The sequence below is a fragment of the Conger conger genome, chromosome 8 (genome assembly GCF_963514075.1).
Source record: "Conger conger chromosome 8, fConCon1.1, whole genome shotgun sequence".
NCBI classification, from domain to species: domain Eukaryota; kingdom Metazoa; phylum Chordata; class Actinopteri; order Anguilliformes; family Congridae; genus Conger; species Conger conger.
This window is the reverse complement of record NC_083767.1, coordinates 39642311-39714399: the sequence shown is the minus strand read 5'-3', so window position 1 is coordinate 39714399 and position 72089 is coordinate 39642311. Positions and strand designations below refer to the sequence as shown.

Below are 72089 nucleotides of genomic sequence, written 5' to 3'. Positions count from 1 at the left end.
TTATCCAAATCGCAGTACAATTGATGCTTCTCATTCACCCATTTATATACTCACTCACACACCAACGTCGATTGGCTGCCATGCAAGACATTGACCAGCTCGGCAGGAGCATTTGGGGTTTAGGTGTCTTGCTCAGGGACACTTTGACACACCCAGGGCGGGATTGAACCGGCAACCCTCCGATGGCCTGACGACTGCTCTTACCGCCTGAGCCAATGTCGCAATGTATTTTAGCCAAAAAAGTAGAAGTATATCATAAGAGTGTCATTCCTCTCTTTGCCCTTGTCTGGGAAAAGCACAGCCATATTAATATGTGCAGTTAAAAGCATGCAAATGTGTCTCAGTGCCCTTGAATCATTGAGCAGCTCCACATTTAAACAGCAGGGCTGAATCCCACACCAGCCCTTGGACGCTCTCGCTCCTAACTGGTGTGTTTAAATGAATGCACCCTCCTGTCGGTCCCAGGAGGCAGACTTCCGGGGGGCAGACTCAGACCACGGCAGCCCTAACCAGTGTGTAAAAAGCCTGCTGAGCTGAACACATAAGTATCTAACCAGCAACCCTTGTTAAGTGGGAGGAGGGTGTCAAAAAAATAGATGACGGCAATTAGGCTTGTCACAAAACAAACAATTTGAAAAGATCCCTTTTCACGCAGCGCTAACATTGAGAAGACAGAAGCACTTTGGTTTTTAAATGGCCAATTATGTTCCACCTCCTCTATGGCAGCACTAGATCACACTTCAGCTCACTTTAAAATGATCTGAAGCTCCATGGATACAGCGTGCAAACTACCGACTGCCGCGGGTAATGTTTTCTGTTCTCTGTATGATCAACAACGTTTCCAGTCCTGAATATATGATGGCTATTTCATCCATTCAACAAATCTTTTCATTGCCGGTTATTGCCATTAACTGCAATTAAGCGCTTTTACATTGTGGACAATTAATCAAATAGCAGACAATTGTGTGAAATGAATCCAGTCAAATCTTTGTCCCTTGAAATCCAGTCAATTAAATGATCTGAAAGGCATTAAGAGCTTCTTAATTGAATATGGAGAACATTGATAGTGCGTAATTAAATGAAAAGCCGTTTCTAAAGAAATGCTTCTTGCCCAAGGACAGAAAAATTGGGATTGGACTTTGCCATCATCATCTTTCCAATAAATGCTAGAGAGGCATTTCCCCAGTAAAGGAGAATTCTCACAAATAAAAAGAGAAACTTAACAATTGGCAGATACTTTAATCCTTTCCAAAAGGCTGACACAGCCAGAGGGCATCCTCCAATCATCACGGGCCTTGTTATTACTATACCAATTTAATCTCTGATTGGTGGAGCTCTTCCATTACATCTCTGACATCACCCTTGATGACATCACCCATCATGGTGTCCTGTCCCTGCGCTGTTATCCCTGTTAAAACCACAGCTGAGCTCCTCTCATTATCTGAGCTGTCAGTGCTTCTCCACTCGTTTTCCCAGCGCTGGAACAGCCACTCCAGCGCCCAGGACACAATTACAGGTCGTCATCAGCATAAACGCACACACTCCAGAACGCGCACATTTCTCCACAGAAAGCCCATTAACACTGACTGACCAGTGCTGAAAAACCATGGACCAGATGTTAAATTCCCAGTGTTAAATCAACACCTGGTCCAGCTCGGAGTAAGACCTAGAGCTGAATTAACACCGGCCATTGTGTAGAACTCTACTCTCCTATCGCTGCTGATATAATTTTGCTGCAGTGAGCCAGACATACAGATTCTCTCAAACTCGTCGCCATGGAGGGACGTGTGTATGCAGCTTTTCATTCCAACCAATTAATGTTGCCTTAATTTATACTAATTTCTTATTCAGCCATATGCATTCAACTGCATTAAAGCACAGAATATAAGCAACAGTTGTTATTTTGACTACAGAAATAACACATTTCTCTTCATTATGTGCAAACCCACAGCCATAATTCAGCAAATAATTGAACAAATTATATAATCAAGATCTGAGGCTGGAATGAAAAAAAAACAGCACACACACTGTGGCATTGAGATTGAGATCACTGCTCTACAACATCAGGAGAATCTGTCCATTCAGCTCAATCCAACCACACCTACTCAAAGCCGTTTCTGGTTCCGGTCCTGTCCCATCTTGACTACTGCAACTCTTTCCAAAACAGACTAAACCAGCGGTGTCCAATCTTATCCAGAAAGGGCCAGTGTGTGCGCAGGTTGTTGGGTAAGCACAGGACTGAGACAGCTGATTCTACTCATCAAGGTCTTGATTAAAGACCACAATTAGTTCATTAGTATAATCAGGTATGTTACTGCTGGGTTAAAACAAAAACCTGCACCCACGCCAGCCCTTTTAGGATAAGATTGGACACCTCTGGTCTAAACAGTCGTCAAGTCTAAACCGTTAATCCAGAACACTGCTGCTCGGCTGGTTTACAATGTCCCAAAACATTTCCAAGGCCCTTCACTGGCTACCTAGAACTGCTCACATCAAATGGAGAACCTTGGTGATAGTCTAGCCACTAGCTCATAAAGACTGCCCTTTCAGACCTATGTACACTGCTGCCTTGGCCCATTTCTACTTTCGCTATTGTTATTGATTCCCTGACACTGTTGAATTGTGATCACTCGTTCGAGACGGCACACATCGCGAAATGGCCGCCCTCAATTCACTTCTGTGGTGATAAAAATGTGAAATAACACAACCGACCCATTATTTTTGGGCTCTGGTCAGTTGGGGGGCCTGCAGCCCACCTGCTCTAGCTGTGTTAATCTGCACTGTCCCAAATTCCCTGAGGATCCTGCAGCTACAAGAGCTAATGGTACATCTGGGCATTCCTAATTTGGGAAACAAAAGAAACACTAGACAGAAAGAGGTTTAAAAATAACACCACTGATGCCCAGATAACAAAGCAATTATTATGAACAAATTTCCATTTACTACCACGAGTAAAGTACTTTAACCTTAGGGGGGAAAACACAAGTACTCATATACTCTGCACAATCAGCCTCCAAACATGACACTTAAACACTTTTAAAAGACTCTTACTTTACTGAAATAACTATTCACAACAACAGGCGCTCCCGCTAATTAAAATTCATAATTATTCATGGCTGTTTGCTTTATCACGTTCCGTCAGCCAACTTTTAATTACCAAGCAATAAAACCTGTCTGGCATATGGACAGAGATATTATTTACCTGCCACCACGTCCTGTTTTCACCAGCCATTTCACGTGCAATCTCTCTTCACAATACCCTTTCCATCTTACAGAAGCTCACACAACTATACAAAATCCTACTCTCGTTAAGAAAAAAATGGGGAAATTAGCCTTTTCACAATTTCACATGCAAATTAAATATTAACAAAATTAAAACTGGGATAAGACAGACCGTGATGTATCCATTCACTAGATCCAAATCATGTCTATTATAACTGGATATTCCACACTCTGCCTTTTTTTTAAATATATACTTTTAGGGCTTTTTCAGCTTTATTAGACAGTTCAGTGCAGAGAGACAGGAAGGAAAAGGTGGAGTAAGAGCGAGGGAAAGACTCATCGTTCAACATCACGGATCGCAACGAGCATGGAGATAGTGCTTTACAGGCTACGCAACTGAGACACCCCATCCACAGCCTGTCCTAACACTATTTTAATAACTCTACTGGAAACTGCTATTGTGAATATATTCTGGAGCATGAATACAAACATATTCTCACTGTGGTACTTCAGCACGTACATAACATCACATTTAAACAGATAGAATAACTTTCCTCGACATTTGGGGAATTTCAGGATGAATTTACGCCAAAAGTGCCACAGTAAGATTGTGTCACGTGTTGTTTTCATGAAAAACGGCAACATAAAAGAAATCTCCCTGGAAAATGTGAAGTCACAAAAATAGTCTCAGACAGCTCCTAAATGGCAGTTCTGTGCTGAGCACTGCTGTGCTGGTCCTCCAAATAGGTCACTCCCTGACTGTGTATTTCAAGAGTGGGGATATAAAGATCACAGAGCCAAAGCAGCAGGACTCTCAGAACCAACTACAAAAAGCAAGGGGCCAGGAGGAGTTTAGGGAGAAATGCTGCCCGACAGCCCCCGTGTAGGCTGGAGATCGTCCAAGCCAGGCAGGAGAGGAGCGTTCCTGAGCGTCAGAGACAATGAGAAACGGTGTGGCAGAAAGAGACCAGGGTGGACCATTTTACAGGAGAGGAGCGTTTGTTAGCGTCAAGAGAAGTGTGGCAGAAAGAAACCAAGGTGGACCATTTTACAGGAGAGGAGCATTTGTGAGTGTCAGAGACAATGAGATACAGTGTGGCACAAAGAGACCAGGATGGACCATTTTACAGGAGAGGAGCGTTTGTGAGCGTCAGAGTTGATGAGAAACGGTGTGGCAGACAGAGACCAGGGTGGACCATGTTACAGGACCAGCCTCCCCCCGAGTGTCCACATGGCAGGCCAGAGCTGTAAGTACAGACGTCGCTGATGGGCACCTTGTGGCCATGGTAACAAACATCCCGTCACAGATGGGCCAGCCCCGTGCCAGCGGAGACAGTTGCTGGGCAAACACGGCGACGGACCGACGCTGTCGGGGCGAGAGGTTTGGCAGCAGGGGCGGGGGGATTGGGTGGATGGGGGGGGGGGGGGGGGGGTTTGGGTACAGGGGGGGTGGGGTGCAAACTCAGTCATGGTAAAGAACACGACGAAAACTCCTGACCCAGAGGGGAGTACATTACACTACATTACATTACATTAATGGCATTTGGCAGACGCTCTTATTCAGAGCGACGTACAGTTGATTAGACTAAGCAGGAGACAATCCTCCCCTGGAGCAATGCAGGGTTAAGGGCCTTGCTCAAGGGCCCAATGGCTGTGTGGATCCTATTGTGGCTACACCAGGGATTGAACCTCCGACCTTGCGGGTCCCAGTCATGTACCTTAACAACTATGCTACAGGCCGCCCTGGGATCCACAACCTCAATGGGGTGGCGATTGTGAGGTACAATAATACAAAAAATACTACCCACTGCCAACAATGCACACACCTGGAAAGCAGTACACAATCACAAAACAAAATGCCAAGGCACTCCGTCTGTGGATAAAGAGCCTTTATTCTAATGCATACACAGGGTTGGGGCTTGGGGGTTGGAGGAGTTCCCCAGTATGGGTTGTAACTTACACATTTAACCAATAAAATCAGCCCAAACAATCCACCAACCAACCAAGTCTCTGTTCTGACTAGAATATTATGACTCGAATATTATATCCCTCAAAATGCTTCCAGAAATTTTACGTGCCTATTTGTCATTTTTACATTCTATTTCTGACATATGCAGCCTTCAAATATTGCTTCCCAGAATGGTATGTACATCAACATCAGCACAATTTCCGTGATGGACAGCTATGCGATACCGGTCTGCTAGGAAACGGCAACCTGTTCATCAGAACCATGTAGTATATTCTCAGTTGTATTATTCTCTAATGGGAACGACTGAAATACAGATTCTGTTATAAAGCCAACTTTAGGTGCCTTTTATTTCCTACTTCCCCCAGCCCCCTCGGAGAGCAGCTGGGCCTGACTGAAGGCTTCAGGCAACAGATGTGGAGCCTGTTGTTCCGTGTTGTACAACTGCAGCTCAGCCCAAGCGGTAAATCAGGCGGTGACAGATTGCAGGGCTGTGAGACCAGCCACAGGTACAGCTCCGCACCTCTTTGCGGAAGAAAGCGGGTTCCCCAGGGGAGGGGAAGGTCTCGTGTACTAGGCCGCTTCACCATCAACCTCCGCACCCAAGGATGGACAACCATTCTACATTATGCATGGGAGCAGCCTGTGGTCTAGTGGCTAAGGTGCTAGACTGGGACCGGGAAGGTTGGTGGTTGAAGCCCCAGTGTAGACACAATACATTCAATGCAACTGTTGGTCCCTTGAACATGGCCCTTCAAACTACATTGCTCCAGGGGGATTGGCTTAGTCTAGTCAACTCTAAGTCACTTAGCTAAAAAACAACAGGTAAATAACTGTAATGTAATGCAGCCTGTTATGCATTTGGGGCAGCCTGTAGCCTATTGTCTAAGGTGCTTGACTGGGACCTGGAAGGTTGGTGGCTCAAGCCCAATGTAGCCACAAAAAGATCAGTGTAGCAGTTGGGCACCTGAGCAAGGCCTTTAACCCCACATTGCTCCAGGGGGGGATTGGCCCCTGGTAAGTCTGTAGTCTGTTAAAAACTGTAAATCGCTTTGGATTAAATGACATTTTATCCAGCAGACGCTTTCATTCAAAGCGACGTACAAAACAGTGCATAAATAGCTTCAGCTAAATAACTTTAAGGTAATGTATTGCAGCCCGGCAACACATCATTAAACGCTTCATCATCGTTTGGATGACAGAGCCAGGGCGAGGAGGCGCAGACATTAATCAGCTTTTTGGGTTCAAAAAACCAAGAACAGACTTGCGGAAAGCGCGACCACTCCCTTTAGCGACTTCTTTTGTTGGAGAACGAGCAGCAATATTAACTGGCTTGGCTCCCTTCCACCACCTCACACCGCAGAATTACTCCTCTCCCGGCTAATCGCACCCCCTGCGGAGCTCGCATAAATAAACACCTTCTCGCGAGCGCCATATTTAGTCTTGTGAAAGGAGGTGAGAACGACACTCGTTCCTTATCGCCATCGTCTTGGAGGAATGAGGTCGTGAATGCGTACGAGGAGAAAGCTGGAGTGTTGTTTGAATCTTCCAGAGTAGCAGGTGCGCATGGCAGTGATTTACATACCGGCACCTAAAGTGCAACTCTGGGAGAGGACAGCCAATTGCTGCCTTTGCTCATACTCGAGGGAGTCACAGGCTGCAACTACATTACTTTCGTTGGGCAGACATTTTATCCAAAGAGATGTTTTATCCGAATAAAAACACACCAAAGGCCATTGGAACAATTACAGAACACAAGCCGGATTAGGTATGATTCTCAAACTTTCTGTTATCCACAAGCCATGAACATCAATTCTATTTCAAACTGTAGGCTTTGGCTAATTCAATAAAGTTATGGCAGGTCATAGACTACAAGTGAGGCATAATAACAAGAGTTATAATGCAGAGCTACAACATGATACAAGATACAAGTGCGACTACCGCACACTGCGGTGGAAACCATGATGCAAAGTGCGTCCTCTCCAGAGGCCAAAGCTAGAAAAATGCAGCCATTTCATTTAAAAAGTAGTGAGGTGGCAGAAAAACTGGTCCAGAAGGGAAAGCAGTCTGTATGAGAAGAGCAATGACTGCATGGAGCAGGTACAACACAGCAGCAAGATGGCTGACGCAGGTATAACACAACAGCAAGATGGCTGACTGCATGAGGGGCCTTCGGGGGCATGTGCTATTGTTTTTCTATAGTTAATTATTCAAAAAAAAAGTCTGGCCAAGCAGCATCTTCCAGGACTCTGGCGAGGAGGAGGAGGATTTTTTTTGCCGTGTGGAATATCTCACCTCTGCTGCTTTCAGCAGTTTGAGCATCTGTTTCGCGAAACGAAATCCCAAACGCTGAAACGGAAAAGCTAAATCCGTGTCTCGCGTGCGGCTGCAGATGGTGCTGAGCGTCCTCCCTCGGACTACGTGGCGATGTCTCAAACGTCTCAACCCTGCTCTCTCTCTAGATTTCAGAGGGCATCTGAACCATTCGAGGGCTTCTTCCTGGTCAGGGTCATAGCGGGTTACAGAGCCTATCCCAGCATGCACTGGGCGAGAGGCAGGAATACACCCTGGACAGGTTGCCAATTTACACTGCAAAAAATGTCTGTCTAAACGAGTATTTTTAGTCTTGTTATAAGACTTAAGATCTTATTTTTTCCTCTCAAGTATAAAATACTAGCTTGTTAAAGCTTGCTTCACAAGTGTCTTATTATATTTAATTTCATTATAAAAATCTTGAAATGAGCCAAAACTGTCCTACCTTATTTAGCCAAAAAAAATCTCAATATGACTAAAATACTTGTTGATGCTCACACTTTTTTTTTTGCTTTTTGCTTATCACACAGCACACACACCATTCACTCACACACTCACACTTTCCAATTAACCTAACGTGTATGTCTCTGGACTGTGGGAGGATACCTAGAGAAAATGGCACAATGACTCCACACAGAAATCCCTTCTGCTGTGAGGCTGCAATGGCACCCAGACGAAAGCGGGCCGCTTGCAGAAATGTTGGTTTGGCTATCACACACACGCTAAGTGGCGTTTTGTAGGTAATGAGGCCATCAAGCCTCTGGCTAGAAATATTCTCCTTAGCGCATAATGAGATGTCCAGACACACACCGTGCCCTCCAAAATGATTTGCAGCCCTGATATCATAATGGCTGTATAAAATAAACAATACAGGTAATGAGCTATATTACTGGTGGAAAATGTTGGAATATTATGTCCCTTCAAACTGACGCAGTTGCACAGGGAAAAAGATTTTAATAAGTACATTTTCTTTCCAAAAAGATACGCTATTCGATGACACACAGTACAATTGAATACAATTATGCACTCACTTAATGACTCTCGGAAATAAATTCCAGCAAGAATAAATCTGCATTAGCATGCTAGGTATTCTGAGGTCACGGTTTAAAATCTCGGGCAGCTGAACTGCGGCCTGACGCGTTGTCCATAGCTGAGGACGAGCCATATCATTGCGTCACTGTAATAATAATAATAATAATAATAATAATAATACATTTTATTGGAAGTGGCGCCTTTCTAGACACTCAAGGTCACCTTATATTGGGCAAAATACAAAATAAACATGGTAAAAACATGATACGAAATATCCAATTTAAAATCATCAACAAAAAAGAAAACATGATACAATATATCCAATTAAAAATAATTTACAATGAACATACAATTCATATCAAACAAACAGACAGAAGACAGAGATAGACACAAGAACATGTAAAGGGAAGGAAACAGTCAGGGGTATGCAAGACTAAACAGATGAGTTTTGAGAAGTTTTTTGAAAGATGACAGTGACTCTGTGTGGCGGATGTGTATGGGTAGAGAGTTCCAGAGCCTGGGTGCTGTAGAGCTGAATGCTCGGGTACCCATAGTAGAGAGTCGGGTGGTGGGGATAGACAGGAGGCCAGCTGAGGAGGAGCGGAGAGTGCGAGTTGGGGTGTAGTCGTGAAGAAGGTCAGAGAGATGAGGGGGGTGCAAGGGTGTTTAAAGCCTTGTATAAAGCCTTGTCGGAGGATCTTGAAATCAATGCGCTGTTGAACTGGTAACCAGTGTAGCTGAGTGAGGATGGGTGTGATGTGGTCATGAGATTTTGTGCGGAAGGTCATCTCGAAAGGTGACTTCTCCGCAAAATTAATGTGGGCTGCCCTCCTTTTTTGATGAAAATAAAGTTGGACAATAGAAAACCACTCACTGCAAAATGACACAATGGGACACCTTGGGATACTAATTTGCAAGCCTGACAAAGAGAGTGGATGGATTTGTTCAAAGACCTTTCAGGTTGGAAGTCGTAAGTGTCAAAATTTCACTTGAAGTGAGAAATAACACTCTACCATGGGTGCTCCAAATGTGGTTAGTCCACAGTGTCAAAATCATATACTTGGGACGTGAACATCTATTTTGATTTTACTAAGGCACTCAAGATAAAAACATCAATCAAAACAATCATTTGACTGACACAAAACACCCCGTGAAGTGAAACCCCCATTCTCCCAGTGTAAATAACAACTCACTGCCAAGCAGATTCTGCTTTCGCTCAATTTCAGGCAGTGAAGAACCCCTTTATTTTATGTGGCAATCCTACATGAATATTAATGACAGAAAACTTTGTCCATAGAGAAACATCCCAACCGCCATTCAAGAAATTGATAAATGACCTCCTGTGTATAGTGTACATTATAAATGCATGGCACTTTTAAGCCTCATGAAGACAGATGGATTTTGAGTGGGGACAGAAACGGGACCCTGGACTAGCTGAGTTGGCAGGCAGTCTCCTACTCCCAAGGGCATGTTATAGAGCGCTGCTTCTCGCAGTACGAAGCCTAGCAGTGCTGTCCAGGATGTGGAGAGAACCGCCCCGATAATGCGACTACAGTGGGATTGTGGAGGGTTTGTAACTGTGACTTTCCACCAGGACTGATGATTCAATCAAATCTGCTAACGATATATGCAACTCAGCCAAACCAAAACAGATTACCAGATTAATCACACTGTATTCTGAGCGTAGCCGTCCGTGTTCAATAAGCCAACTTTCATTTGCAAGAGGTTCCTAACAATTAAATTTTGCTTTTGCTTTTTGGTTGACACTATGGGTTGTGACTGATCAGTCAAGCACCAGTAAATATTGCTCTCTTTATGTGCTATCAGTGTCTGTTTAGTTTTTAGCTTGTGTTTACAGCATAATAGATGCAGCGATCTTTATTGCATAGCATTAGGAAGATACCAGACTGTAGGCAAGTAGATGGTTGCAGCTTCATCACAAATTTATAACTTCCGGGTAGCGCAATAAAAGATAAGAGTTCATTATGAATGAATGACAAAGCACTGCTAATCAATTCCCATTCTGTTGCCCAATTAGGGCATGTGAAGGAAAGGGACTACAGTATATATGAATGATCGAGAATCCACAGTCACTTTTCTGTTATTAATTAAGATCATGTTACTGGCACTACAAATATAGAACAGCGATGCCCAAATAAGGCTGTGTAATTGAAAATATATTTTAAAATCACAAGCTGGGTGAAATGGTGGCCTGTCCAGGGTAGGTTCCTGCCTCTCACACAATGCATGATGGGATAGGTTCCAGCCCCATGTGACCCTGACCAGGAATAATAGGGTTAGATAATGGATGGATGGAAAAAAACTCAGAACCACCTGTTGAGCCACGGCTTTAATTGGGAAAATAGAGTGTAATAAATAAAGAAAACTTTACAATGTGCAATATACCAATTTCCCAGTAACTACTGAATACTGACACGCAGTTTCATTCAAAAAGAGCACCTCATATTAAATTGCCATGCGTCCCACTCCACAAAGGCTGAAATTTAGCTGAGCTTGCACTATTTCACAGAGCCCTCGGTATAAATAGGGATCATCTCCCCCCCATTCCCATCCCACGGGCACTGATCTACATTTCGCTGCAGGTCATCGTCCTCTTTACAAAATAGACCCTTTTTTTAAGAAAAGAAAGAAATCCTTTTACTGCTGTGCAGCGAAAGGATTGGTTAGTTTCACTCCTGGTTTGCGATAACGCCTCAGCAGTTTACAAACTGAACGAAGATTGAAGCGTTCCAGCCCACACGGAGCGGGGCTTCCACTGGAACAGCATTGTGGAGCTGCAGTGTGCCTAACATGCACAGCAATGCCCCCCAGCAAAAGTCTATCAAACACTGTTCAGCCTGGACTTTAGTACACACAGTCTTTTCCAACTTCCTGTTATGCAAAGCTGAGGTATTGGCAAGCATTATTTTCCTGTCGTACTACAATGGACGCAGCAAATATCGTTGTGGAGAAGAAAGCCCTTTACTTCCCCCTTGGCAAAAACACCTTGTACCAGAGTATTCCACCCTGCTGAAAAAAACAGCTCATGCTAGGTTCTGAAACAGCTGGTAGCTGGTTGACCCATTCAGACCAGCTCCCAGCTCGACATGGTTCAGCTGGCTGACCAGTTCAGACCAGCTCCCAGCTTTACATGGTTTGACCAGCCAAGCTATGTTTTGAAACAGCTGGTAGCTGGTTGATTAGCTACCAGTTCAGACAAACTCCCAGCACTAGCTGGTTGATCAACGCATACCCAGCTAGACCAGCTTTATGACCAGCTCAATTTTCAAGCTGGTCAAGCTTTCATAGCTGGATTTTACAGCAGGGCATCTATACATATGTGACATACATACAAGAGCATAAACAAATAACATTTTTGGAAAAGCGTGAGATCAGAGACTGACATTTGATATTACAATTACTCCACAAAAGCTAGACTGCTAGACAGCTTTAATGTCGACTACTGTACTCTGGTGACTCCAATGAGGTAAGCGCAGTCTGGCAGTCTGGCCAGTTCCATCCCACCCAGGGTGTGTCGAAGTGTCCCTGAGCAAGACACCTAACCCCCAACTGCACTTGACAAGCTGGTCGGTGCCGTGGCAGCCAGTCGCCATTGGTGTGTGAGTGAATGGGTGGCCTCCGATGAATACAGTGCTTTCGATAAAGGCGCTATATAAATTCAGACATTTACCATTCACCATTTGTATAACAGCCTTTGCCTGTGCAGGAAGATCTGGCAACAGTGTTAAACCAGGCCACTGTTGACAGGAGCAGTAAAAAAACCCTGAAATCCATGATATTTGCACACACTCACTGTACTGTGTGTTCAGAGCAGAGGCTCGATGCCATTTGATCAGAGGCTCGATGCGCCACTAGCCAGAAAAAATAAATAAAACCCCGCTATCAGAATCCATTTCCCAACCTCGCTCTTTCAATTTTAAAATAAAGGAACGGCAATCTGGATGAGCAATGATGGAAGCCAGCAGGCACACACACACACACACACACACACACACACACACTGTATCAATGTTGTATTTACTGTATTGTGTGTTGATCTATGTGTTCATATTATAAGCCAGGAGCCGAAGGAGGATTTCCCATTATGTTTTATGGACAATCAGGGTTTTCTGCTTTATTGGTTTCTGTTGTGAATCTGGCTGCAGAATGCTACAGCCCAGAGAGAGCGGGGCATTGTTTGCACAATGACACAACATGATAGTACAGTGCAGAAGCCCCTTGGCCAGGGCAGGACAGGTGGGAGAGGTAGAAATTGAGGGCTAAAATCGGTGGGTTTGTTTGGCCTTATGGCAAGCCTGACCTGGCAGGTCAGTACTGCCCAGGGTGGTTAGCGGTCAAAATTGAGATCATGCTAAAATTAGATTATGCTCAGAGCCCCTTTGCCCTTGTTTGGGGGATCGCGGTTGGGGCTGGAATAGGCTTTTTCCTAGGAAAGTGTGGAGGAATACTCTTAAACAGAGCCGTCCCTCTCACTAGGAAGATCAGCCACTGCACCTTCTCACCTGTGTTCCTACTGATCTCACTTTGAGTCCATTTTTTTTTTTGCCTTGGGACCCAAAAATTGGGACCGCATTAAGCAGTGTGGTCTTGTGGGACAAATCACCCCCCCACCCACCAGCCCCGGCTAATGCAAAGAACTAAGTGTACATATAAACGTTCCTTTCTCCAGCCAAGCATCATTTCTCTTTCAGAAAACACCCATCAGTACCACCAGGCTATGATGAGGTCACCAGTCTCTCTCCTCGCCCCATCAGTACGAGTGTTGCTCATTCACACCAAACAACAGCTCCCAGGAGGGGGAATTAAACCCTGGAAGAGGCTCCAGCCTTCATCTCCTGCTCCAGCCTGCCCGAAAACCACTAAGCTATTATTTGCGATAAACAAAGGCAAATTACTGTCGTTTCCAGCCACCACGGAAAGCAGCTCACTGGGGTGGCTGAGTGGCTCGTCCTGTTAAAGCATCGATCCAGGGCAGTGGTCTTCAGTCCTGGTCCTGGAGAGCTGCAGGTTCTGCTGAAATTAGTTCTCACCTTAATATCAGCAACCGGTTCAGACCCAAGAAACCAGGTGAACTCTCACCTCCTGAGCCAATGGGGCGACAGGAGGTAAGAGCAGCCGTCTGGCAGTCGGAGGGTTGCCAGTTCGATCCCACCCTGGGTGTGTTGAAGTGTCCCAAAGCAAGACATCTAACCCCCTGGTTGGTGCCTTGCATGGTGTGTGAGTGTGTGTGTGAACGGGTCAATGAGAAGCATCAATTATACAGCGCTTGGAATGAAGGCTTTTGTGATCGATGGCTTTAGTTTATCAATTAAGTGCAGAGTTACAACAAAGACCGGCAGACCATGCGGTCCACCAGAACACTCCCAACACCCTCTGCTAGTTGATTAGGTACTGGCCACGTCCCTATTAGACCAGAAATTAAACCCGCTGTTACTGACTCGTGTCTCTGTGAGCGTGACTCGCAAACTGCAGTGCTATGAGGCTTCAGCGCTGTGCGCTGATAAAAAATACGATCGCCCGTTCCAAACTGGGGATAAAACCTGAAAATGCATTTTAAAAAACACATTAAGAAGAGGCTGGTCATCCAGCTGCTTTAGACCACAGCATTCTCATCAGGCCTGCAGAACACAGCTCCATGGAGGCTCTTTCTGAGATCCAGTTTTAGTATCGAGATTTGGACACACGTACTGTAACTCACACACAACACCACTCTGTACCCGGTGGATTTCGGAATCCAGACAGAGAACCTACTGTACACTCTCAGCAGTTCCATGGAGGCTCTTTCTGAGATCCAGTTTTAGTATCGAGATTTGGACACGCATGTGTGTATGTAACGCACACACTACACAGCTCTGTACCCAGTGGATGGTAAATGGTAAATGGTTGGCATTTATATAGCGCCTTTATCCAAAGCGCTGTACAATTGATGCTTCTCATTCACCCATTCGTACACACACTCACACACCGAGGGCGATTGGCTGCCATGCAAGGTGCCGACCAGCTCGTCAGGAGCATTTGGGGGTTAGGTGTCTTGCTCAGGGACACTTCGACACAGCCCGGGCGGGGGATTGAACCGGCAACCCTCCGACTGCCAGACGACTGCTCTTACTGCCTGAGCCATGTCGCCCCATGTCAGAATCCAGACACAAAACCTACTGTACATTCTGATTGGCAGCTGTATGAGATCACATAAGAAGAAAATTATGCCTTTCATGTACACGGTCTCACTACCAGCCCTGTCAAACAAAGCCATTTTAGGCACTGTGCAAATTCCATGTGGCGGGGCTGGATTTATATAATTTGGTCTGTATTCAAACCTATGGACAACTAAATGGTTCAGCCAATAAAACGCACTTGGTCCAAGCACAGGCCAATGCCAATAATCTGGGAAACGAGTGCATTTATCGATGCCAGCTTTGCTGCGAGATGTAAACAGGTAAAGCCTCTCAGCTCAGGCCAAGATTAGGTGTCTCATCAATGTTGGCCATGGGGGTCGATATTACATCAATTAGTGGGGCAGAAATTTACGTTTTTTGATGTCAGTATTAATGCGATGAGCACAGAACACTGATCTATTATAGGTTTTAAAGTGGTCATGTCATCATGACTCAATATTGATCAGCCCTATAGCCGCGACGCATGCCGACAAATCTTTCGCGAGCTCGTACAGTTGGTCATTCCAAATTGGAAACAAAACAGGAAAAACCCTGCCGTGGTTTACCAGAGTATAATAAAATATATTATTCACCATTGTAATTTTGGCTTTACTTAAATCACTGAGACAAGGCTGACCAACAAAGAGTCTGACTCCAAGGAAAACATTTAGTCCCCCGTTCGCAAAGAATAAAAGACCAATATAGACTGTCCAAACAAATACTGACTTCTTTTTTTTTGTAGCAGGTTTCAAATTAACTGCCGGTTAATTACAAATGCATTGCAAACACCAATTTGAGACGCAAGAAGATCAAAGAACTTCAGCAGCTACTTTCCTGGGGATTCTTTTCTTGGTTTCAGCAGGAACGACAGGGCCTTGGTGAGATGACGGAGGTGGGGCGCGTTACTCGCCATGACAACCCCATTCACAGGCATCAAAGAGTGGGCCTGCAAGCAGTGATGAATTGGTTCTCTCGCTGGGACCAGACACTCCAGGGAACAGCCTAGTTGCTGCACGCTAGACTAACCCAGAAGGTTTGTGGTTCGAGCCCCAGTTGGTGGTTCAAGTTTCAGTGCACTTCACCCCACATTGCTCCAGAGCAGATTGGCACCGGTTCTATCCAATCAACTACGTATAAGTCGCTTCGGATAAATCGTCAGCTAAACTGTAATAGAATGGGAGGGGTCCCAATACCAAAACTAGGTATCCTCTTTTGCTCCACTCATCTCCTTCTCCTATGTGGAGGTATGGGGGAGGATACATTTTAGAGTATTAGGATGCACCCCTGGGCTTCTGTTCTCTGCCTCTTGCCTGACCTCAAAACTGCCTGAAAGCAGGAACAGCTCTGCTTGTCCGTTTGCACATTACCTTCTGAACGAAATTCTGCTTTTTCACCTGAGTTTAAAATGCGGAAGGGGAGTTACTTCAATTGGATATTTTTTTCTCCCCAGGAGCTGAAAATTCAAAGACAACCACAGAGTCCATCTCTGTCAGGCCTCCAATGCCAAAGCACTTCTGATATAAAATTCACCATTCGCAACTGGGATCAAATTCAATCTTATCACATGATGTGTTGAGTCATAACTTTGGAAAACACAAAAAAAGTTTGTAAAGGCAAACTGCACTTCAGCTATATTAAATCTGGGTCTTAAATTTCCTTCATGTGACAAAGCTGGTCCTGGTGGTAGAGTTTGAAATTAAATCAGTCACAAGTATTTGTCCAATAAGACTAAAGTGCTCGCACACAACCAGAGAGAAGCAAGGACAAACGTATTACTTTGTATAACACAGCAATTAAATCACAAAGCCGGGTCCATGCTAATGCAATAGAGTGCTGAGTGGCTTCCTTCCAGGTACCACTCCCGACATCATTAATCAAAACATATTCCTCCAATCACAAAAGAGTTGATAAATACCGGCGAGTCCTTCCTCTACTTGATAGCGTGTGCATAAAACATGTCTGAATGAAATCTAACACAAACTGACACCTCTGGTGAGATTTCAGATCATTGACACTTCATCTATGTAAAATAATCCATATGTGTTAGAAATGCATAATAAAAGCCAAAAAAATTAAGCATGAATTTATACAGTAATACTGCTCAGGAGGCATAAATTAGAATAATTACATTTGCTTGCCAGACATCCTTAATGCAGACTGAATTGCATTATGTCTCCATTTGACAAGTCTAGTACTTTTTTATATATTTATATGACATGTTTATATGACTTACATGGGAGTGGATTATTAATGAAGCCACTTAGGTTAGGTGACTTGTGTAAATTCTCCATTCAAGATTGGAACCTGCATACTTCGGATCTAGGCCGAATTAGTGCATTTGCGTACTATTGAGTATTCAAGCTGTATAAAACTTGTATACGCAATAGTAGGTAAGTGTGCTTATTCAGACACGGCCGACATGGATGGAAGCCCTGCCCATGAGTGATGTCATAATTGACAGTTAGGTCAAAGAACTCTCATCCTTCTATAAACATGTTGATGATGACGCTGCCTGGTAACTGCTTATGATGTCACTGCCCTGTGAAACAGGATTTGTCAGTCACTGATTGTGTGTCCACCATGTGCCACAAAGGGCCAGCAGTAAGCAGGCTTCCATTCCACCAATCATATCACCTGCTGTTTCACTAATTAGTTCCCTTGTCTCTGGTTGACGGCGTGTTAATTAGTGAAAGCAGCAGGTGTGGCGATTGGTTGGAATGAAAACGTGCTGAAAATTCCATCTTAAATCACCCTGTTCGCTAGCTGCCCAGCCTCGGTAGTCAGCTAGTCCACCAGTTTACTCTATCAGCTTAACCAGCTAGAGACCTGCTTTGACCTGCCACAGACCAGCTATGACCAGCTAGAAGAGTAGAAAACACAGCTAAAACCATCTTAAACCAGTTAAGAATCCCAGCCAGTCTTTCAGCAGGGGAATGACAGATGGGAAGAGAGCCAGAACACAGAGCTGGGTTAATAAAGTGGTAAAGAGAATGAACACTGACGTTGTCTTCTCAGGGACAGAGGAGAGAGAGAGGAGGCACAGGCGAACAGAGGGAGAGGTTGTCAAATCCGACAGGGTTCACTACCCCAGTCTGGTAGCAAGTCCACTGGCTGAAAGCGGGCCTAAAATGACAATGATCTTGGAGTAATCTCATCTACTATTCAGCCTCCTCCAATTGAATTTCAATTAGAATCAATTTCTCACATTATAACACAAAGAGACCGCTATTACTGACCAGAGGTTTCAATGTTTGTAAGTACTCCAGGGGGTACATGTTTTCAAGTTAAGTGACATAATAAATAATAAATTAAACCAAAGACACAAAATGCATTAAATTCTTTGGAACAAGGTGGAGTCTGCAATGTCTGCCATATGGAAGTTTTGGTCATGATTTTTCCACTGTTAAGGAACCACACACCTCTTCCATTCAGAATGGGTAATTTTGGTCTCGATTCAACGAATTAGCAAATCAATTAAGCAATTAAGAAAATTACTATCTGATATGCTCAATTCTCTTCGAGCAACTATTTACTGACTAAGAACTGCTCATATGCACATCGCTACGTGACAAAGATCCTGTAATCCGCAGTTTTCCGTGCACGTTATCTTTCTAAGCCCATAACTGGCCAACAAATACTTCATTGGGATCAGTGAGAACGTTAGTGACATATACGACTTAATTATTTCGAAGCATGTTAGCGTCTATACTTGGACGTAAACTTGAAAATGTCACTTGTACAGGCGTCATACCCAGTCACAGACGCAGCTTGTTAAAAGGAATAGCGGCGCTTGCCGACGCAGAAAGGGAGCCGGAGCATTTCACATATTGTGGAGGGTGTCGGATAGTTCTTTCGCAAACGATCACACACACTAACACCATTGAGCTCAGAGTGTCACAGAGACCCCTCGCTTGCGAAAGAGGTGGTTACGTGTGAGGAGTTCCTTCGCCTTCTGTGACGACTTGCCATTTCTCTCACTCCAGGTGACAACAGACAGTGACAATGCGCATCTGTGGTATGGCACTGTAAAAAAATAATCTCTGGCCAGTAGTTAATCAAACACGCATTTCAACGCTATTGTTGTCTAAAGGAGTTTAGATGCATAGTAAATAGTCGCATGGAGTTGTATAAGCAACAACAAGCAGCGTAAAACAAGAAATCCATTTTGCATGCATTTGGAAACCACAAAATTATAAAATATTACATTAAATACATTATTTCACCCTTTCTGCCCAGTCTCGTGTGAATCCAGAATTCAGAAAACCTCGCTTTCATTTAACTGGTGTTTACCTGTTCAGTCTCAGCGCTTCAGGTGATACGATATTTTAATGCAATCATTCAGCTTTCCACTGCAAGAGTACAACACCGCCACACACGCACGTGCTGCGCGCCCTATGATATATATAATACGAATATCTCAGTACACCTGTACAAAAAATATTTAGAGGTATAAAATGTGCAATTTTTTTTCCAAATGTAAATTTCCACTGGCTCCTTACCCCCGTCTATGGCATGGTCAATGGCACAGGTGTTTGTAATTCGCCTTTGCATTCTCATTCAATTCGTGCCACAGCAGGCAACTGCAACATCTGGTCGATTTTGCTTGAAAAAATAACATAAGCAAACAGACTCTAAGATAGGAGAAACCCAAATCTAGAAAAGGCACCTACCTACCAACCGGCAGTGTTCTGCAGCGACGTAGCCTATTCTCCGGGATAAGATGCAATTTCCAGATAAAGCCACTTTGACAGGGGAACCGGCGGGTGTATGAAAAATCTGTATCCACGGGCAGAGGCAAAAATGCAGACTGGAGGGGCGGCAGTCGCTTCTTCTTTCCAGCCCGTTTCACTAAGCTCATCTATTCCAGGGCAGTCAGCGAGCCGCGCTGTATCGAGTGTGAAATCCTGGAACGCAGTCCGCCCGGTCGCGGCGTGCAGCTGTAGTTCCGCGCAAAGTGCGGCGCTGTTACACCCCAAATCATGTCGCCGATTTTAAAGAGCTGGAACTGCGCAGATTACGACCGTGCTGTACTAAAAATTTCGAAATGCGTAGCTTTAGTTGCGATTGTGTAAACTATTTAATAGTGAGATTAAATCGCATGGAATCGCCTTGCCTCCTTAATAAGATCTCATTGGTTCTTCTTATTTTTGATGAAAGCTGTAGACTCACTCGTGCAGCTCGGTTGCCTCATCCACTGAGCCCACTGTACCTGTCAATCAACATTATGCAGAGGTCAGTTAATATCCACCACTTTTTAAGTACCTAATCAAAATGAGCTCACAGTTCAAAGTTCAAGAAGGACAGCTGGTTCTGTACTGAGAGCGTCACAGTCCTACACATTTCAACATCACCTAAATCTGAACTATTCAAAACCAGGTGTGTATGTGTACCCTCATTAGTTTTTATTACTTCTAATTTTCCTTGTGCTACTGGAATTGGCCATTGTGAAGTGTTATGTCTGAAGTGTAGGTATCCCTTTGTTGCCCTAACCCATAAACCAATGCCTTATTTCACTGTGCAAGGCCATTCAGTGTACTACAGGAGAGCTAGCGTGCACCGGAGAAACCTTGATTATTGACAATTTGTAAAAACTGCAGGTGCCTAACAAGCAGCTCAAGAGCACTTAAATAACATCACCCTAAGTAGCCCGGGCTGTTCTGTCCTAACAATTGTGTATCCTGGGTGAAATACACAATAGTTTTTCTTTCTACACTTGACTGAGCTTGTCTGGTGTATTAAAACCTATGAAATACTCTAAAAAACCTCACCTTCTGGTCCTCTTGGTTGGCTCAATTGCACCAGGCAAGATTCATCGAGCAATGGAAACGTATTTGAATCCAGCTGCTTGTGATCAGCAAACAACACAGCTAACTGGGTCCGTGACGCTCATCATATGTGCAGTGTGGACACCTTTAAAGACCAGTTTGCCAATTTTCTTAAGGCACAAACATGCTTCTAATGATCACTTTCTATCTGTAAAATCTAAACTGTTGACAAAGATCCAAATACACAAGAGATTACTTGATTGATTACACCTAATTTTGTTGTGTCTTGATCAATGTTCAATATTGTTTCAAATGTCATTTTAAGGTCATATTTTTCTTTGAGGTAATCATCTTAATGTCACTCCTGTACAGACCAGCCTGCCAGCTGCTATATTGGTTTCCATTGTCCAGCTCTGCTTTGACATTAACCGTGAAAGGACGTCCGTGTATTTCTTCTTCTCCTGATCTGTACCATTGTTCATTTATCAAACTGCAATCGTTAGAAATGACTGGGTGATCATGTTTATTCACAAGATAAATAACTACACATCATTCACGGGGCTGTCTTGGGAAATTAATAACACAATAACTCTGTAATCTTGAGAATTTGATGATGGTTCCTTGTCTTGTACAGAGACGACCAAAGGGACCGCTTCAATCAAGTGTTTAATTGATTAAATGCATTCTGCAGAATATTGCCCAGGGAGCCCACGTAAGTCTTCCCTTAGAGATGCTTGTGTTTGCTCGAACCTGCAAACAAGAGGCGAGGGAGCGGCTGGCTGTGATTACGAGCCTGTGACCTGGATCAGCTGAAACACACAGACAGAGAGAGAGAGAGCTGGGTTTATATCGGTCATCTATCGTTTCCATTCCCTGAAGCTCCTCAGCTCCGACTCTGCCGCGAACAAAGCTGATGCTCTGCGCTGGAAGAGAAGAGGCACCGCTCTTTAACCAGAGTAAACCCACCACTCACCAAGGCCAGGACGCCAAACTGCAGCTGTCAGGGAAAATCTGTGAGGTCCACCTCAGAACGGAACAAAATGGAAGCCTCGATTCGGGGTCCCGGGAGCCGCGGCTGGCTGAACGTGATCGGCCTCTTCGTACGTTTCCTGGGGAGCGGGCGGAAGGATTTGCGTGCAGTTAGTCCAATGAATAATTGATTCAATTATGTTACTCCGGGCTTAATGGCAGAATCACGGGTCCCCTGGCCCTTGCAGTGGGGAGTTGTGCTGAAGCACGTCGGTTATCTGCAGACGTCCGTCCAGCTGTCAATTGCGGGGGTCTGCAGGGGCCCGACAGCAACTGCAGAAACCTAATAAGCCAGCCTGGCATGCTGTTTCCCCAGGATCAATGGCAATGCCAGTTTTACTCCTCTCGCACGGTAAACTACGCTATCCCACCCTTTTCCTCACCAGATCAGTGACGTTCCAGTACTGTGCAAAAGTCTTAGGCACCTGTATAACATTCTGTACAGATAAGACTCTTTCAAAAATAATTCAATGAAAGGTCCTAAATAAACGTACTATACATTTTACACTACATTTGAGTAATTTGGCAGAATAGTTAAAAACTGAATCAAATCAATATTTTTTACGACCACCCTTCGGCGTTCAAACTGCATCACTTCTCTGAGATAGCCAACGCTGTCCTGCAGTTCTATAAGACAATCAGCAGGGACAATCAGCATGTTGAAGAACTTGCCACAGTTCTTCTGCAGACTTTGGTTCGCTCCTTGCTTCTGATCTCAGACAGCCTCGATCAGGTTTTTATGTAAAAAGTAGTCAAAAAGAGTAACATATTAGCAATTAATTAAATACACAAATGTCTCTGTAAAATTAAATCTTTTGGAAAATGAATATTTAAAAATCTCATATGTGTTTTTTTATACTAACACACACAAAAAATAAACATATATATATAATAAAGTCTAGGGTGCCTAAGACCTCTGCACAATACTGTTCTGTTTGGTTATTCACTCCAAAACCAGACGGCTGTGGGCTCAATAGCAAGTAATTTAGTGTTTGTCTCAACACATCAAAGTTAATTAAAGGAGATAATATAATGGTGTACTGTTTCACACTGCTTCACATCACTTCTTCATTCATTAGACTGACTGCCTGGTCATCAGTAATTGTAGTTAACAGAATTCACCACTAAACTTTATGTTTCTGGAATCATATACAGTAGGTGCTAATTGCTAATCAGGGAATGACATCACCAGACCTAACAAGCTAATTTACTCTCAGACATGTTGAACAAGTGTTTGAGATGACGTACCCTCCACATAGGCAGACACCCTCCAATCAGTTCATCTGCATTAACCCTTTAAGGCGTGAGATCACAAATATGTGATGTGTGATCTCACATCTGACGTTGGACTAGAAAGTTTGAAACTGAACAATTTGTTCATTCTAAACTGAACATTCTCTTGCTGATGTAACAATCACTACCGGTAATTCAAAGCAATGAAGTTCTAGAACATTAATTCATTCATTCATTCATTATCCTAACCCGCTTATCCTGAACAGGGTCGCAGGGGGCTGGAGCCTATCCCAGCATACATTGGGCGAAAGGCAGGAATACACCCTGGACAGGTCGCCAGTCCATCGCAGGGCACACACACCATTCACTCACACACTCATACTTATGGGCAATTTAGACTCTCCAATCAGCCTAACCTGCATGTCTTTGGACTGTGGGAGGAAATCGGAGTACCCAGAGGAAACCCACGCAGACACAGGGAGAACATGCAAACTCAGCACAGAGAGGCCCTGGCCGACGGGGATTCCAACCCAGGACCTCCTTGCTGGGAGGCGGCATTGCTACCCACTGCACCATCCGTGCCGCCAGTTCCAGAACAGTGAGTCAGAATTTTTGAAGAAAAATAAAACATTCACAAAAACCTACAGTTCTCTTCAAACAGTTAACATCAGAGCGCTGACTTCAGTTATGTCTGCAATAGGCTAATTGCAGAGCTGATACCCGCTGGTTTTCACTGCATCTATTTTCTGCGCCAGTCACTACACTGACAACCTGTTATTGCATGTAGAGCCAAACTGTGCATGCTATCAGTAATAACTGAGACACACATTCAGAAAGCACTTTATTAGGTATTTATTAGACTTCTGCTGCTGTAGCCTATCCACTTAGAGGTTTGACACATTGTGTGTTCAGAGATGCTTTTCTGCATACCACTGTTGTAATGTGTGGTTATTTGCGTTACTGTCACCTTCCTGTCAGCTTTGACCAGTCTGGACCTTCTCCTCTGACCTCTCTCATTCGCACTATTCTCTGCAAACTGTAGAGACTGTTGTGCATCAAAATCCCCATTTCTGAGATACTCAAACCACCATATTTCATCCCTATTCTGACATTTGACTACGTCTACATGCTTTTATGCATTTAGTTGCTGCCACATCATTGGCTCATTAAATATTTGCATTAACAAGCACCAGCCACAGGTCTACCTATCATATTCAAAAGATAATTTAAGCAAGAAATAAAATACCAGGAAGACACTTGATTGTAAGGGATTAAACTCATAAGGGTTATATCTTATTATACATAGCCATGTGTGCTAATTAACGTAACCATTTATGTTCAGAAAAATTCAGAAGAAAACATGTACATATATTTTAGGAAGATATAACGATATCGCACTTCAATATTTGCGAAAAACTACAATCCTTTCATTGACTGTAATATAGCAGTATAATTCTCACTGGCTGACTAAGAGCCTGAGCAGTACAATGCGTGAATGTGGAGTATAGCAGGGATCATCTCGAACACAAGAGCTCTGGGTGGCTTCCAAGTCTTATCAGGATCTCAGGATTATTACGCATGGACCAGCCTGACGACTAAGGCCGTCCGGAAACGATGTGCAACAAAGCTAATTTGTGAAAGATTGCCAGAGATTATCTCAAAACTGTGTGTAAATACAGGGCAAGCACCGTCATTTAAGTTGTTGTTCCAGCTCCAAGGCATTCACAGCTTATCCCCGTGAAGAGGAGATTACGGGCTGGGTTATAATGGAAGAAAGGGCCTCATTGCAGAAATGCGTGTGTTTGTGCCTGAGACATGCAGTGGGAAAAACCCACCATTATTTTTAAGCAACCAACTGCAAATATGTCATTTAACTAATCTTGTGTGTTTTAACTGTCTATAGAGGCCATTGAAGGGGTTCTGTTCTTTAAGGAATGTAAATATTTTTTGGAGATAGCAAGCAGCTAAATTATTTTGTTTTCTAACATGAAATTGTTCCACGGTTAGGATGGGGAAAGATCAGGTGTAGTTTAAAATCATCTTCATAAGAATTACACTTCTGATGAAGGCCAGGGGACCGAAAACTCAATGTTTTACAGAGATAGTGTAAAATTCTGGTAAACATAGCAAGCTTTGCAAGATTAAAGAAGCGCTTGATATCATGTCTATTTTTCTTAAAAATTGTGCACAATGTGATTGAAGGAAGTTCCTGCTCTTCCATTGCATAGATCCTGGAATGTGTTGGGAAAATAAGCCCTCACACTACCTTTCCAATCCCAGCAGTGTGTTCACAGGCCACAGACACTCACTGGCTCTCCAGACATCCATCTCACTCACCCGCCATCACCTTCGCCGTGTTTGGTGGTGCTGGGAACCGAGTTTGTATGTTCTCCCTGTGCCTGTGGGTGTTTCCTCTGGATATTCCAGTTTGCTCCCACTGTCCAAAAACTTTACATTACAAATATTTACGTGGTGCTTTTATCCAAAGTGACATACCAAGCAGGGGACTAATCCCCCCGGAGCAATGCCGGGTTAAGGGCCTTGCTCAAGAGCCCAACAGCTGGCAGTTCTTATTGTGGTTACACCCGGGCTTGAACCACCAACCATCCGGGTCCCAGTCATGTACCTTAGCCACAACAGACTACAGGCTACAGGACATGCATGTTTGGCACTGCTGTAAATGAGCATGTGTGCCTGCCCTGTGTAAGTAAAAGGGTAAAATTTTGGTATATCTCTGGACTGTGTTCAGGTTCCCAGCATGGCCTCAGCAGGAACGGGACAAGGCAAGCAGGTGGCCCTCCTCCATAAAGGAGATTCACTCCTAGGTGGTGCGGTGTGGTCGTGGCAAGCCATAAGGCAGCACCAGACATCTCAATTACGCAGAACTGAGTTCAGGGATATTTATGATTCATGCGATGCGTCAGGGAGATGCAATGCTACGATCGGGATTGGGGGAATTACAGTTGTCAGATTTAAAATTCGGACAGGGGGTATCTTTGAAATTGACAGACTTACCGAGGGGGTTATTTCCGCGCGGAAACTCCCTCGCGGGAGTCCGGAAGCTCATGTCGAAATCCGGGAGACTCCTAGATGTTCCAAGAGACTCGAGATGTCTGCTACACTGAAGGTGGTTCAGTGGTTCTGGTAATGCTGTCGATATGGTCTGGCTGTTCAGGCTTAATAAAGCATTAAAAACTACATTATTCATCATTAAAAAAACATTCGTGAAATGTTGTGCAACATTGATTAATCTCTGCATTATATGTTTGGTAAAATATAACATAAAACATGCATTTCTGCCGACTTTTTGTGTGTCTGCACTGCACCAATAGACTACACATTAAGACTTTATTGAATAATGACGTAAACTGCAGTTATTAATATTTATTAAAAACATTTATTAATTACCACACCAACTATAAGGTGTTACTGAGGCTTGTATTTTCAGACACTGAAAAGCTCTGTGGTAATTTATTCATTTATGTTTATTTCTATTTGCTGGGAGGTGGAGGTAGCTTTTAAAATGATCATAAGCACAGTAACAGTGCTCTTAAATACTCAAAGGTTTGAGGCAGAGGATGCATGCAATTTAAGTTCAGCTAAAATGGCTCAAATTGTTTTTTTATTGCCATTGGACCTTTGAGGGATGAACACTGTGGCTGGAGAGTTTGATTGTGATGTAATTCTGCCTACCTCCAGGCATAGGCTCCAGATTGGCTAGCTGGGAAAAGGCCCTTCCTACAAATACTCATAGGACACAGTTATGTCATTAGCTTGGACAGAGTCCACAATGAAAGGAAAACATTTGAGAAGTTTGGCCTGGAATAAAGGTAAGTTGCTCTGGATAAGAGTGCCTGTCATGTAATGTAAAAGCTAAGTCCTTGTCCAGCCAGGTTAATGCTGCATGCTCCAGGTATAAACAGACGCCCAGATGTCATCATCAGCAAGAGACACTTAGCTCCTCAAATCATTGCAAGCTCCCCTGTAGAAATGTGCAGTGTGTGGAGTGTTTACCTGACAGTGAGGTGTGAAGACTGGCTGATCAGTAAGAAAACTAGGGCTGGATTTGGGTTCAAGATTCTGATTTGATTACCCCTGGCTTACAGTATCACATCTACAGCTTTGAAAGAGAGATAAATCTTCAAACAGCTCTGAAAACTCTGCCCTACAAACGACCCTCCCCTGAGGACAAAGGGTATGCATGAAGAACAGGTGAACACAATAAAAAACAGAATTTACACTCGAAACCAGGCAATAAATTGATAACATTCCTCCCCTGCACATCAGTTGCAAGACCTGTACACATTTCACTTAATACATACTTCCTTTGGCTCACAGCTCATAGAGCTCCTGTCCCACCAAAGGAAATCTTTACGTGATGATGTTGGAAATGTACCCAGCCAGGGGTGGATCAACGTTTATCCCTGGGATTGAATTTAATGAGTTTCCACTAAGGGGTGACCTTTCAATCTCCCTCCCGAACGTTTGTCGAGTGGTTTCTTTAGCTCTTTCCGACACTGAATATTGAGCATATCAATGTGACAAACACAATCATTAAAAAAAGTGATGAATGAATAGATGTACCATGGGAACATCTGTTTCAAATCGCAAGTAGTACATAAATAACGTCGGCTAGAGGCACAGAACTGGACTGGTGTAGGCACATCTGATGTCCCCCTGCAGACCGACTGCAAAACAACTCCATTGACTACATCCAAAAATACATTTCATTTCAACACGCCATGGATCCGGCGCCAGAACATGATTGCCATAAATGTCTACGGGGAACAATGATGCAAAGACCGCAACTCCAAAAACTCTCGTCAACTAGCGTAGAAGTGCTATTAGTCCACAGGATTAACGTTTTCCCATCGTGCACCAGTAACCCCTCTGATTGGCTGATGTGCTTCCCTTAGTGCAGATGAGGAGAGGATGTTCTTGTGTTATCTGCAGAAACTGTAAATATACGATAAAGATGGATAATGCCGCTCTCCATGCCACCTGTCAATAAAACAAAATGAATGAGGAGAACAGAATCTGTACAGAATATAAATATCTATTTTTAATCCCTTATTTTACAAGAGGAGGTTGATTGAGAACCTGTTTAATGGCGTTCTGTCTTGTTCGTTTAGGGGCCCGGATGCAGGAGTCATTTCTACAGACACAGGTCAGCATCCCGACGTGCCCGCCGGGGACGACTCTGCAGCTGCCAGTCACGCTACCTACCACTACGCTACCCTGCCAGCAAAATCCACCTGTCTGTCAATCAAGCCCGCCAGATTGTTACAATCAGGAGGGTTTAAACTTGCCAGTTATTTTTTTTTATTTCAAACAGAAGGGAAAACTGAGCTCCAAAAACATGATAATGCTAATGTCGGAGATGTATGTGGCAGGATGAAGTGACAGGATCATGCGACGGTTAGAGGAAATGACATCAGAGTGAACTTTAACCCACTGACGGACTGTTTTCAAAAATAACTAAAATATAGGTGTATTTGAGGTAGTTTGAGGTGGTCTAACCAGTTCTGAAGTCCCCTTCCAACATAGATGTCGCAGCTTGTAACGGTTAAGGTACATGACTGGGACCCGAAAGGTCGGTGGTTCGAACCCCGGCGTACACAATAAGATCTGCACAGCCGTTGGGCCCTTCAGCAAGGCCCTTAACCCTGCATTGCTCCAGGGGAGGATTGTTTCCTGCTTAGTCTAATCAACTGTTAGTCGCTTTGGATAAAAGCATCTGCCAAATGCCATTAATGTAATCTAATGTAACATGGCTGTTTCTTCAAAAGTACAAGACAAAGCATTGGAATGACATGTTAAATCACCAGAGGTCACTATCTCTCTGAGAAACTACACCAGCCGAGGACGGGAACAGAACACCGAGATGGCCGCCTCGTATCGGACCCGAGGACCGCTCTGAACACACTGGCGGTAACGGCAGAGATGAGCTGTCCTGTCAGACAGATAACAGCGCAGATCTAGACAGAGCATACTGTCCTAACAGGGCCCTGCTCCTCTCCCCGCAGCCGTTGTACGGTAGCGTGTGAGTGATTGCTTTGATTTCGCTGTCGACTTCCCCGCGCTGAGACCAAGTGCACACTCTGTTTCACACGCCGCTGGCTTCCCCGCTGCACAAATGCTGTGTTATCGCAGGATTGACTGCAGCCGGTGAAATATGATGTCAGGGTTTAAACTCTGTCTCTTGCCCACAGACACAGAGAACATTCTAGAATCAATTTTGAAAAGAAAAGACTTCAGTATTTTTGAAGAATACATTTCAAGCCCATTAATAGGACATTAGTGCAGAATGAGGAGAGCTTTCATATCCAAATCACTGTACACAGTCAAATGTTAAATGTTGAATCAACTCTTACATGGTGCATATTGTCTGGAAAGAGTTAGCACTGAACATTTAACTGTGTACAGTGTTACAGATTATCTGCCTGCCCGTAGCATTATGGGTAGATTTTCAGATTATATTGTTCATATTAGTGTCCAAGGGTGGCACGGATGGTGCAGTGGGTAGCACTGCCACCTCACAGCGAGGTCCTGGGTTCGAATCCCCGTCAGCCGGGGCCTCTATGTACAGAGTTTGCATGTTCTCCCCGTGTTTGCGTGGGTTTCCTCTGGGTACTCCGGTTTCCTCCCACAGTCCAAAGACATGCAGGTTAGGCTGATTGAAGAGTCTAAATTGCCCGTTGGTATGAGTATGTGAGTGAATGGTGTGCGTGCCCTGTGATGGACTGGCGACCTGTCCAGGGTGTATTCCTGCCTTTCGCCCAATGTATGCTGGGATAGGCTCCAGCCCCCTGCGACCCTGTTCAGGATAAGCGGGTTAAGATAATGGATGGATGGATGGATATTAGTGTCCAACATGGTTTAGCCCTGGATCACACAAACTACTAATGCCATAGAAACTCTATCAAGTTTTATCATCTTTATCTTTCGTGATCTACCAGGCTGAAAGCATCACTGGAGATCCTACCTCCTCAGCCCAGACTAAGCAGAGGAATATCTTGCCTTGCCTGACAAACAAGGACTTTCACTTAACTTTTACAGTCTTGCTTTGGTAACCCTTTATTTTACAACCAGTTAATTACCTAGTATTTACTGGGTAAATACGTACATATGTGTAATTATTAGGTAGCTATTTTGATTTCAAAGATACAGTAAGTACTATGAAACAGGCTGTAATATGTATGTTCTTAAATTTAGTACTTAAGTTTGTTTCATGGTACATAGTGATTTTGTTTCACTACGTAGATCTGAAATCAAAGTAGTGACAGAAGTGGTTGTATTTACCCAGGAAATAATAAAAATAAATCTGTAAAATAAAGGGTTGCCCTTGCTTTCTGTATTCTCTACTGTTGTCCTCAATGCCCAGTTTTTTTTATTATTCTTATTCTTTGTTTTATCCAGAAAATGTTTTGAGTGGCATTTATGAAAACCTGTTTGCTTTTTTTTTTTTTTACAGTTTATGACATGGTTAATATGAGGAACTTGCATATGCTCAATTGCTTTTGTTCCGTTCTACAGGGCTGAGATGTATTGCAAGTTAGCCCTTTTTGAAATCCCATCCAATCAGTCTTTGAACCCCTCATGACTTTCTTGTCATCAGCTGAGAGCAGAGGTTTTCAATCAGGGGAACTTCAAAGAGCGGCAGGGGGTGCTTGGGATGAAGGGGAATAATCACAGGCAATAAAGACACTGAAGGGATGAACGCCAAAAAAGGATGCTCAAGTCGGCCCTGGGCCCAAAAAAATACAGTCGCAGAATGGCTCCTACTTTAATACAGACGCCTGAAAAGCTTGCGATTCATTCAGAACCTAAGTGGTTCTATAAAAAAGTCTAACCCAGGGAAAGTGTTTTATTGAACCAATGAAATTACTTTGTTAGCATTTCTGGGCTAATGCAGTCAATCAAGCCTACCATCTGAATTCATTTATCCCATACTCCAGAAATCATCGCTTCATTTAATTCATTTTCCCTCCTGTAAGAATCTGCTAGAAAAAGAAGCGCGCTTGGTTCACCTTTTAGTTTTTTTAGTTTTTTACCTACAATCTTCCTCCAGGTTAATTTTGATATTTTTGTCCAGCGTTTCCAAGAAGTTAATATCCTTGCTGATATTTAAACGCACAATAATAACACCCTAAAATTAACAACAATATTCTATAAAAGCCACTTTAAAATTGTTAAAAACCCAAAATTCCAACATCCATTATGCTATGCCGTTCCTTGCTGAATAGTGTGGCACTTTCCCTAATGAATAAGGGGACTCTATTATTTACTTGGGTGACTTTCATGGCATTAGGAAAGCCAGAGCAGAATACCAATGGCATATAAATACAACACATCCAGTAGCACATATCTGCCTGCAAGGCGACACTGTGCTTCCTTATACAATTAAGGAAAAAATCCAGTGTAGCAACTTCAGCATAAATCAAAATAACAAGCTGTTCACGTGGCCAGTTACTAAAAACAGCAGTCGGGGGAAGGACTCCGGTCTCTCTACCAGCTGGTAGATTCAAATCAGATTAGCTTGGGAAAAGTACCTGGAAAGCAGTTCTGGGTCGAGTCCTCTGAACAGCGTGTGCACAGCAGGACGTGTTTTGCGGGCGAACGATGTGGTGCGTCTGGAGTGCGCACGACAGCAAAATAACGAGCTTACAGCCTGGAGCGGGAAAGAGAAACGAGACGCGCTAGAATAACTCACATTCAACACGGATCACAATGCTTTACCCTCTGACTTACACACAACAGCATATACTATATGTAGCCATGTTGTCTATACAGTAGACTCTCTGAAAAAAAGGGTTATTTGGCTTTTCTCCATACAGGAACCCTCTATCATAGGAGTGAAGCGTGAAAGCCACCAGGCAATGAAACATTTTGCCGAACAAAGAGCCCTAGAACCAGGGTTCTTCTATGGAATCACAGGGTTTCTCTTGGAACCATTTTATTTCTGAGTGTGTAGTTGTGTGGCAAGTGCATGTGCTCAAGACTGTTCTGTTCAAATGCAGAGGATCTGATTCCTCCGCAGCATACAGCCAATCCACATGAATATGCCCGCCTATTCGACATACAACATTGCGTTTCCAGAACATTTACATTATGTCAGTCAACGTAATGGATGACAAATTTGCATCATGAAGTGTAACTTCTAAGTGTTTACAGCAGTTAATATACAGCACAACAGCGTCCTCGGAGAGAGCACTAAAGCACAGCAGTGCTTCTCGAATCTTAATAGGAAAATTGCAATATAGTATCGCTTAGGGGGGAGTTGTGTTATTGCATTAAGTCGTTGCACGGCAATATTAAGAAGCTGTAGAGTTAGAGTTTAGTGTGAGGGGGAGGAGGAGATCTGGCTGTAGACTGTGTGAAGTTTCAGTCTAAGGCCCCAACAGACAACAAATATTGTTTTGAAGTTGCTTTGAGACATGCCAAATGATTCAATAAACCAAAAAGGTTTGGCCATCTTTTTCTGTTACAATATTGTAATGTTTAAAGCCCAGCTCTATTCAGATCTAAATTAGTTTTTGTTCTGGGGGATTTTGAACTAAAAGAGAAAAAGATGGCAAAGCTATGGCACGATGGGCAGTGCTGTTCCTCTCTCAACCCCAGTGCTGTGGTCCACAGTTTCAAACGATGTCTGGCCAAACTGTTCTTCCACAGGTGTGGCTCAGCCAAAAGGCACCAGAAAAATAAGTCTCACAGTTAGTTCCCAGCCAAACACCTATATTTCTTGCCTACAGGCCAACAATGATTATAACACTTAAAAAGCAATACTCCTGGTCGAACTGCATCTCACCCATTATTACACCTGAGTATGACATTCACCTTTCTCCAGGTGTGGGAAGTCAATTTCCCCCTCCCACACATCGATCAGTCTGAAAACAGAAAGGGCCAAGTTCCTGCCTCAAAGGCAAGTAACCTATCCGTGTTTTTACCAGATGTGGGGCCTGTACTCGAGCTGATTGGCTAGCCGCACACATACAGTTGAATGTTCTCTAAAAAAACAACAAAAAACATTCCATGATTTATGCTGTGACAGTCTCACTTTTTTGTCCACTCATTCTGGTTTGTCTCATTGTCCCTGAGAGTCTATTTTTCTTATCTCATTGTTAAATGGCTTATTTAATGGCAGGCTTGTTGGATTTGGCAGGGCTTAGAGTGTGTATGGGAAGCACTGCCTCCTGCTGTGTTTGAATAATCACTTGAACGGGTCCCTGACTTCTCTGCCAGTTATTGTGCCTTTGGACATTTCAATGGAATCCCACTCAAACCAGTCCCACTCTGAGAGTAGTATAAATCATTGTAATGATGGTTGTCCCAATATAAATATAATCATAACTAATTTGTTATATTCCAGAAAAATTCAAAATTCAAAAGGCATATGGCATAAAAATATTAAATAATCCTGCGAGTTCATTTCAGACTTAGCTCTTTGCTTTCTGACTATAACGGTCTCTGCCTCACCAGATAAATGTTTGAAAAGCTTTTTTGTTCAACACAGCCCTTCCCTTCCCTTGCCTTGCACTGTTCTGATAATCCCTGGAGAAGACGGTCCTCACTGCATGCTGTTGGCCAAAGCTGTTTTATCAGGTCTTTTTTTCTGCAAGGTGGTCGAATTGTTTCGGCCGGGTTTTGTCTCTTCTCGTACTGCGGTTTTGCGGATTTCCCCCGCGGAGCGAGGCTACAGAGCCAATCAGCTCTCTGTTCTCCTAGCTGTCCATAGAAGACGCGAGCGCTTGGTTTTAAACACCCGTGTGCACGTTGTCTGTGAGTGAGAGGGCTTTCATGGCACTAGCACTAGCCAAGATTGCGGTGCAAACTTAGCAGATGATTCCCATATTGTTTTAGTCGTTCCCATTTCTTCAGTGCCATCTTAATATTAGGGAGGAATGATCTATTGGCAAATATACTGTATTGGTATCTGCAGATAGTTAGATAAAAGTTTCATTATCAGTACTGGTTAGACAAAACTGATATAGCAGCCAACTGATTATCGGCAATGGCAGGAAAATGATGAATGGTTTTTGGGATTTGGCTAAAAATGTTGATATTGGTGCATCCCTACTGTGTATAGTCTTTCTCTTTCCAAATTGTCTGTAAGGCTAAGAGTGAACAGACTTATAAAGCGACGTTAAATTCAAGGAAATAGGTGGAATCGTTTAAAACTTTTGCATTTCTAATATCTTTTTCTGACATGAATTTAATTCCTCATATGTTCTAATATGCATTCATACCACCTATTTACAGAAGCAGATTGAGTAAAGTTTCACTTCTTTTCTTAAGGGCAACAACAGCAGTTCTGTGCCCAGGATCTGAACTCACATAATGAATCAACTCCCTTAACTTGGATATTTGCTCTGGGTGTTCCCCCCACAAAGCCTTATTTAAACACTTGAGAGAATTTTGAATATAAACGATCATTTTGGTGAAAGCCCTGTCTGGACTTGCAGCTAAACAGAGAGTGTTTCACACTTCCTGGTTGGCAGAAAGGATCGTGTTGATTTAGAAGGAATGGGTCAACACTATTGTCTTGTGTTAACTCATATGTTCATATGTTTGTCCCTTTTTCAGGCCAAATACAAAGACAGAATATCAGCGTGACAGCCTTATCCCAGTGTGTATGTGTGTGTGTGTGTGTATGTCACTATCCGGAGAACGGGAAAGGTCTTTGGTCATTGTGTTTAGGACCCCTAAGAAGGAACGGAATATGATAGAGAGTGTGTGTGTGTGTGTGTGTGTGTGTGTGTGCGTGCGTGTGTGTGTAAGAAAGATAGAGAGAGAGAGAACATTCAAACCTAATACTACCTGGAGGCTAGATATATCATCATTGACTGGTCTCCTCAAGAGAAGGTGACATTTCTAAACTGGCAGAATGTAGGCCATTTCTCTCCACTTCAGTAGAGAACACACACATGTCTACCTGGGGCATTTAGCAGAGTTAATTAACCAGAGTGTACAGTGACAAAATGACATTATGTCTGTTTCCCAGAGCATGTCACTCATTGTTCAGGCCTTGGAGGCTTAATAAAGTAGAAATCATCATCTGGCCCTACTTTATGACTTCAAGTACCTGCAATGAAATTGATTCTTTTAACACATTTATTTAGTTGGTGTCAATCAGTGCTTCGGAATATTGTAATTTCCAAATAAATATTTCCATCTCAATCTCAGCAAATCTCTCAATTCAGAATTTCTTTTACATTTTGTGATCGATGCACCAGTGGTTAGTCACAAGATGTATATATTTGTCTACATCACAATATTGAGCTATAAAACGAGGGTAATCTGACAGGCGTGTATATTTCCTGATGGAAACAGCCAGGCATATATGCATGTGTGATACAGTATGTATGATCAATATTGAATTGAATGGGTTTGATTGACAGGCTAACACAATTTCTCCATTCCGTTCATACAGTTGTTTCAAAACCAGGTACACCTCTCCAATAATCTGCGAATTTGATTTTGGAGAAGTGCCGATGGTTTATGCAAATAATTTGGCTCTCTTCGAATGCAAGGTGCAGGGCTAATTGGATTAGGCAGAAGTGTGACACAATCACGGAATCGCATGCGTTTTCCTCTCAGTGGGAATTCAATGGTTGACTTCAGCATTTTAATTGAATAAGTAAGCTTGTTTTTAAATAAAAAGTCCTTGTCACAGAGGGTTTATGGCAGTGGTACAGCACTGAGTTGTGGGTACGCTGACAGAATTAGAGGGGGTAGATGACAGAGAATGCTCTTTTTCTAAACCACTCGCTCACAGGAAGATTTATTTGTGTGTGAATTGATAACTGGCTGTTCACAAAGAAATGACTCCAAATATACATTATTAATTCTTATTATTCATTCATTTCACTTATACGCCTATTCTCCACGGTCATTTACAGAACTTACCTTTCACAAAGCATATACGCAAATGCTGCTAGATATTTATTGAGGACATTTATGCTTCAGGTGTGCTGTGATGTCATACTTTGCATCCCACAGAAAGAATCTGTCCCCCACATTTTGACTAAAGATGGCTACTTGGTAGCTACCGTTATCAGTTTGCTACGTAGTGCAGCAGGAGGGGGTGGTCATTAGAAAAGCTGGGATGGGGCGTCTCGGTGGCGCAGCCTGTAGAGCACTGACCGCATGCTCATTGCAAGCTGCGACGTCGGCGGTTCAAATCCGACCTTCTGACATTTGTTGCATGTCTTTCCCTCTCTCTCGCTCCCATTCTTCCTGTCTCTCTATACTATATACTGGCCTAAAAAATATCTTTAAAAAAAAAAAGAAAAGCTGGGATTGTGTCAAAGTAGCATCACACACATTAGCCATCCTAAGCGCGTCCGCAACTGGGTGCAATGGAATTCCTCATGGAATATTTGTTGCCTGCACCAGGAGTTTGTTACTTTTTACTTTTGCATTAAGCCCCTTTGTGTGTGAGGATAGAAACATTTGGCACGCTGTGCAAGTTCGGTGGTCAATAATTCATTTGCATTTTAAACCAGAACCAGGTTCATAGCACATATGAATAGGTTGCATTAATACATAACACAGATTAAATGTTTTATTTTGTTCAGTTTGGCCTTGGGGGTGGGGCCACCACACCAGCAGGGGGTTGGTGGAGACTGCCCTTGCGTGAACTGTTTTTATTGACATTGTAATAAATCTGCTTACCTTGTCCTTGTGTCCTGGCTGTTCGTGGTGGGTGGGTCCCTGTACCTGTGGTGGGGGGGGGAGCAGGGGGAAGCTAGGGCGACTCCGATCCCCTGCACAAGCTACTTGAATGAGAAACACAAGGAATGTGGGAGAATGGTTGTATGTACACCCATTAAATGGTGTAAGATATGTTTGTTCAATGAGTGTAGGTGCAGTTTCTTGTTCCCTGCTGAAAATCAGCTCAAGCTAGCTTTTGAAACAACTGGTAGCTGGTTGACCAGCTACCAGCTCAGACAAGCTACCAGCACTAGCTGGTTGACCAACTCATACCCAGCTAGACCAGCTTATGACCAGCTTGACCAGCTAAATTTTCAAGGGGCTATGAGGGAACATGTCACGTTTCAGGTCTGTCTTGCCATGTTTTATGTTTATTCATGTTATCTTAGTCACGTAGTGTCTTATCATGTATTATGTTAGTCTAGGTTTGTCATGTTGTTTAGTTATGTTTCCTTACGATTTATTTTCTTGTCATGTCTAGTTATGTTTCGTACGATTATATTACCTTGTTATGTTGAGTGGTTATCGTCTTAGTTTCGCTTTGTGTTATGTTTTGATTTATGTTTATTGTTACGTTAACTGGTCGTTGTTTATGCATACACTTTTACATGTCTTTCCGCAAACCTTGTGTTCCGCCTTTTCTCTCTCTCTCTTTCTGTCATTCACTCCCTAATTGTTTCCATTTGTCTATTTACTAAAACTACTAACGCTAGATCAGGATTGGGTAGAAACTAACAAACTAATCATGTGTTCATGTTACCTTACGTTTCTCGTGCATGTCATTTACTAATTTACTAATGCTAGGGCAGGATAGGTTTATTACTAACGATTACTAATCACCTTGTTAAACTTGTCATCCATCGCACCTGTTTTCCATTTTCTTGCTATGCTCTAACTAATTGTCTACACCCGCATTTATAGCCCAGTCGCGCAACTGTTCTTCGCAAAATTGTCTGCCTCTTGAACTCCAAAGCAACTCTTGAGCATTACTATTATTGATTACACGTTACAATCCAAGCCTGTTTACCGACCATAGTTTATTGATTTCTGTTTTGTTGACCACCGCTTGTTTTTGACCACGTCCTCGCCTACCGTCTTTGTACTTTTGCCTCGCTGATTGTTTTATGGTTTCGACTTCCGCATCGCCCTCGACTACGACTCTGCCTGCCGTCCGCCTGTACTTCAGCCCCACTGACAGCTCTCCTGCTACCGGACCTCCCTGCACGTTTACCGACTACGAGTTTGCCTCTTCCCTCGGCACCGTGCTTTTTGTTTGTTTATCGTCTGTTTGGCTGGATCTACGTGTATGGACTTTGCTTGTTGTGACTACGCTCCTGGGATTCGTCCCAAATAAAGCCCTGACGGGACTTTATTCCATTATTGTTTCTGAGTCGTGCATTTTGGGTCCAACCCCCACGCACTCAGTGGTTGTCCACTGAAACTGTGGCGACTAACTCCATACATGTAAGTACACACTGACAACTTGTATCTATTTTCTATATGCACTTCACAGGGCTAGGTCAATGATTGAGTCAACCTTTGTAATGTTAGCAATGTGCTCCAGATGTTTTGATTGGTTGGGCGGTAGCCTACGTTACCATGTGGGCGGTAGACTACGTTACCATGTGGGCGGTAGTCTACGTTACCATGTGGGCGGTAGCCTACGTTACCATGTAGGCATGGGGAAGTCAGTGCCGGCCTTGCAGTGTGCAGTATTCTACACAACAGTACTGTAGCAGCAGCAGTGTGGTAAGCTAGTTAATGAAGTGGGCTTGTAACCAAGGTTTAATTCCCAGTGAGGACGGTGCCATTGCAACCTGGAGCCAGCTCTGATGGAAATCACCAGCTCGGCTCCAGGCCGGTTTGAAGCTGCTTTGGAGATGGTCAAGCTGGCAAAATGATGGATGATTTAACAACCGTTCTGGCAAGACTAAGTCCATCTGGTGGGCCAGCTTGGTGCTTCACCAAATTCCTGATGGTATACAGCCGGAACAGAAGCTGGTTCGAGTTAGACTCCATCTTAGGCTGGTAGCTGGAATCTCCACCAGGAAGGTACGAAAGCTAAACTGCTTCAATATACACTCAGTGAGCACTTTATTAGGTAGACCTGTACACCAGCTTGTTAATGCAAATATTTAATCAGCCAATCATGTGGCAGGAACTCATTGAATGAAAGCATGCAGACGTGGTCAAGAGGTTCAGCTGCCTTTCAGACCAAATGTCAGAATAGGGAAGAAATGTGATCAAAGTGACTGTGACTGTAGAATGATTGTTGGTGCCAGACAGGGTGGTTTGAGTATCTCGGAAATTGCTGCAAATTTCAGCACCTGAATTTCTGAGTTAAGGCACTCTGAGTATGGATGGGCCGAGTGGTAATGCATTAAATCCCCACTATACCAGAGGCAGCTGTGGCCAGGAGCCCCATATTGTGACATACAGTGAGCAGTAGGGTCACCCGGGGTTAGGGAGGGTTTGGGCTGCTGGTATTCCCATCTCAGGACCCCTAGTGGTCAATCGGGTGTCTGTAGTCTACTCGCAAAAGCACAGGAAGCACATTCCTCCATCTCTACTCCGCGCAAGCTTGGCTTGTGGGTCACAGTGCGAAGAGAAGCAGCTGGCAGCATCACATGCTGCAGAGAGTGTGTGCTTGTGTGTGAGAGTGTGTGTGAGTGTGCGTGTATGTGTGTGCCTGTGTATGTGTGTATGTGTATGTGTGTGTGTACGTGTATGTGTGCATGCGTATGCGTGTATGTGCGTGTGCGTATTCGTGTGTGTGTATGTGTGTGCATGTGTATGTGTGTGTCTACACTCTTCCACATCGGCTGTGGAGGATAAAGCAGGAGCTCGACTGTGAATAATACAACTGGGCATTCCACATTTGGGAGAAATACATCAAAGTTGCAAAACCTGATGGATGTTATTTTACTGATCGTGCCCTTGCAATGATGTGCATCCTCATCCGTCATCAAGTATAATATCGCATTGCACTGTCTTATATTTATGGAACATTAGAAACATCTCAGAGCTACGGTAACTTAATAGTGAGATTCGGTAGTCAGCGTATGTCTGTACTTGGTTTAAAGCACTACATTGAAAAACATTACAGCACTGCTCCTAGTGAATGGGGACGACAGCAAATACTGATTTTATGTGGAAATCGCTGCGAGCTGTAAGAGCACCATTGGCCATGTTTCTGTTGTTCAGAATAATTGGTGCAATTTTCTCAGCACACGCCAACCTCTTCCCAGACGATCTGAGTGCCTTAAACGTCCGATCCATACTTTGTCAATGTTTTGGAGGGTTTCGTAGCAATCATTGAGATGCCTCAGAGATATAAACAGTAATCTGAAACCCTGTGACCTCGCAGGGGTCCAGAGCAGACGCCGCTGTTCTCTTCAGGCTAACACGACCGTTGCGCAATGTCCGTCAGAGGAGACGCGTGGAGGAGCCAGAGGAGGAGGATTACTAGAGGCCTGTGGAGACTCTGCAATCTGATGCAGTGCGGGATGGAGGAATAGATAATGCCCCTGACAGGAACAGAGGAAAGTTATCTTTTAATGGTTTATTTCCTCACCGTGCATCAAACCCTGCCTCTTATCGACTCCCCTCCATCTTAGCCGGTCCCCGGAGCGCCCGGTGGGGTCCCTAAGAGCCCTCTTAGTGCAGAGCTGAACACAACGGCCCTTCCGATTAACGGATTCCAGACCGTCCCCAGGTGCGTTATTTGTTTTTGGGTTGCCGCTCGCTGAACTAATCGCCATGGCAACCACGCCAGGCACAGCACCTGAAGTGGGGGGGGGAGGGGGCTCAATCAATCGAACCTGAAGCAAAACCTGTGAAAAATATTGCAGTGTTGTAAGGGGCTCCCAATGGTCGTAGCAGTTCCCATCTTGAGCAAATTACCTCCCCATCACATTTTACAAATGTACCCTGAAAGTACAGTGATGTTCACTTTGGGTACAAATGAGTACGTTTTCCAAGAAAAAAAGGTACAAATTCATTATATATTGCAGGCTAGGGGTACAATTTTATGTACCTATGTGGTACAGCCCCAGTGACAAGCATTTGTACCTTTTGAGGCACCTTTATTTCTGAGAGTGTGTGTTAAGGACGTTTTTCAGGAATAAGCGCTGGCAGGAAAGCTCAGATAAGGCCGCTGTGCCGAAGGGATTTGTCGAGTGTCCGGAAAACACCTCAGATTTCCTGATCAATTCCCAGCGTGTGGCTCTCAGCGTGAGCGGTGTGGTCACCTTGGAATGCCAGATATCCATCGTATCACACCCTGCCGTCACGCTGCGTTGAGCTGAGTGTGGAGACACGGTTACAGCTCCCTGAACCGAAGGGTCACGATTCCCCCTTCGCCAAGATCCCTTACCTCGGCCGTTTCAGGATAAATATAGCGGCTTAAATGCTCAAGATCCTTCAGCCTTTAACGTGTGAGGTCACAAAGAAGCGATGGGAATGTTCTTAACTGAACATTCTGGTGCTGATGTAATAGTCAGTCACCACTGGTGACTGAAAGCGTAGAGTGTTCTAGAATGCTGACTTAGAATTTGGAAGAAAGAAAAAAAACATTCCAAAGAACCTACTATTCAAAGGGTTAAATGTCAATGCAATGATTTGTTGAGCAAACAAATTATGTAATGTCATGTCCAGATCTACACTGGAGCTTTCATGAGCGTTCTGTACTGCAGGTTAGCAGAGGTACCTGCACTGATCCAGTTTTCATTCTGTATTCATTACTGACCTCATTGGAATAATACCATTCCCTCTTCTGCTGCGGTCACAGCAAATGGAGGTGAACAAGACGTCTTCGACACCGAGTCAACTAAGACAGATCAGGAGGTCCAGGGGACGTGCGAGACGGGGTGAAATGATCCTCTGCCAGCAGGATAATTGGCTGAGCTGGGTCAAAACAGATGCCAATTCATGGCTAAACGCATTGACCTTTCAGAAACTGCCGCACCGAATGACTGTGATCCCAGGGAAACACACGGTCCTGGAAGCGAAGCACGTTGGAGATTACGTGGCTTAATTCTTTACTGTCGTTCCAGTCGTTCTCTCTCACAGAGGAAGGCCAGCAACTGGCTGTGTTGTTTAACAGGTTTGATTTAATGCACAGCAGTAAAAACAAAGGCCATTGCGCTGAAAGTAATTCATATCTGGCTGAGTTTGCCCAGATTTGAGCGTGTCATAAATGGCAAAAGAAAAATAAAACACATTTTTATAAAGATGGAATGATCGGTATATAAAGCTTGGTCATAAGAATTCAAAATGGTACAGCTCACTAGGGCATTATTCATCTCAGCACCAAATTACTCTGCCATGGCTAAGCAAGCAAATGAGACGCATCAGGTACTGCAGGATGGCCAAGAGAGCCACCTAGTGGCCTGGATAATTACTGCACACAAGCGGTGTCATTTACAGGAATAAGCACGGTCGTGTGTGAAAACACAACATTGACCAAACCAAACCACCTTTGACCCAAACCTGAACCAAGCCAGAATATTCTTCTCATTTCCCTGATAATTCTGTCCCATAACTGATCTGAACTGACTGAAGGCACAATGAATACCAAAGTGTGTTTAAAACTATCGTCCTTTTAGTTAACCGTGAACTTCAAAATATCACCGTCTTCTACGTTTGCAAAATACAATTTACAAAATCTGTTCATTTCTTCCTGGTTATAGGGCTTTTATTTTTCAGGAAATATTGTACCGGAAAAAACAAATAATCCAAAGCAGAAGGTCCCCAGTAACTATAATTGATTATTCTGTTTCCATGGTACTGAGGCAAATTCATATTGCTAAATCCACATTATTGTTTTAAAATATTCCACTCAACTCGCCTGAATCCTGAAACACATGCCTCCAGGTAATGAAACGTAGTGTTATGTCTGCTGTGCAGCTGCTATAACAGGTACTGAAACGTAGTGTTATGTCTGCTGTGCAGCTGCTATAACAGGTACTGAAACGTAGTGTTATGTCTGCTGTGCAGCTGCTATAACAGGTACGAAGGCCAATTTGCACACAGGCGTATTCTGAGTGAATGAAAGGGTGCAATTTATTGAATTAACAAAAGAATAGCAGAGCATAATTGCCCTTAGACCAGGATATAAAACCCTGCCCAGCCATAACTCAACATGTCTTCAGGCCCAGCGAGGTTAAAGTCAGGCGTCTGTAACAGACAGCACTTAACTGCCACATGACGACAGGCCTTCACAGCCTGGAGCAGATTGGGGCACCAGTCACAGCCACAACAGCACACATCAGTTTATACCGCATTACCATTCCGCTGGATTTATGCGTCGTATCACCAGTACGCCGACTCGAGTGTGATACACACATAAAAACAAAAGGACACAGAGAATGGGCTACGTGCTGTAAACATAATCGAACATCTCGTCATACGGTGAGCTGATGCATCCTCTCTTTGGTAAGCCGTCCTGGGCCCTCTGTGATTTTCACAAATTGTGGATTCAGATTGGCATAATATGCATAGAATTGTCTGCTGCACAAGACTTTGGAATTCATATTTAAACCAGGAAAGTGACATTATCTACACCGACAGACTGAGGGATTTTAGAGAAGAATAATGTATGAAAGTATGAACATTAGAACAGTGAGGAGACAATCCCGGTTTTGCAGCCTGTAAGCAGAGTCAGTCTTCTCCAGCCATCCTGCTGGACCCTTCATACCCACTGAACAATGTGTTACATATGTGTTAAGGTACATGACTGGGACCCGCAAGTTTGGTGGTTTGATCCCCGGTGTAGCCACAATAAGATCCACACAGCCGTTAACCCTGCATTGCTCCAGGGGAGGATTGTCTCCAGCTCAGTCAACTGCAAGTCACTTTGGATAAAAGCGTCAATCAAATGACATGTAATGTAATGTCATGTAAAGACGAATCCCCTCTGTATCAGAAGATCTGATGGTTCACATGTCAATATACACACACATACACACAGACACATGCCAGCACACACACATACACACACAGAGACACACACAGCTTACAGACGAAACACTTTTTTCTTGAGTACTCGACAGCCAGTTAGCTCTAAGGATTAAGCCAGCAGGGTAGCTTATTGGCCAGCATTCGCAGGTACATTGGGTTGCCCGCGCCAGTATGCTCTAGCTGCATTGTTTGCGCAGCCCGTCTGCGCAGTAATGGCAAGGGGTCACCTCAAGAGGCAGCTGCCAAATACATATTTCAGAACACACACATGCTAGCGTGCACCCTCCCAAAATGACAGAGTATGCTGCAGCAGCTGTTGCTGGCCTGACAACTGTTGTTAGTAGACAGGGATTATCGTACAAAAAGGTTGGATAAAAAGTAAAATAAGAAATCTGCTGGCCGTATATTGATCGAGACACTCCTCGCTGTCTTTATCAAATGTTGAGGCATCGACAGATGTAATAGACAAACTATAATCATACGTCCACTCCCATGTGAAAAACATTGTTTACTGAATAGTATGCTATCTTTAACAATACTCGAAGTATAATTAAAGTTTATAGGCTGGTTTCTTGGACACAAGAAACTATATATACCCTTTAGTGGCTAGGTATTGGCTGTTGTTCACTTTATAAGAAATAAAGTTGGAAGCAGGCCGTGACCCAAGGGAATGGACAACCCGGCCCCTTAACCAACCCCCCACTGCTATAGACAGCCAGTTTGCAGCCACTCTGGCAGTTTATCTGGACCGGAGCGGTCAGCGCAATCCCACAATCCCGCCAACTCTTCCAGGAGACCCCCTTACTCCCCCCCCATAAACCCCCCACAGCAGCAATCCACCTCACCTGCCCTCAGCACAGGTCTAGAGAGAATACGCACTGCCCTCAGCACAGGTCTAGAGAATATGCACGGGTCTCAGCACAGGTCTAGAGAGAATACGCACTGGCCTCAGGTTTTCGAGCTGCAGGGGGTTAATTCCTCAGCCACGTCTGCCTGAGAGAGAGAACCAGAGCGACGCAATGCGGCCAAATTAATACATCGAAAGTGTGGCTCGTAGACGGCTCCAGGACCATTAAAAGCTAATCCCGGAGCTAAGCTAAGGAAGACTGCAGCTGCCTTTAATAAGCGCTTGGAGTAGTTGTAGGAGAAAATTAAAAAACCAAGGGAAAGTGTTTGGGGAGACGTAATAAACACTTGTGCAATCCTCTCCTTTGAAATTGTAAGCCTATATGAATCCTCCCTTTCCTTAATTATATTCTGGATCAACTTCAGAAGGAGGGTGTTAGATGTTTTTGTCAACTCTAACCACGGCGCAAGGTTAAGGGGGTACAAATAGCCACCTGTAAATTAACATGACATTCATGACGAACAACCGAGCAGAGCAGTCACACCTGGTCTTAGTACCTTTGGAGTTGTACAGTCACTCCTGTACTGTACCCATCTACGTATTTTTGGAGGATTAGATAATTGCTATTCTTTTTAAACTACTGGATAATTGTCTGACATCACTACTCTGACATCTGAGTAACCTCCTAGAGCTTAATGGCAAAGGCAGTTTTCTTTTTTCAAGGTCCAATTTTTCAAGAGTGAAGAAATATGGCCCTCTTGCTTGACAGTATAAACATGTAAACTAATGAGAGAGAGAGAGAGAGAGAGAGAGAGAGAAGAGAGTGAGAGAGAGAGAATTCAAAGTTCAAAATGCAATCGCAAGAATACAGGATAAAGATGAGACCACACATTGGCATTGGCAGCCTTCTTTTATTTCATTTTATTTTTTTAAGTTTTACTTACTTTCTGAAACACTGGATGGTACAGCCCCAAAACGTAATTGCTGACTGTTAACCCAAATGCCCCAACACCCAAAAATAAACTCTAAGTTGCTATACTACTGGCCTGCTTCACGCTGGAAAGATAAAGCGTAAATTAAGCAACGAGGTAACTTTTTGTCTTTACGCCACAAAGTTGTTAAATGTGGAATATTCTGTCAGAAACAGATCAGCATGCAGCATCTGTTGACTTCTAAAGCCGCATATATTTAATGATAATTGTACTAAATATCTCACTCCCGGAGCTTTGCCCTCAGAAACTTTAGTGCCGACGACCTTTGCTCCGTTCATTGACAGAAGAGCAAAACAGTAGCAGAAGGTCATGTTAAAAAGCAATTCTCCATTAATACAAAATATTAAACTCCGCTATTCCTGCGTAATGAAGTTCAGCCAGTTTAAGGAAGTGCCGTTTCGACAGCACGTTGACATACGAGCGGATATTATTAATGATTATCCACGCTGTGGCTCCCATTAACTGAGAAGCCTTCTACTAGTGCAGGCCTTTCTTGCCACACAATGATAAAATACAATGAAGATATGAAGTGTGCTCCAGGGAAATGATTTAAACTCCAACCATTAGAAGTGCATTGTGGGGAGGACACTGAAAAACTGACTGAAAATGGGTAAGCTTCAGCAGAACCTGCCTTCAATGGGAGGATAATTTATCTTTCCTAAATGACTCTCCCGTTTAAGTTATATTTCACATTATTCTCAAAGAAAGAGCCGATACCTAGAACATGAAGGGTTCTGTGAAAGGATGCATCCGATGCTTGGTATTTGAGAGGAATCAAGACCACTTCCAGGATCTTTATCAGTTTTCTTCTTCTCTGAGTTCTTGGTTTTGGATCCGGACAGGGTGACAGTTGGTAGCCTAGTGGCTAAGGTACATGCCTGGGACCCGGAAGGTTGGTGTGGCCACGATAAGATCTGCACAGCTGTTGGGCCCTTGAGCAAGGCCCTTAACCCCACATTGCTCCAGGGGAATTGTCCCCTGCTTAGTCTAATTAACTGTAATTCACTTTGGATAAAAGCATCAGCTAAATAACTGTAATGTCTGTAATGTAATTGGAGACATTGAGAAATGCCCCTTGTAATATTTGCTCACATGTTAGTGCTGGTCAGCCAGCAGGGGGCAGTATTACCTCTGTGCAGTGATAGAACACAAATGATGGAGCCTGTGAACTTCAGAATAGATGTCCTTACTTAATGCAGCCATTGAAGATCCCATGTAATTTATTGTAAAGCGAGAACAATGCCCTGTGAAACACCGTTATTATAACAGTGGACCTCAGTTGTTTGTATATGATTAGCAACCCTGCTGAAAAAACAGCTCTAGCTAGGTTTCGAAACAGCTGGTTGACCAGTTCAGAGACCAGCTCCAAGCTCGACATGGTTTGACCAGCTGAAGCTGTTTTGAAACAGCAGCGAGCTGAGTGAACAACTACCAGCTCAAACAAGCTACCAGCACTGGCTGGTTAACCAGCTCATACCCAGTTAGACCAGCTTTATGACCAGCTTTTCCATGCTGGTTAACCAGCTCATACCCAGCTAGGCCAGCTTTATGACCAGCTTTTCCATGCTGGTTAACCAGCTCATACTGAGCTGGACCAGCTTCTCGACCAGCTCATACCCAGCTAGACCAGCTTATGATCAGCTCATGATCAGCTCATACCCAGCTAGACCAGCTTATGACCAGCTCATACCCAGCCAAACCAGCTTATGACCAGCTCATACCCAGCTAGACCAGCTTTTGACCAGCTCATACCCAGCTAGAGCAGCTTATGACCAGCTCATACCCAGCTAGACCAGCTTATGACCAGCTCAATTTTTACAGCAAGGAAAAGTGTGGATATCCATTCCAATTCAAGTAATTACCAAGAGCTTGAATGAGCGCTTCTTCATTGTGCAACCTTACCTACCCTCCCCCTCCATTGTTTTACATATATGGTGCACACTTATGCAGAGAAACGTCTAGATTCAACATTGTACATACAATAGGGAGGTTCATTCGGCATGTTAAAAACCATGTGTAACAGCACAGAAGGATAATTAGCACTTTGAGCCAAAAACAATGCAACAAGGAGTGCCCTAGTCTCTAATCTATAGCTCTTAGCATACTACACGATGCTGACAATCACATTCAAACATCATGTAACCCCCCCAACAACATCCTCCAACAGGGAAGCACACAGAGGAAAAGTCCCCATATAGCATGACCAGATGCATTAGCCTGCATTTATGGCGTAAATAACTGTTGAACATTTCAGTCACCCGTTACTCTGATAGAATACCTAAATGATTTTAATGTCAGCAAGGCTGCACTAAATGCATGACACACAATAGAAAGGGCGCTTCGCGTTTTTTAAATTCACAGAGAACACTTTCCTTCGGGAGTAAATCGCTCATGAAATAGACTGCGGCTCTATAAGCTGCTTCATCAAAGTCTCAGATGCAGCATTAGTCTTTTAAAGCACCCGTATAATGGATACTCGCAAGCGAGAATGAATCTCTGGGGTTTGCATTCGAATACAAGCTTTCCACAGACAGTCTTTGTCGTCTTGTTGTATTCTCATGTCATTACAAGAGTAAAATGTGCTGAACGAGGCCGGGTTTACACCTGGGATATAACCTGGCCTTGGTTTCTATGATACAGAGAGGTACAGATAGGTTCATGCGCGACAGACAAGATTACGTCACAGCAGCCCAGCTGTAGCCAATCAAAAGGTCCAATTCCACATTTCTGGGGCAGCAAGCCAATGAGACGAACAGGGCCTGTGTCCAAAAGCTTGGGTAGTGCCACCATCACTCTGTGCTTTCGAAAGACAGGTTTCAGAAAGTAACGTATTTAACAGAAGGGTCCCCTACTTATGTGAATTTGAAGGAAAAACCTCCCATAGGCAAGTAGCTCAGCCAATGAAAGAAGATCCTCAGATTTCATGAAATATGTATTATTATTAATATAATAAGTTCTACATATTTCATCACATATGGCTGGTTCACCCTTGTACCTGAGCACAGTAAAATCTTTAGGATACACTTGCAGTCTGTGGCTGTAACTAGCACAGTACGTATACAAATGTCCGATCAAGATAAGATTGAGCTAATTACATAATACATAAAAGCACAAAATCCAGAAACAGATCAGCCCTTATTGTGCACACCTCTTATAAAGGTATGGATCTTAAAACAGTGGTTCCCAAACTTCCAAATTATGTGCCATTTTTTTAATAGCAAAATATTTTTTTAAACAATTAACAGCTTGTTAAAGTTGTAGGATTGCAACTGTGGCTGTAACAAAAAAAACCCCAGCATACACAGGGATCCCCCAGGATGCACAAGAATAGGTGCTTCTGCAACAGGCACTAGTGAAGCTTAACGGTAAGGTACCATTTTCACCAGAGCCGGCAAGAAGGGGATGGGCTCCCCCCTTGTGTCTGGTTCCTTCCATGGTGTGGGTTCTGTTACCGGGGGTTGCTCCGTGCCACTCCCGGCTTGCCCTTTTGGGGCTTCAGGCTAGCATTTTCTGTGAAGCAGGTTGTGACAAGCGCTATACAAATAAAATTAGATTCGATTTTTGGGAAGGTTTGATTCCTATGTGGGGTGTTGTCATTGTACCCTACATAAGCCAATTTCAGAACCAGATCGTACGGAAATATAATGTAATTCTGAGCAAGAGCATAATACCAACAGCAGAAATTATTCATTTTGAAGCTACAATAGGTACAATAGGGGAGACTTAGAACAGTAGAACACCGTCAGAAGAAAGACCCACTAATCAGCAGGGATTAGTCCTTCCACTCCAGAGGTCTTGCCAACCATAACTGAGGCTGGCTGACTGGTGCGAGAGGGACAACACTCCTCCAGTCTGGGCTTGTCTGTTTCAACACCGAAGACAGCCTCCAGCTCGCCCAGCCTGTCTGTCAGCACTAAAGACAATGAAGCAAGGCATCATGGCCTTTTGTGTCACGGTAACGGATTACCCAACAGCCCCCTTTCAACCAAGCCTGGGTCAATAAAGTCTTTAACACATGAACCGCCCCTCCCAACCCTAAACACAGTATCCAGGCCACCTACCTCAATGCGCTGCCTGGACACACGTTGCTAGCAAAAAAAAAAAAAAGGTAACACCGACATTGATTTTGATCTTGTGAGGAGCATTTACTGAAGGCTTGGTATGTCCTAGTTTATGGCCTGACTAATGTGTATTAGTTATATACTGTATAATCATGTAATAACAGCACAGGTTGTAATCCAGCCAAAAAAATATACAGTATGTGTGTATGTGGTAGGATGATTAATGTTAACATTATAGGTGACCATTAACTGGATGACTACTATTGCAACTGTTTCCAATATGATAATGCTGTGACGTTTGTACATCGTATTTCATAATGATGTGATGGGTCATGCTAGCTCTTTCTGAGATTCACAGAGTCAGTAAGGGGGGAGGGCAAAAGCTAACTTATATTAGATAATGATAATGTGCTATTTTATGTAAAAAAATAGGGCACCTGCGGCGGCAATGAAATTCTGAATGTTAGTGACACCCCTGCCACCCCATTGGCCACTGCACATTACACGGATAACCACTTCACTTTTTAAATAAATACGAAGTTGGGGGTGTTTATATTGTTGTGTCTTTTTTTGCAGTAAAACACTTGGTTCCACACAAGACCAGGCAATATTGCAAAGCCACCGACTGTGTTTAGAGAGGTACTGGCCTCCGAGGATCCTGTGGTGTATTAATGACTGTTCAGTGCTCTTTATGTGGTCTGAAATGAATCTATTTAAAGGTACTGACTGAATATACGATATGTTTCAAATATACATATGCAACATCAGTGATCACGCAATATCAGGTTGCATAAATTAAGACTCCGGTGACTTTTAATGAACGATCAAAATGACACAGTGAGGTACAGTATTAATTCCCTAGACCTGTGGCAGATGGCAGTGTCAATGTCCCTGTAAACACCGTGTTTACCCCAGAGTTTACCTTCGCAGATTGTCCGTGGCAGGCAGCTGTTGTGGTTTTCGGAATCTGTTTGAATTGTAGGTTCGCTGAAACGCCAATGTTTGGCCCATCTGTGTCACCATGGAAACATGGAAGCCAAGAGTCACCGAGGGACTGCATCCATAGCCAGAGACTAGCCTGGGAGCCAGCATCCTCCCTCAATCAGTTATACCCGAAGAATCATGACTCCAACTTATAGTTCTGATGCTAATACACGCGGATCCAAACAGTATTGCTGTGAATTAATATGATATCAAATGAAACTTAATTATTTCGGACCAACGATATAGGAAACCGAACCTCTTATAAAATAGTTTTTCTGCTATAAAAAATACCTGCCGATGGAACATATAGGCTAGCTGTTGACGGGAGGCTATGGCACCAAGCATAGCTCAAGAGCACCAACACATTGCGCTAAAGTTTTAAAACAGACTGTAGTTGCTTAATTGTGCAGTTATGGCAACTGAGAGAATGATAGTGTATAGCGTTTATAGCCTACTACGGCCAATTCCATAGGCTGCTTTAGCTCGCTGTAAATTCATCCCACCGCTGTATGCCTTGGACAGGTTCTCTTTTACATGAGTTTACAATCACAAAACATTACGACACGCCGTCACCCAAACATCTCAAGGGGAATGCTGCAAAACCAATCCAACTGTTCCGAGTGAATTTATGGATTATGCAAGAACGTTCTGTTGCATTTCAAACTATCCGTCTATTGAACAGGAAGTTCGCCCGCGGAACGATCTGCTGACGTTTTGGTGGCCGTATCGTGGGGAGGGGAATAAGCTCTTTGGGCATGTCGAAACAAGTTGAAATTGTCGACGGACAGACGACTGTATAAAGGGAATGGGCTACCGGTTCAATTGCCACTCGCCTAAACATTTCAACATTCTGCACTCAGAAAATCGTCTCGTGGAAACCGTTTCCGTTTGAAAAAGTAGCACATACAAGTTTTAGAGCTCTTTATATAGGCTAGCCTTTTTCTAATTGACGGAACGTTTGAAATACAACATGTTCTGCCTATTGAAAAAGGCCCATTCCTCGTCCAGGTGCTTATTTGATTTCTGCAAATTGTGTATTATGTTTGTGGACCCATGATCTATTATCTTTTTCTTTTTTTTCTTTTTTTTTTTGCTATCTTCACACATTTATGACACGATTTTAACTAAATTATGACGCGGAATCTCTTTGTTTGATAAGGAAAGCATCTGGGAGATTTTATGGATGATTAGGATGAATTGTTCATAGTCACATTACCCTGGTCTGTTCTGCCATGACATACCAACTGATACTAGTTCCTCAGAGAAAAAACACAGCGTCTTTCAATGGAAGGGAAATGCAAGACAAAGACTCACAAAAACAAAACAAAAACCAGAGACTAACTAACTAGCATTTATCGTGGGTAAATCGGTTATGCTGGCAGGCGGTGTCAGATTTCAGGTGCCTGTAAGGGAACGCTGCCGCTATTGACACTGAGAAAATTCGTGTTACTCGTGCTTCAAATGCAGTTACAACTTGTCCGTGACGTGAAGCCAACTACGCCACTCTGGCTATATTATAGTCAGTTGGGCAGGTAGGGCGAATCTGGGCAGATGTAAGGTTAAAGTATTTATATTCTAATATAGTCCAATAGGCTAGCCTATTTAAAGTAGGCTAATGTCAAGAATGTAGACTACGTTTTTAGTCGAAAAATAAGATTGAGTTTGACATAGCTACTTAAGTAAAAAGTGACTTTCTGCAACATTTCCCCCATATCTTTAAGTGGCGGTATGGTAATATTTATATAGACTAAATAATGCATTCGGTGCTTGTATTCAACTCATCTGTAATAGGAATAAGCAAAGATAATATAGCCGTAGCCTAACTTACAAACCAATAACTACATTATGTGAACGAAGCATATGCTTTTCTCAGCATTAAACGATGCCAAATATATTTGGCGGCAACGTTGCTGCAGTAAGATCGATTATGTAAGTGCTTGCAATGTAACCGCACAAACGATAAGCTACTCGACCTGGGACGGCCAGAGGAAGAGGCAGAGGGAGGGGTCCCGTCGCTACACACACCTCAAATTATATTCTCCTTTTTCGCGCGGTGTCAGCGCCAGAAATCGACCGCCGGACTCCTCCATCTGTTTTCCCTCAGTTAATTAGATTGAACCGCTGTCGTCCGCGGTCCTAACACCTAACAACAAAGCCCAAGTGATTAGCTATATTAATTAAGTAGGTTTCTAGGTGCCGGGGCAACACCACAGCGCTCGAATGACATTAATGAGCATCCAGTCACAGTACGGTCACAGGCACTTCCAGTACCGCGCCGTCCCCCGCCAACATGTTTCTGGAGGCGTGGAACTGCTGAGCGCTCATTGGCTAGAGTATCATTACGCTTTCATGCTTCTAAAGGCTGATTGGCTGGATGAACTGAAACGCTCCAGAGCGCCAGAAAACAATCTTTAGCGGGTGTTCTCGTAACTTTGATCAGTAGTAAAGTAATGCAATTGCAAGCATTAGCAGGCGATTCGGAACCTGGTAATAAGTCGGCATTTTAAAGCCTCTTTTATTCAGAGAGAAGTAGATAGAACATGTTAATTTAAAAAAGGAATAAACGACAAACAGATTCTTTAGCTGTCTAACATTAGTTACAGTAATTTTAATATATAGTTATTTATCTGGTTAGCTAAGGGAAAATAGCGAACCAAGGTAAGTGACCTCCCTAACGTTTATTGACTTGTTATATTGTTATACTTTGTATATCTTTGTTTACAGAGCTTGCCAATATTTATACAGTGATTGTTGTCTTTTTTAATGCACGAATAGTGATAGCCTGACTAAAATAGATGTCCCGTGGGTGGCGACTTGGCTAATATAATTAGCTAGCTAAGATAGTTCCCCAAGTAACTTCTCTGATTGGATATCAAACTACATAGTGATGATTCTCAAATTTTGTCACACTGCAGGAAGTGATTGTCTATCATCAGTAAAGTTAAATATTGTATTAATCCAACTTCTTTTAATATAAGTTACACGGCGGCTAACTAGCTAGTAATGTAGCCATCCAGCAAACCATGGAAAGTTGTCTGGATTCAGCCAGTTAAGGCGGAGTTTGTGGCTAGCGAGCTAGCTTGATTAGTATGGTCTTTTGCGCCAAAATCAACTGACCGCTGATATTCGCAGAACTGAAATAACTGAGCAAAAATACTGTGGAAACCAACTATGTTACTATAGTGAAATAAAATAATTGTTGCTAGGTAACCTTTGATGTTGTTTAAGTTACTTTATTTTCGTTTATTTGTAAGCTTGTAACGTTACCTATCAACACTAGCATCTATGCTTAAGTTATTTGTTACAGAATCGTGGTTGATATTCTTATCATTAATAAAAACAATATTTTGTAGATTTTACAGATGGACACTGAATGTTTAACTTTACGAGATCTCAAGAGTGTAACGTCAAGAACGAGTATCACAGACATGGATGACGAGGAGGGAAATGTTGAGCAGAAGGTGACTCGTTTAAACTAACTTAACGTTAATAATAATGAAAAGGCTAGTTAGCTAATGTATTGGTCCTTAATATATACATATATTGACGAATATTTGACTGACAACTGAAGATTAAGTTTAAATAATTAAAAATGTGCAATGTGTCTCCTTTCCATTCTTACAAGAACCTTTCCCCACTATTTTTTAGAGTATTAAGTGTGACTCCGTTGATATTGTGTGTGATTCATGCACTGCAAGTTTTCATATTTAGCACTCAAATGACATTTTGTAGGTGGAGTCAAAAGACAAGGGAATTTGATTGCTTACTCAGTGTGGAAAATGTGCCAATTTTCACTGTAATAGAGCAAATCACATGCAGCTTGCTGTAAATGGAGCTCAAAGTGATAACACCCCATCTTACACCACTACAGGAGAACATCTTCACAGACCGCAGGAAAGCGACCCCACACAAGAGTGACCTAGGCTCTGCAGGACTGGGCAGCAAGAAGGGGTTCACCCCGGAACAGATCAACGTCACCCCCATAAAGCCCCTGGAGCGGGCCCTCCCTGAACCCTGGACCCCCACCACTAACCTGAAGGTGCTCATCAGCGCCATTAGCCCCGACATCCGGGACCGGGAGATGAAGAAGATTCTGTTTCGGCCCATCGAGAACGGGTGTGAGGAGACAACGACGCTGGAAGACCCGGGACAGGTACTGGATACTATCTAAGGTTGTGGTTTAACGGGAGTGCACTAAGCCAGGTGAACTCAATCTTAGCCGTAAGAGTCTTTGCTAAGGAATCAGGTGTGTAACTGTTTGGTTGGAACAAAAGCCTCCACCCAAACCAGCCCTTTCTGGGTAAGAATGAGTTTCCCAGCACAAAGCCTTGACTTGGAGTGACTAAGCAACACCGACACTTACCCACAATTTCTCAGACACAGATTAAGCTTTGTCCTAGAGTTTGATCCATATTGTTTGACTGTTTCTACTATGTCTGCCCCAGTTTGAACCCTATTGGTTGACTGTTTCTCCTGTTTCTGCCTCAGTTTGAACCCTATTGGTTGACTGTTTCTACTATGCTTGCCTCAGTTTGAACCCTATCGGTTGACTCTTTCTACTGTCTGCCTCAGTTTGAACCCTATTGGTTGACTTTCTACTATGTTTGCCTCAGTTTGAACCCTATTGGTTGACTTTCTACTATGTTTGCCTCAGTTTGAACCCTATTGGTTGACTGTTTCTCCCGCGTCTGCCTCAGTTTGACGCACCGGATGATGGCGTGGACGAGTTTGAGAAACCGCCCAGCAGGAAGCAGAAGAGCCTGGGTCTCCTGTGCGAGAGGTTCCTCTCGCTCTACCCCGATTACCCAGCATCCTCCGAGATGACCAGCATCTCTCTGGACGAGGTGGCCTCCAGCTTGGGTAAGATGCAGGGGACAGTCACTTCCTGCTTTCTGTCTCACAAAACATGAATAAAAGGCATACACTCATTTTTGGGCCGAAAGCAAACTTCTTGTACGAAGTTTCAGTCAAATCCCTCATTGGGATTTATTTAGCACAGTTAGAGTTTGTTTTTCTTAGTTCACATTTGTATCATTTATGTTATTAATATAATTTTGTCTTTCCTGATATCGGCAGTTTTCTGATTCGCAGTAGTTACAATGTTTTGGCCAGTCTTTTTTACTTAATGACTGAGCCTAATACATTCTATATTTTAAACGAGGCTGTCTGTAATCAAATGATCACAATAACAGTAATGCGTTTCAGTCTGATGAGCTGCTCGTCACTGCTATTAGGCTTGGAAGGTTGCTATGGATACCCCATTTTGCCTGCTTGTAAAGACAAAATGGAGCCGTCGTGCGGTTACTGCTCTGAGGTTTTCCCTCACCTTCCTTATATATTTGTTTCACTGTGCTGTACACTAACAGGACATTGTGTGCTCCTTGAAGACATGCACGTGAAAGGCTAATTTAAAAAAAAGCATAATATATTCTAATAAAGTAAATGTTATTAGAATAAATGATACTGGCAGTTTTGCATCCTGTGGGGAGTTCACAGCCCAAACTTACTTAAATAATACATTTCTCTGTTAATCTCTGTAATATCTGCTTAATTATGCATCGACTCGTGTTGAAAAGCAATGCGACTTGGGATATTTTCAGTGGGAGATTCGGTGACTTAGGCTCCTGAATGGGTCTTGTCTTATTTGCATTGGTTTCCTCAACCATACACAACGGTCAAACCTCAAAAATGCAACTTTTGCTTTTATCAGAAAATATCCATATCGACACACAGTCAGTAGCTGAAGCTGAATGGTTTGTTGTGCGTTATAGGGTTAGTAATCGACACACAGTCAGTAGCTGAATGGTTTGTTGTGCGTTATAGGGTTAGTATTCCAGTAGCTGAATGGTTTGTTGTGCGTTATAGGATTAGTATTCAGTAGCTGAATGGTTTGTTGTGCGTTATAGGGTTAGTATTCAGTAGCTGAATGGTTTGTTGTGCGTTATAGGGTTAGTATTCCAGTAGCTGAATGGTTTGCTGTGCGTTATAGGCGTGGAGCGGAGGAGGATCTACGACATCGTGAACGTGCTGGAGTCCCTGATGCTGGTGAGCCGCGTGGCGAAGAACCACTACCTGTGGCACGGGCGGAGGGAGCTGCGCCAGACCCTGAGTGGGCTGCAGGACCTGGGCAAGCAGCAGGGCTACCACCTGCAGATCCAGCAGCTCCGCCACTGCACACACCGGCCGTCTGCTCAGCCCACCGAGCAGAGTGCAGACCCCGACACAGCCTCCGGTGAGACCTGTGTGTGTGTGTGTGCGTGTGTGTGTGCGCGTGTGCGTATGTGTCTGTGTGTGATGAAGATAGTGAGACCTGTGTGTGTATGTGTGTCTGCGTGTGTGAGTGTGTGCGTGTGTGAGACTGCATGCGTACGTGTCTGTGTGTGATGAAGATAGTGAGACCTGTGTGTGTGTGCGTGTGTGTGTGCGCGTGTGTGTGTGCGCGTATGTGTCTGTGTGTGATGAAGATAGTGAGACCTGTGTGTGTATTCATGTCTGTGAGTGTGTGCGTGTGTGAGACTGCGTGCGTTTGTGTCTGTGTGATGAAGATAGTGAGACCTGTGTGTGTATGCGTGTCTGTGTGCCTGTGTGAGTGTGTGAGAGTGTGCATGCGTATGTGTCTGTGTGATGAAGATAGTGAGACCTGTGTGTGTATGCGTGTGTGTGTGCGTGTGTGCCTGTGTGAGTGTGTGAGAGTGTGCATGCGTATGTGTCTGTGTGATGAAGATAGTGAGACCTGTGTGTGTATGCGTGTCTGTGCGTGTGTGCCTGTGTGAGTGTGTGCGTGTGTGTCTGTGTGCGTGCCTGTGCGTGTGTGCATGCGTTTGTGTGTGTGTGTGTGCATGTGTGATGAAGATAGTGAAGAAAGTGGTTCGGGAGAATGCTCTTGTGTGTTTCTGTGTGCTCACCCTTATAAGTGTAATTATGAACCACTTGAAAAATTCAGATGATAATCTGTGACGGAGAATGTACAGTGAGTCAGTCTTTTAAAAATAAGCCCTGGCAGAGTGATGCAACCTCAAGCTTGCGGTCCATAATCTTTTTTTTGTATCAGGGCTACAGTTTCAGTTTCACAACTACCAATCACTAAGGCCAGATGGCATCAACAAAAATCATTGACACCAGCTCTACAGTCACATGTGGCTTGTTTGATTATTGGTCATTCATTTACAAGAACATTTATAACTGCAAAGTTAAAAGTTATTTAATAGGCTAGAGGAATGAAAGTCAACCGTCATAAATAATTAAAATTAAATTAGGTTTTTTGAATTCAACTTTCAAAGGTACAAACATTTCAGAGATCCAACCCACCCATGCCCAAAGGGTTCACCTCTCTGAGCTGAAGCTGAACTGTGATAGTGACCAGTGCTTCCCTTCACTCCAGTGTAGTGTTTAAAGGGAAGCTCACCCGCCTCGACTGAGGTTCACAGAAAACTCAATTACCCAGCACCCCCCCTGTTGATATGCTTTCAGCGCAAAGCTTTTCATTCCTATTTTTGTGTGTGTGTGTATGTATGTAGATGTGTGTATATATACATATATATATATATATATATATATATATATATATATATATATATATATATATATATATATAATTTTTGTAACAATTTTTTGTTATTATTTATTTTTTGTTCTTGACATTCATCACACAAAGCAAAGCCCAGTTTTTGTCTCGCCAGCAAGCAAATGACACACGTGTTGTAAATCCGCGTTTCCGTCAGTCTGTGGTTTGTCGGCTGTAGTTGCCATGGCGCTGCCCGCCACTTCTCCACGTTGGGACTTCCTGTGTGAAGTCACAGGGGGAGACGGTGGCAGCGTGCACATCCAGCTGTCTTATACTGGGCTCCTGGGGTAGAGGTGCAGCCCGTGTCTAAACAGAGTCATTGGGTCATAGCCAGTGTCTAACCAGAGGGTTGTTGGGTCACAGCCTGTGTCTAACCAGAGGGTCATTGGGTCACAACCCAGCACACCCTTCAAGCAGAGCAGAATAAAAAGGTGGCAACTAATTTTGAAGTCATGCATCCCATTAGTACAAACAGGTCATGGTTTGACAGTAACTTATGTGGAAAATTTGTCTCTCTCAATCCATTTTGTCCAGTTCTGATGGTTAATGCTTGGTATCCACCAGACACAACACGGTGGCACAGTGGTTCACACTGTTGACTCTCAAGAAGGAGGTTCTGGGTTTGTGTCTTGTTAATGTGGGATTCCTCTGGGTACTCTGCTTTCCTCCCATAGCCAAAAACGTGTAACCCTGGGTCTACAGTTGAAATGAAGCCTTCCTGGCTAACTTGCTCATTTACATAAATCTTATTAATTAGAAATGAACAAATACTAATGAACTAATATTTCTAATACAGGCGCAGCCAATCGGCGGAAGGAGAAGTCCCTGCGGATCATGAGCCAGAAGTTTGTCATGCTGTTCCTGGTGTCAGAGACGCTGACCGTCACCCTCGACATTGCTGCCAAAATCCTGATCGAGGAGAGCCAGGACTCCGCCAGCCACAGCAAGTACAAAAGTAGGACTGCCCACCTTTTCCATTAATGCGCCTATGGGGATATCTATGGTCATTAGAGGGAGGTACCTGGAGCATTGTCCATCTAGATCAGGGGTGGCCAACCCTGGTCCTGGGGAGCTGCAGGGTCTGCTGGTTTTCCTTTCAACCATCCATATGGCCACTTGGAGGAAGGAAGCCAGGTGAGGCGAGTCATGATGGTCGATGAAAGCAGTCGATTACACGGTTAAGTGCCCAGTAACAACATAACCCAGCAGGCCCTGTGGCTCTCCAGGATCTGGTTTGGCCACCTTGGTGTAGATTTTCAAAAATTGTGTAGTCCACTGACAAATAACGACACAAACCAGGTTCATTAAACCGAGATACACGCTTTGTCAGTTTCGCCGTAGATTTTGAAGAATTATGATGACAGCGTTACTGAAATATTAAAGACATAAAGACAAAGTTATGCGTTAGCCAGGACTGTGTTCCTGCAAAACGGTATGCCAGATCACCATCTGCATGTTCACGGTTTATAAAACTCTTCGTGATCCATCATTTAACACTTGCTGTTTCTCGTTATCCAGCTAAGGTCCGGCGTCTGTACGACATCGCTAACGTGCTAACGAGCCTGGGGCTCATTCAGAAAGTCCACGTGAAAGAGGAGCGCGGGAGGAAGCCCGCCTTCAAGTGGATCGGGCCTGCCGAGTTCCACTCCGCCGGTAAGACCCCCAGAGGAGCCCACTCAACTGCCTCTTCAAAATGACGAACTTCAGTGTCTGTTGTTGGTTCCTAACCCAGCTCAGCTGCCTCCCTATACTCTTAACATCAGTAGCTATGTCTACTGTGTCTCCTAACCAAACTCATTTGCCTGACTATACTCTAACATCATTATCTATGTCTGCTCTATCTTCCCAACCCTAACCCAGCTCAACTATATTCTTAACGTCAGTAACTATTTCTGCTGTATTCAGATGTGGAAATTAAAAGTGAAAAGTAATCATTTTGACATGTTTTTTTCCACCATTTATTGTTCATTTCACTTATTAGTTCTCCCTCCTGGCTGAGGAAGTGGGCTAATTAGCAAATCCAGATGATAGGACTTTCTGAAACTGGATCTTTCTAGACAGCTGTTGATGACTCCAACTAAATTAGAATTAATATCTGAATCAGAAGACAAATACCTTTGGGTGAAGTTGTGTTTTGATGCGTTCATTGAGCACTGTCACAGGAAGCTCATGTGCTGTTCTGGCTGTTTCCTGCAGAAGGTCTGGAGGCCGTTGCCGTGGTTTCACACGCGGAATCGCAGGTGGCCATTTCCTGTGGCGGGAGGCAGAGGCTGGCGCGACACGCCTCCTTCAACATGGCGCCCACCTCCGTCATCGCCCAGCGCCAAGTCAGCTCCGCCCCCAGCAGCCCGCGCAGGGACAGGACAGGTGAGACACACACACAAACATACACACACACACAGATGCATGGACACACACACTCACTCGCATATCACATCTGGGTCAAACATGTAATTGTTTTGGATTCAAATGCTTTCCTGTTTTCGATTGATCTTGCCTGGTGCAGTTGAGCCAACCAAGAGGGCCAGAAGGTGGGGTTTGCACTTGTTGAGAACATTTAATTTAAAGAGGTTCCAATACAACAGACAAGCTCAGTGAAGTACAGTAAAGAATATAATCCAAAACGATTACATATTTTGCCCAGGTCTGACAGACACACACAGACGCACACACACTAATGCGCACACTCCACCACAGGGAAGGTTTACCGTCATCTTACGATTGCATGAGCTATAGCAGCAACCACCAAAAGGCTGGATTTGAACCGTTTATAAAGGAAAATTTCCCCTCAATTCTGCCTCATTATATCTTATTGAACCGTCCACTGACGGAAGGTCTGGCTGTTTAAATATCAGCAGCACATTACCCATGATCCCTTGTGCTCCGTAGTTGGACTGCAGCGCGTGGTGCGCACAGGGTGAGTAATGACCTATTCGTCATGGGAATGGCCTACGCTGCGTCAGCCATTTTGCGGTATTGCTCCTCTCCTGATTCATGCTCCGGTAGGAGAGCCGGAGAACATGGAACGAGCTGAGTGCACTGCTGGAGATTGCATCGTAAAAGAGATTGATCTTTCCACAAGACATAAAGGAGAAAATTCATAATTAACATGATATGTAGCTCTAGTTTTATTGGGTCACGTTAGCTAGCTTGCCAGATGTGAGAGGAACTAGTGCTCTCGGTGATACCGCCCTGTTCTTGTTGAAAGTCATCAAACGCTCTGCTTGCGATAGCCCAGCCCAGTCAAATGCAGCATCCCGTTTGCTTCCCTGCTCATGTGGTACTTGTATATAAGTTTACATTTATTGAACCTCCCGGGGTAATCTGCCCCCTGCATTTCACCCATCCTAGTAGTTTAGGAGAAGTGGTCAGCCACAGTGGCAGTGCCTGGAGACCAACTCCAGTTCTGAGGCCAGTGCCCTTGGTCAGGGGCAATGGCAGGAGTCACCTAACCTGACTTGTCTCTTGAATTGAGAGCTGGGTGCTCAATGGGGTCAGGATGTGAAGTGCTGCTCTGTGGTTCTGTGCAGGTAAAATCTCCGAGCCGGTGGATTATTCTAGAAGGACTGGGAGCAGCAGTGCAGTGTGCCGTCTGCAGTTTGGAGACAACCTCGGGTGAGTTCTGATGAGGGAATTTCCACTGGATGTTTTAAAAAAACATGCACTTGTTACGGCATTTTTAATCAAAAAATGATCACTGCTAAGTCTAAAAAGATAAGTCTATCACAACATTTTAGTACTTGTATTGAGACCTAAAATCTAAATTATTTTTTGCTAAATAAGTGATTTTTTTGATTAATGTAAAAATTATACCTGAACATTTCCTTGAATCTTTACCTTGCCAGTAAGAACAAAAAGCCAATCTTAACATTTTAACGTGTGCTTTTAGGAGTGGGGGGCCAAGGAGCCTCACCCCAAAGACGGCCCCAGTGACCCCTGGCCCAGTCCTCCCCCCTATGGCCATACCCATCCATCAAGACATTCTCTACGGGCTCCGCCCCGAAACGCTGCTACCTCGCCTCTACACCACCGCACCCCAAGCCTTTAGCCCCGCCCCTTCTCCAATGGCCTCCAACCCGCCGCAAGACGACCGGGAGCCCCGCCCCCAGCACCCCCCGCTGTACCTCCAAAACCTGCCCCAGGCCTCCGTGGTCCTGCTGTGCGGGAGTGCGGCGCTGGGCCAGGGTCAAAGGTCACCCACGTCCAGGGAAGGGGTGCTGGGAAAGAGGAAGATGGTGGAGGAGGAAGGACGAGAGGTTAAAAGGGACAGGCAGGGGCTGATGAAAGAGGAGACTTCTAAGGTGAGCTGCAGGCCAAACGCACACAGGACAATTCCCCAAACAAATTTTGGGAACCGTGGCAACGGTTATTTAGCCTAACGGGGGAGAGCGAACGTAATTTTGTGCTCTTGTCGTTCCCTGTCGCAGCGAGTCACAGTTGGTTCCCAAGGTGACCAAACAGTTCTGCGGTTAATGCACAAAATGTCCTCCAGGCTTTAGTACCCTCTGCTATTCACTGCTATAAAAGTGTCTTCTGTTGCTAGCGTAGAGCAGAACCACAGAGGCAGGTCTACATGTCGAGGTGAACACCACTCAAGAGGCTGTAGTCTCTTACTCTCTTAGTGACCTTAGCTTCCATACAGTCAGGACCTTCTTGGAAAGGAGGTCACACTCTTTGCATAATCAAACTGCAGTAATGCCTTTGGGGTCGAGATTTAATTTATGCTTTCAGCTTTTTTAAATTTGAACTTTCAAGGTGTTGACGGAATAAGGCAAGCCTTGTTCAAATTTCCTTTTAACTTTGTCAGCACAATGCAAAGATGTCCGCCGTAAATTGATTAATGAACAACTAACTGCATAGTGATTACACTAAGTAGCGGCAGTCGTAATTATGTAGCGTTCACTTCGGGAATGTATGCGGCAGTTAATAACCATTGTGAATATCCTAATGGTTTACTTCTACTGAGGTTGAAGGAGTGCCTAGGTCTTCCATTTTTGTTTGAATGCACAGACATTCAGAATTCTACGCCATTCTGGATTGAAATACTTTTGTATGCTTTACCAAGCTTGTCTGGTATATTGGAACCTATGATATACTCTCAAAAACTGAAAACCCCACCTTCTGGTCTTCTTGGTTGACACAATTCCACCAGACAAGATCAGTGGAGCACAGAAAAGTATTACATGTTAGCAGAAAACAAGTAGCACAAAACAATTACATGTTACAGGTCTGAGCGCTACAGAAACTCAAAGTCTCCCACCTAATGCAGGAATATTGCTTCCCTACAGTGCACTAATAAAGCTCATTTTCCCCCTGTACTCCTCTCACGCCCAGAAGAGAGATGACACAGACGGCGAGTCTGAGAGTTCCCTGAAGACATGCAGCCCGCGAACGTCCCCCGGCCACGCCCCCCAGCATCCGGCAACGCAGCGTCAGGAAGAGGCCCCGCCTAGAGACGTCGCCCCTCCATCCCACTACCTCTATGTGCCAAACTCTGCAGGTACGCCCCAGCTAACCCTAACCCCGCCCTCCCACTACCTCTATGTGCCCAACTCTGCAGATACACCCCAGCTAACCCTAACCCCGCCCTCCCACTACCTCTATGTGCCCAACTCTGCAGATACGCCCCAGCTAACCCTAACCCCGCCCTCCCACTACCTCTATGTGCCCAACTCTGCAGATACACCCCAGCTAACCCTAACCCCGCCCTCCCACTACCTCTATGTGCCCAACTCTGCAGATACACCCCAGCTAACCCTAACCCCGCCCTCCCACTACCTCTATGTGCCAAACTCTGCCGGTACACCCCAGCATCCACCCCTTCATTGGGCCAGACCGATGCAGTCAGCCTCCTAAACGTTATTATGTTTTTACATTGCTTTGCTTGTTACGTGCCCATCAGTGTGGACCACTTTGGATGCATGTAGTAGTCTGGCATATGTAACATTTACTTTGAGATATAACATTTACTTTGTCCTTTTCGAGAGACTCAAAGCGCAATTCATCCTCTTTTTCTGCCCACAACTGTTGCCTCTCTTTCCCTTGAAGACCTTTTTTGAGTACACTTGAATAAGAAAAGCAGATCTCCAACCTTACTGCAGGCTTAAGGCCTAATGATGATCACCAGCTGTCATTTTCATCTCAGCTACCCAGAGAACTTAAGAACTTAAGGCTTGCTGCTTAAGTACTCCTCAAAAGTCTTTCCTCAGATACCTTGTCATAATTCAGCTTAGTTATGAGTGTCATTGTGTCATGTTTTGCTCTGTTGTCTGTGGTATTTTTCGTGACACATTTCATTTCATTGCATTTATTGCTCATCTTATTGTATTACAGCAGAGAGGTCCCACAGCAGGACGTAGAGTTCAGGAGCTGTTTTCTCCTCAGTCGTGACATTGGTCCCTGTTTTCCAGGCATGAATGGTTTGAACTTCCTGCTGTCCCCCGGTTCGGCCCCCGGCGGTCTGGCTCTGTCCCAGGGGGGCATGTCTGCCCTCGCCCTGCCCTACGTCCTGGTGCCCACCTCGGCCCTCTCCGCCTACCCCCTCGTGGGCCGCGGCGTGCCGGGGCCGTGTGCCGACGCCCAGGGCGGCATCAGCTTCGGCGTGCCGACCATGGTGTCCCCCGCGCAGTTCGTGGTGGGGGGCGGCTCCTTCGCCGTGGCGGGGGCTCCTGGGTTCCCCCCTCCAGAGCACACCCCTCAAACACACTCCCCCAGGGAGCCCAGGCAAACTCCAGCACTACCCAGAATGGATCCTCAGGTGAGCTGGCTGGGCCTTGCATGGGGTGGCCTACCAGGGACAGTCTGTGGCCCAGTGGCTAAGGGGCTTTACTGGGACCCAGAAGGTTGGTGGTTGAAGCCCCAGTGCAGTCACGATAAGATCCACACAGCTGTTGGGCCCTTGAGCGAGGCCCTTAAGCCCACATTGCTCCGGGGGAGATTGCGTCCCAGGAGCAATGTGTGGTTAAGGGCCCAACTGCTGTGCGGATCTTATTGTGGCAACACCGGGGCTTGAGCCGCCCCAGTCGTCCCAGTCCCAGTCGTGCACCTTAACCACCTTAATGGCCAACTTGACATTTCGGGGTAATTAAAATTCCTCTTCATCCAATTTTACAGTAGTACAAATAGTACAAATTGTATGACACTAACTTGAACTCAAGTTAGTTCAAACTAAGTGTGTTAATTTGGTTTGACCTTCTTGGTCTTTGACGTGGCTAAACTTCAACACTAAGATTGTGATTGATGTTTGGGAAAGTACCTCGCTGATCTCAGGGCCCTCTGCCCTTCCTCCCTGCCTACAGACACCACTCACCCCGAAGGAATTCGGCGTCCCGACCTCCCAGGCTTTCTTCCAAACCCCTGGGACCGAGGATACCACCAACCCCCCCACCGCCCGCCGGAGGGGCTCCGCCCAGAGGAGGCTGGACGTCGGACACCCCCCGGCCGATTAGGAGCCGGGTACAATGCTGTCGCACCTCCTCTCAGAGCTCTGGGTGCCGTTCGTCATCCCGGAGAATGTAGTTACCGTCCGACGTCTCTCCTTAATGGGCGCGCGGACAGTAGAGTTTGTGAAGTTCAGAACGGCCTGGCTCAGCTTTACCCAAACCCAGGAGTTTCTCTTCTTTCTAATCAAGTACTATCGTTTCTTAGTGCGGCCGTGCTGGCAGATTCTGTGCCACTGGTGTGTCACCCCCCCCCCCCCCCCCGTTATAATTACTGTAAATATTTTCTACGATTTTGGTACGTCACAAGAAAACCCACAGGGCCACGTTACTGAAGTGTCTGAGTGGATGCGGTGCTGTCTGGAAAAGCCACGGGCCCTCCCAAACCATCGACGTTTGTTGCACTGCCCTCTAGTGGATGGTACAATTTGTCAGCTTCCTGCCTGACTCTGATGAAATGACTACCTGGGTAATTCTGCATTGCCCTTTCATGAAACCTCCCAAAATTATTTATATATTTTTTAAACTATGCTGAGGAGTCGGGTGGATCGGTTTTTATAACGCTATGTTTTAGCAACTTAAGATGTGATCTCTTCCGTCATATTTTGATAGCACTAAAGTATTTTTTAACGTTTTGCATGAGATTTTATGAATGTGTCTTTATAGGTCATACTGTAGCAGTCCAGTGTATAGGTTATAATAGGAAAATTGCTGTCTACTTACTTTAAAAAGTATGTTCGATCACAGGAAACGACAGTGTACATGTATACAAACAATCTTCCCAGGATGCATTTGATGGTGCTCTTAATGTTTACGCAGTGTGGCTGCCTGCTTGCACCTCCAGCGGTCGGAGAAGTACACGTACCGCTTTAAAGAACTGGAAGAGAGAGAGAGAGGATACTGTGGAAGTCAAAGAGGAGGAGGTTGATTAGAATGAGAGGGACCGCTGGTTGGTGGACAGTTGGCATGGTTACTAAATGATCCCAGTCTTCTATTCCAGTTGTTTGCTTGAGTTTGTGCTTTGAATGACACTAAGACTATTTTGGTTCAGCAGGACTTGGATAGCATGTGAAATTGTGAACGTTAATGCTGTGAATCTAGTAGTGAATTGTTTGAGGAATCTGAACTTGAAACATTTTCTGGGAACAGAAGAAATGTATTTTCCTGATGTATTCCTGACGATTATTTCCCAACTTCTAAACGCTAAGCATCTACCTGCAGAAGGTATTTTGGGTGTGAAATTATACTCTTAAGGTGTTACCTAATGCGGTAATATTGACTTGGTTTTCCATTTTCAAAATATACAATTTTTCAAATTGAAAGCATACAATTTCAGCAAAATTACATTAGTATTACATTAATAGTATTCAACACTAAGACCCTGGTAAACTTGAGGCTGAAATATGCCTTTAAATATTGTAGTGTTATGTAAATAACGGTATGAATTTCAATTTTTAAAAAATGAGCCAAGAAACTGAAAATGGGGCTAGGGTCATGTGACCTTGTAACCATGCCAACCATCCACCTGGGCCACTGATCTCACGCTGTCATTGTGCGCAGCGTAAGTGAACGGGTTGATAACACTGATGCTATTAAAACCTTGAAAATGTGATCTGTATAAATCGGTATTGTGATTCTGTTATAAAAGGAAATGAATGCGTATGTAGCATGAATTATTTTCATTTTTGAGAGGGTAGAGTTGGGGAACAATGAACACCTGTATTAGACAGTGGGGGAAAAGTGATTTTAAAATAATCTCTTTGAAAGTCTGAAAGTCAAGATAAAGAAACAACATACTTGAATCACAGCTTGTGAAAAAAAAAAGTCCAGTGCTTTAAATGGGTAGAAATAAATCTTTGTACTGTACTAGATGCAAGTATAAAAAAAGTGTTCGTAAATTACAGTTGATGGATGTATTTAAATTCTGGAATGTTTTCAGAATCCGACTTGAGCTTTCATATTTGCACCAAAGGCGTGCCGATTGTCAACTTGAACCGCAGATGTAGTGTTAAACCGTACATTTCATATGCAACTATTTTTATATGTTATAGACTCCCCGTCTGTATTCCTATGCCTTAAAATGCGTAACCTTTGTTCATTTATTGCTGCTTTTAATATAACGGCACTGCTAGTTTCAATAGCTTACCGCTGTCTGCTGCTTTTTAGATGGTTTCAGTTACACCCCTCACAGCGTTCTTTGTATCTATACCCTGTACCTTCTTATTTTTGTATACCAAAATCGGTTTCACCTGTACATAACCCATAAAGCTTTGTAATAAAATAAAAAAAAGTTATGAACTACTTCGTCTGCAAGGGATTCCCTCTCTCTTGAACTGGTCTGTGATCATTGTGCTACCATGGTCCATTATGGGGTTTGACCATATTTGTGTTGTTCACATGATCGATTGTTTAAAAATAAAAATATGAATAAAAAAACACTTAAGTTCCTCCTTACTGTGTTTTATTAACCTTTCATTTATTGACATTTCAGCAAAGAGTTCCCTGCTGAAGGCATTTCTGCCGTAACTCATAAAACACTGCGAAGGACGAAGTTTATCATTTTGTATTTATGCTCCTTTAGTGTGCGCCTCTAACTTTTGGGTGAGCACCATTTTGTGAAAACATGATTGATCGTTCAAAGTGGTAGCTCCCGTCATCCTGCTGAATGTGCAGCCCTTTGGCCAGTAGATGGCAGTATATCACCCTGGACATTCTGAGTTTATTGTGTTTGACATGAGGTTCAGAGTGAGAGGATCTACGGATGCATCGCATTAATATGCAGATGGGTCTTCCATGCATGCTATTACCAGTGCTCTATATATCTCTGAACAACAAACCAGAAGTGCCTCTGAAACTCAATTTATTTATAGACCCCCCAAGGTATGGAAAATGTACATCACCATTCAAAAGTTTGGAGAGTTTTGAAGTTTCTGATTTTATATATTTTTCTCTGCTTCTAATCAAGCCATTCATACGTGGTCAAAATTAAAATATATATGTATTAATGGCAAAATATTTCAATAAATTAGGTACTTGGTGACATCGATATACAGGACTTGGAAGCAACTTTAATTCAGAAGAAATATTCATTACGTTCCCCTTTAGGTTTTTGCCACACGTGTGGTGTTAAATTTGAGGAGAACATGGTTCATCTGGCTTCTCTCCTCAGTCCATTGTCTGGCTACTTAACACCACTTACTTAATACACACTGAAAAGCACACTGCCAGGTGTGTAAATGTTAAATGGTTGTCATTTATATAGCGCCTTTATCCAAAGCACTGTACAATTGATGCTTCTCATCCACCCATTCATACACACACTCACACACCGTCGGCGATTGGCTGGCATGCAAGGCGCCGACCAGCTCGTCAGGAGCATTTGGGGGTTAGGTGTCTTGCTCAGGGACACTTCGACACAGCCCGGGCAGGGGATCGAACCGGCAACCCTCTGACTGCCAGACGACTGCTCTTACTGCCTGAGCCAATGATTGCTTTGCGCATTGTTGCCTGAATATGCCATCCTGCTCTGTGAAGTTGCCAAAAGACCGTTCTTGATTAAATTCCCAGCTAAATAAAAAATGTTCTCATAACATTAATGGGAGGTTTTATCAATGTTATAACCTTGACATACATAGCACAGTGAGAACATTAAACGTTAGCTGTGTTGTCTCCTCACGCTGATGCTCAGGCCCAAGATTTGAATTTGCAGCCTGGTGATTTGTTGCCCTTTGCCCAGTGCATGCTGGGATACTGCTCCAGAATTAGCACTAATGGCGCTGATGCACTGATGTATCATGATCCAGGAGTACGTCCCAACACGTATTGTATTTCCCTCATGTAGTTCCTTTTCCACTTGAAATATAAAGCTTTATTACCACTGAAGCTCCTGTATAACAAGTACCCATGCTAACTGTGATTACACAGGCCTCCAGTCCTGCCCAGCATTACTGCACACTGTACAGAGCATGCTGGGATCTTAATCGCTTAATTAACACAGGAACCACAACTGGGCAGGAGCACCTGCTTTCAATATACATTATGGCCCTCGTTTAACCAAGTGTTCCCATATTTTAGGCCACAAAATGTGTGTGTGTGTGGGCCAGCAATTGGGGTGCCAGTGAAACCATAAGAATTAAAATGGCAAAATATGAGCAGAAAGCGATAAAGCATAAACCGTCTGTGAATGAAAATTATAATGAACACTGAATACCAGGAATGCTTCTCTCTCCGAGTGCTACTGGGGCTGTGTCACCCCTGACTGCTAACTCCACAGATTCTTGTGTCGGCAGTCTGCCATGAGGACTGCTTGTGCAGTCGCTGAATGAACAAGGTATTGTCCAGTATAACAAAGTGGCTCTCAGTTCTGTAAGAATAGTTGTTGATAAACACTCCAACGGGAACATTTTGTGAAAATGATGGATTGTTTTTCACATGCAGTCTATTTAAAAAGATTTGGGGATGTATCCTGATTTGGGTAAAAATTGCATATGAAATTGAATTTTGGGAGATTGCCTTTTAGAAATTGACATAACAGATCTGCTAATATTTTTCTGCAGGAAACCAGCAGCTAGCTGAAATTCCGGAAACATGATGTGAACCCTAATTTTAGCAATAAAGGCCATTATCTCCCTCATGCTTGGTGACAGTAATTCCATTGAGGAACAGCCTTTGTGCTGTTTAGATTCAGAGAAGTCACACAGTAGTGACTGGGGGGGGGGGCGGGTTGGGTAGTTTGGCTTTCACTGTGCTTTCAAAATGCCCCCATTATTCAAAATAATTAATCTGTGCTTTGTTGTGTACTTATTGCCACAACAATGTATATCTTTTCAAAAGATTCAAAATTGTGGTACTTAAGTAGTCATAATCATCATAATTGGAATTACAATGCATTCATTCACTGTTATACAAAGAACAAAATATTGTGAATAAAACATTTACTGGAAGACAACCATCCTAGGATGCTGTAATTAATTTATGAATTTAAAGATATTCCAAGTTTCATTTTCCAGTCCCTTTCCCTCTTTATAGACACATTTTAGGCATAATTTTCACTGAATGGGAATCTTTTCGCGTTGTAAAATATTGCATTAATGCACATGGAAACGCGTCAATGTGTCGATGTTGTGCGTCTGTGTGCGCGGGGAACAGCGCGCGCCGAATGCGACCGCAGCATAATCTCTACACGGTGGGGTTTCGTCTTTTCGTGACCTCACTCCAAAGCCCGTTTAAACCACCATACGCTCTAACCCATTCCCCAGGACAACCTGATAACAAGGCTTTACCATAAAAGGACAGGGAGCTGGGGGCGACAGAGAAACCCTACCTACCTGGCACATCTGTTCCTCATTATCATACACGCCATGTGTTTTCCCCCGACCATAAATTCTTTCTGAATGACATTACTTATTATTCGCATTCCAGCCCAAATCCACAGCCACAAAGCAAGGCAGACTGGAGAGACCCCGTCCAGCTGCACGTTCTTCCACTTATGCAGCTTCAGCTGAAATTTAACCGTTATTTTCTCTCAACGTTTTTTTTTTTTTCATAAACAGGTAGGCCACATGACAAATACTGGGATTATAACCAATTGCTCCAACGTACCGATTATATGAATTGTGTGGGAGAAAATTTAAAACTTCACACTAAAACTGGCCCATTTTTTACATGAAAATTAGAAGTGATACAAAAGGACAGACATTTTCTTTATCTAACACGCTACTGCACAGAGAAATTACTTTTAATTTAGACAGTATATATTAAGACAGTGCAAATATGCATTAAGTTGCCTCTAGTTATTTTTGGGCTGGGTTTGAATACTATAGAGAGACCTTGTCCACAGTAATACTGTTTATATTAACAGCCATAGACTACAAAGCAAACCAACGCCAGATACATTTGTTTCACGTGACAAGTAAATCTGTAACTGCTTTATGCATTGAGTTTGAAGTGCAATAAATCAGACCTACTCAAGGCTCTGACCATCTGAAGCACAGGACATTATTTGTGGTTACTTTGAAACCCAAGACACAGCCATGTCAGCATGTGCCAAGGACTTTGATTTTAAAATGAGTTTTCATTTAGAGTAACCTGAAAAGGAAATTCATATTGGATGTTGGGAACCAAGCAAGAAAAAAAAACATAAGAAAGTGTGAAGGAATCTGAAAACATACAGTAGGTATGCTGCTCTTCATATTCAATTCAGTTTTGAGTTTGTAAATGTCTATATTGATTCACGTCACCTTTGAGGGTTTGTAATCCTGAGTATACAATCACCTAGGAAACCAATCTCCAGCTGGCAGTAACTTAACTTCAAAATAGACTATAGCAGGGATCTTCTATCTTTATCCAGAAAGGACCAGTGATTAGTAGAGTCAGGCATGTACCTGTTTGGCTGAAACAAAAGCCTGCACCCACACCAGCCCTTTCTGGATAAGATTGAGAGTCCCTGGACTATAGTATTTTACCACCTACTGCAGTTGCGTTAATAGGCAGTTAAGATAACTGGCATGGATAAACTGATTTAAAGTTGCATGCTTTTCGGGTTTACAATGCAACATGCAAGTTAACAATGCAAACATGTTGATGAGGTGAAAGTTGAACATTTGGTCAGTGATTTTGTGATCCTGTGCAGGCAACCATGTTGACCTGGGAACTGATCTGAACTGGTCAACCTAGGCTGGGAACTGTTTGGGTAGTATATAGATATATAAATGCAGAGTCTGCAAATGGGGGTATGGAGACAAGTCTTACCGATTGCGTGGCCTACATTCAGGTGTGTGAGGGGTTTGGGTTC

General features: G+C 43.8%; 1 protein-coding gene across 1 annotated transcript; it reads left to right on the top strand.

The window, feature by feature from the left end:
* The first annotated feature begins 38384 nt into the window (after positions 1 to 38384).
* e2f7 (E2F transcription factor 7) lies at positions 38385 to 65305 on the top strand. Its single transcript, XM_061250655.1, has 13 exons — positions 38385 to 38501; positions 53647 to 53754; positions 54165 to 54446; positions 54991 to 55153; positions 56283 to 56525; positions 58654 to 58812; positions 59376 to 59510; positions 60054 to 60224; positions 61388 to 61472; positions 61747 to 62158; positions 63192 to 63357; positions 64268 to 64614; positions 65156 to 65305. Exons 2-13 carry the CDS (start codon positions 53656 to 53658, stop codon positions 65303 to 65305), a joined length of 2412 nt encoding a protein of 803 aa, XP_061106639.1. The 5' UTR covers positions 38385 to 38501; positions 53647 to 53655.
* The last annotated feature ends 6784 nt before the right edge of the window (positions 65306 to 72089 follow it).

Coding starts and splice junctions, on each gene's coding strand:
- e2f7 (XM_061250655.1), top strand. CDS start 53,656: ATGGACACTGAATGTTTAACTTTACGAGATCTCAAGAGTGTAACGTCA. Junction 56,526..58,653: donor AGACCCCGACACAGCCTCCG/GTGAGACCTGTG, acceptor TTTCTAATACAG/GCGCAGCCAATCGGCGGAAG. Junction 58,813..59,375: donor CAGCCACAGCAAGTACAAAA/GTAGGACTGCCC, acceptor CTCGTTATCCAG/CTAAGGTCCGGCGTCTGTAC.